The 72,089-nt window shown below is 40.0% G+C and overlaps 2 protein-coding genes across 2 annotated transcripts; both read left to right on the forward strand.

Moving 5' to 3' along the window:
- The first annotated feature begins 1,837 nt into the window (after positions 1–1,837).
- wrap73 (WD repeat containing, antisense to TP73) lies at positions 1,838–45,122 on the forward strand. The gene is made up of 13 exons (XM_034173180.1): positions 1,838–1,958; positions 2,740–2,827; positions 4,181–4,333; positions 20,637–20,753; positions 38,305–38,377; positions 40,214–40,317; positions 41,022–41,108; positions 41,319–41,453; positions 42,824–42,901; positions 42,990–43,092; positions 44,004–44,129; positions 44,213–44,392; positions 44,752–45,122. Exons 2-13 carry the CDS (start codon positions 2,759–2,761, stop codon positions 44,889–44,891), a joined length of 1,365 nt encoding a protein of 454 aa, XP_034029071.1. The 5' UTR covers positions 1,838–1,958; positions 2,740–2,758; the 3' UTR covers positions 44,892–45,122.
- An 11,534-nt stretch (positions 45,123–56,656) lies between these two features.
- On the forward strand, positions 56,657–70,048 carry LOC117511530 (WD repeat-containing protein WRAP73-like). The gene is made up of 10 exons (XM_034171537.1): positions 56,657–56,707; positions 63,225–63,297; positions 65,137–65,240; positions 65,945–66,031; positions 66,242–66,376; positions 67,752–67,829; positions 67,918–68,020; positions 68,933–69,058; positions 69,141–69,332; positions 69,705–70,048. Exons 1-10 carry the CDS (start codon positions 56,657–56,659, stop codon positions 69,815–69,817), a joined length of 1,062 nt encoding a protein of 353 aa, XP_034027428.1. The 3' UTR covers positions 69,818–70,048.
- The last annotated feature ends 2,041 nt before the right edge of the window (positions 70,049–72,089 follow it).

A 72,089-nucleotide genomic window follows, 5' to 3' on the forward strand; every position in this document is an offset into this window, starting at 1 on the left:
ACCTCAGCTATTGTGATGCAGAGAGCAGAGCATTTAGAGCAAAATCAAATGAACACAATACGACGTATTTTATTGTAAAGATCAATATTATTATAACTATGAATCAATCAGACATATTTAAATGCAAATAAAATATAATGTAAATACTAGTGAGATCATATATATTTTATGTTCCATAAATATTAATTAAATCCGACATTACTTTTTTTTTTTTTACATAAAGATAAATCTTAAATAAATGTGAAATAAATCAGAGAGCTTTTATTATCCATATATTTTTTGCAGAGTCTATTCTAAACTGCTTTAGCTTTTCTGGTGAAAAGGATATTTGTTTAATCGCTCAAAAGTTACACTTAAAAAATTAACAGTGACAAAAATAAAATAAAATAAAATAAATGAACGTACCTTAAGGCTGTTATGATCCCAGTCCAGATAGAGAGGAATTGTGTTTTTCCGATTACTTGTCTGTTTATTATCGAACATGCCAGAAGAGTGACGCTCCATAAAAAAAAAACACAAAAACACATCGACGGACTCCAGGATTTGATAAGCGCGTTTGGAGATTATTGATTTTTCTGAGAATAAATTTTAAGTGAGCGCTAACCTGTCGCACTGAAGTGTGAGCTTTTCTGAGGGTCACCGAGGCGCAGCCGCAGCGTGTTTTTTTTTTTTTTTTGAGCTGCACAGAACCCACGGAGGCGCAGCGCGGTTTGTGCGCACAGGAGCGGGAAAAGCTGCCAGGATTTGCGCAAAGGCGGTTGAAGTCATATTTAAAGGAAATTAAGCCTTATATAGTTTGCAAACCTGTTGTTAAAGCTTAAAAAGAAAAAAAAACTATTATTTACAAACCTAAACACGCATATTTATGATTAATCAATGATTCATAATCCATAATTCATTTTAGTGCGATACAATGTGTATAATAGTACAAAAAAAGGATACACCAGTCATAAACAGAAATTTTAAAAGATGTCAAAAATAAAAAAGAATGTCAGAATTTAAAAAAAATATCAAGAAATATAAAAATTTCAATATCAAATTGCTCTAATTAAATTTTAAAAGAAAAAACGTCTGGTGACGGAATCACGTCTTGGAAAAAAACAAACAAACAAACAAACAAACAACAAACAAACAAACAAAAAGCCCTCCTTGTATGTTTGTAATAAAATGGTCGAGAATGATAATTTAACTATATAAAAATTGTCATAACTGACTTTAAAATGAAAACTATTCCAAAATCCACATCTTTATTCATAAAATCGTATTATGTATTATACACAGAAACATAGAGGGTTCAGTTAGTGCCCTTTTTCCCAGGGTCAACAGGCCACCCAATCTGGATGGTTAGAAAAAAAGTTTAACATATACATGTTACGATATTCATTGTTTGTAAAAATAGATAATAATGATGATAACAATAACAACAACAGCAATAATAATAATAATTATTATTATTCTTATTCTTCTTATCATTATTATTATTATTACAAATAATTATGTTTCGCAGCTGGCTCGGACAAGCTTTCCACAGGAAGAGTTACAGGACTTGGACGTGGATAGGGAAGTGTGGGAAGAGCAGCTTGGCTGACATCGCAATGCAGACCGGATAAGCACCAGAAAATAAATGAATGGATGAATAATAATAATAATACATACATACATACTGAGGTCAATAAATTTTCCTCTGACAGGCATTAATTGTTCCATTTAATACTGATTCACAAGTTTTTGAGTTAAAGGGATATTAAAAATACCGTCGTTAACTACATATCCCAGAAAGCAAGGCTCTTGGATACGTAAGCCTGATTGGCGCGGCTATGGTGTCGTCGTTTGTTCACAAACAAATCGGCTATATCGACAGTCGTTTTGTGGACACGTGAAGAAAAATAGTCCTTATTAAGTCGTCCGTGGAATTCTCGTGTTTTTCCGGTAACTGGTCACAGCAGAATTACTCTGAGGTATGTTTTGTCGTTGCATTTATTAGTCTGACAGACAGCTAGCTTCTTCCTAGCTTAGCGTTAGCTGTTTTGAATGAGTTTCCAGACAGCAGTTTGTTGCTGACCTCTAACTTTATCTGCTGACTTGTTCCACAAACTGTACATCAGCAAGCAGAAAATACCACCAAAGTAGTCGATTTTTACCGTCCTAATATAACTTGAGTTTATTATTATATTAACCACCTGTCGAGGTTCGGTGTTTGTTTGTCTCATAGCTAACGCTGAAAAGCTTTAAAATTGTTTCAGTATTCTATATTTTATTTTGGTATTTTGCCTTCCTTTGCAATGACTTATTTCTGGTTCCAAAGAAGAACACTTTGTGTAATTTAGTGTAACATTTATGTGCGGATGTGTGTTGGTTATGTGTAATTTCTGGATTTATAGCGCCACCTCGTGATCGTGTTAGTTAACTACCGTAGGTGCAACAAATCAACCGCACTCCTCCAGTAAAAAAAACAAAACATATAATATATATTAACAGTCATACTTTGAGGAAAAAAAAAAGCTCCAGCACCTATAAAATATTAGTTACCTTTGTTTGGCGTTTGTCTTGTGTTTGCACATTTAGCAACAGTTCTTTTCATGTTGTAGACCAGTAACAGGTTCCATGTTCCTGTTTCATAATAAAGTAATCGGGTGATGTTTGTTTTTGTTTACATTTATGTGTATGCATGTTTGCCTCTTTCGAGTGTTTTATGAAACCCAGTTGATAAAGCTCGTGTTGGTCTGTGTCCAAGTACAGGAACAGTTATGGTCATAAGATGAATTTCTCTGAGGTCTTCAAGCACTCCAACCAGCTTTGCAAAGTTTCTCCAGATGGGAAATACTTGGTAAGTCATTGAGTTTGTCTGCAGTGGAAACCACTGATTTGGTTTGTGGTGAATAAGCATAGGAAATTTAACAGAATGATTGATGAATTTGGTCAGTGAATAGTTACCTTCCACAAGGAAGCCCTGTTTTTAGCTTTGTTTCTTGCAAGTCAAGAATTGGACATATCAGTGAATCACTTCTTCTGAAACCTTGAGGAAACAATAAAATATTTGTGTCAAATGATTACACTGCAGTCAGAAAAGTGGATTAATGGAAGGGTTGGTGGGTTTGATTATAGATGGTGGGTGAGTGCTGCAGTGTCCTTGATCAAGATGCAGAGCCTCTAATCCTTCTCAGCCTTACATTACATTACTTACCAATTTAGACCCAGCAAAAAGGTGCAATTAATGTGTAGAGAAGATGATGGAGGATTTTTGGAATGTGGGAAGAAGTTACAGCTTAGACTAAATAATGGGCAGATTATGCATTATTGTAAATATTTGCTAGTTGCTCCTCTAGATTATCTGTTAGGATGTTGCACCATTATTTTCTGTCATTAAACACAGAATTCTTTGCTATAATTGTTGTGATCGGGCCAAAAAAGGGAAATAAAATTCAGTGATAGAATAATAGATACTGGTAATTAAATGCTGCTTTGGCAGTTCATAAAGCACAGTCAGACCACTTTTGATCCTGAAGACAAGAGGAGCATTAATGCTATATGGAAAAAGGTTTTAAAAAAATTGCCCCAATAATAATATAGGTATCTTGATTAAAATTGGAGAATATTTGCTGAAGTCATTGTCCAAAAAAATGATAGTTCCAAATGGGGAATTGTTGGCATTTAGCGGAGATATGTGATCTAAAAACAATTTGCTGAACTTGCTATGGGGCAATTCTACAGTAATGGAATTAGACTGAGAGCAAAATTTTGCTGTATTGTAGTAGTAGTAGTAGTAAGTCCTATATAGGCCCTGAGGCCTGTTGGTACCGTTGCTTATCTGCAGATTCTGTAGCGCGAAGCGGATGACAGCCTGTGACTCCAACTGGAGGGGACACCAGTTCGACGCAGGTTACTTCTCTGGCCGAAGCCGGCACTCGTTTACAGCTGGGTGGACTGAGACACTGTAGATTAACTGTCTTGTCTAAGGACACAAACATGTAGCACGAGCAAGATTCGAACCCAGGTCTACATATTTGTCAGGCCAGCTCCTTAGGCACTCAGCTACCTTCTCCAAATTGTAGCTAATTATTTAAAATTTGCTCTGATTGTAATTATGTTACCATAGAATTAGCATATGATGAATTCATTTTTAAAGACTCCGTGGAGATGCTAAATGATTCATTCTGCTTCTGATTTTGTCTTCCTCTAGGCTACCTGTGTCCAATACAGGCTGGTTGTGCGAGATATGGCCACCCTGCAGATCCTACACCTTTACACCTGCCTGGATCAGATATCCCACATGGACTGGTCCTCTGACTCCCTCTTTATCCTCTGTGCAATGTACAAGAGAGGCCTGGTGCAGGTACACCCATCACAATAATTACGACCTCGACTTTTGTATGATAGCTGGATGTGACTTCAGTATACCCATTGTGTTGGTCATGTTTGTTTATTTAAGAATGTTGGTGTCATAATGGTGGAATAAACACCATGAATTTTAATACCATCACAGAGCACCTGAGGATTTTTTTCCTCCACAGTGTCTAAGGTAAATGAACAGATAAGTATAATGTAGAGAGATTTTCCTGTAATTTTTGCCCTTGCTGCTGCATTGTCTGCTGTCTGTGTTGGATTTGGAGTCTCACCGTGGGTGGGGCCAGACAACACACACACACATACACAGTGAAGCAGGTGAAGATATGTGTTTTTCTTGATAAGTGCACAATTTTGGTTGGAAACCTTGGAAGAATCAGTCCAAATGAACCTGGTTTCTTCATCACACTCCACAGCATACACATTGTGAAACATTTTAGCCAAAAGAGAGAGAACCTGTTTTTCTGAACTAGCCAATATGCGGACAGTTTAAAGCCCTTTTCGTTAAGTAAATTTTTGTTAAGAGACCCATTTTATTATTTTAGGATGTTGTAGTAGGCCTGTGTTGTTTAATTGGTACACAGTATAATTTTCGCAGACAGTAGAGATTTGTACTCCACCGACTAATAGTGATAACGGCCACGGAGTTTTTTGATCCAGGAAAACTCCTCTGTGAAGTGGCTGTGTGTGTGTAAACCAGTTTTCTGCAGCAGAGAGGGGTGTTCTGAGATGAGCTGACTCTCACTGGTGTTCATGTAAAGGTGCGCTGACAGTTGATGCACACACGTCATCGTGACGATCCCACCCACTGTGTTCCCAGCTGGACGCCGTGCTTTGTTCCACCGACTGCCATGTGTTGGACGCTGCTTATATAAAATAGTTATTTCGTAGCAGATTAATCATTTTCTCTGCAAGTTGGCTGCTGAAAACGGCTGTAATTGCTCCCTGAATCACAGAGGAATGCTTCAGCAGCAGCCGTTCGCGCACACACTGAACGAGCTGGAGAAAGCATTTTGAGCCATCTAAAAAGGTAATTATTTGTCATGTTTACATTGTCATGGCTTGGTAAAAGAGGTGCATGTTCTTTCTTGTGTGCATCTGTAAAAGTATGTTTATGATAGATTTAACATCTTGTTATAATCCTTCAGACAAGCTGTGCTCTGATGCGATCTGCTGATGCAACCACTCGCTTTGTTCACTTCTTCTTTACAACACTTGACGAGCTGCACATACTGTTGGTGAGCACATCACACCACGTTGCACCACATTTAAGCTGCGCTGACACTTGGATGACTTTGATGCACGCACGTCTTCATGAAGATCCCACTTGCTGTGTTCCCAGCTGGATGCCATGCTTTGTTCCACTGCCTGCCACGCGCTCTGCACTGGACGCTGCGTAAATAAAATAATTATTTTGTAGCGGAATAATCATTTTCTCTGCAAGGTTTCTGTTGAAAATGGCTCTTATCAACACAGGTCATGCAAGTGTGTGAATCAAAGTCATGCAAGTGTCAGTGCACCTTTATGTGTGAAAGATTTTGCATATTTCAAAATTCTCTTTACACAATTGCATGCATTGGCGACACTCTTGCGATCAGTCTGCACCTGTTAAAGATGAGTTTACTTTTTTGCACTGGGGGAAGGTGGAGGCTCTGTTGCAACCTGAATCAAACATATGAGAAAGCGCCACATTTAATAATGCAAAGATTTATTTATTTTTTAAACCTAAGCGGAAATACAAATATCAGCCAGGTAACATCAATTTACCCAGACTGACTTCAAATATGAGTAAATTATTTTTCTAAAATGTTTTGGCGGTTTTGTGTTGAATTTTGTAAATGAGGACGTGGCCGTCCTGAAAGCACTTCATGTATTCAGAGTGGGTGTGCCATCTAGAGTTCAAGAAATGAAACTTTAGCCGCTGACCATAAATTTATTTAATTCTTTCACCAAAACGCAGGTTCAAATCTAAGCTTGCATCTTAGATGCACCTTCCGGCAAATTGTACCAGTGGTTTTGAGATCTGCACTATAAATGTTTTCAGAATTACATTTTTCTGTTTTTATTTTTTTGTTATTTTTATTTATTTAATTTGATCAGTTTTCCTTTGCTAAGGGACCCATTCAGAAAGATATTATAATTTTTACACTTAGGTTTATATCACAATATATACTGTTACCATGAAGGGATTCAATTTGTACCGCAATATGAATTTTAGGTTATAACATGCAGCCCTATGCTGTAGCATTTTTCAAACCTTCCAGTTCCAATATTTGTATATTTTTGAGGATTAAAAACAATCATTACATTTTGTACGTGGCATTATCATTTCAAAGTGGTCTAAAGTACATTGATATGGAATCTGGGGGATTTGTGATTACTGCTGCTTTATTTATTTTTTGGGGGGTGGAATGAACTGCTTGTGGACGACAATGATCCTCCTCCTGTGATCTATGATCTTTACCACTTGATTGTTTGGACAAATTGATCACTATGAATACTGGACTTACCTGGATACTTAGTTCCATCATATCTGTCTTGCATGTTTGAAATTGAATTGCTACACTGTGTTTATTTGTATTTTTATGTTATTGGTAGTATGGCCGGAGCGGACGGCCAGTCCTCTGAGACTGATATGCTTGGGATTTCGTTCTACAATCAAAACTGTTGCCTATGTGCTTGTTCAAGCAAGTGGGTAAAATTTACCCTGTGAAGCACCTTAGCATGACATATGTTGTGATTTGACACTGTATAAATAAATTGAATTGCATGAAAAAAGCCTCAGGGATATAGCCAGTTAAAAATGTGAAAGAGCCATTGGGTCCTCTGTGCTGAGTACAATGGGCCTTTTGCAATTTCAGTAGGCCATTTCGCACGCGATTCACAGGCTTTTTTTATGTTTAATAATATCCCCGGGAAGAGTTACAGGTCTTTGCCAAGGATAGGAAAGTGTGGGATGATCTGCTTGTTCTGCTGCCACCGCGACCCAGACCAGATAACTGGCTGAAAATGAATGATGACACATGACTAATCAGTATCATCATCAAAGGTTGGGCTAACCTACAAATCTTGATTAAAGTACTTAAGGTTCTTCATTATTCAATTACAGTAATAGTGTTTATTGAAATTATTTCTGGAAGAAAATATTTTCACAGGAAAAATAGGTATCTTGACGGATCTCGGTGCAGGTGTGTTAATCGGGACAACATGGTAATGTGGCTGAGGATGTAATGCAACACAGTGTAAAAGCTGGCAATGAGCTGTCGGTTAATTGGGTTGTATTGAAAAATCAAATTTTTTGATAATTGCAGTTTTTAAAAAATGTGTTTTTTGACAAATCACAGTGGAATATTTTGTGTTGATCATGTAAAATAAACAGCTAAAGGTATCATCTTTGATTATATTAACTTGCGATGCCGTTAATTTTGCATTTGTTGTCAGAACAGCAACAACAAAGGGTTGCTTTTGCATATTAAAGTTTGATAATATAATTTGCATTTCAGTACAGTATTTTCTGGTGTATAAGTCACAACTGTTAAAAAAAAAAAAAAAAAAAAAAAAAGCATCTTAAAGAGGGAAAAACTCATATTGAAGGCAAACTTATTTCTTTCTGTATTATTAACTCTTTAATTTGGGATTTTTGTGTGTTGTTGGAGTGTACCTTTTGTTATTGCCATGCATTCTTTTATTATTAGAGTTTATTTTGGTCAGTGCTTTGATTCCTGGAAAAGCTTGATCATAAGAGGAGAACGTCTCCACAAACGGCGGGAGAAGAGGAAAACTAGAAGGGTAGAAATGAGAGTTGGGACTTTGAATGTTGTTAGTATGACTAGTAAAGGGAGAGAGCTGGCCGATATGATGGAGAGGAGAAAGGTAGACATAATGTTTTTCACTGCTCAAACCATAACATTACAGGCTTATCAAGCCTGAAGGTCAAATTGCCTGACTGTTTTCCTCCAGAGGAATTTTTTCGACCTGGGGAACATTGGCTGTTTCTTATCTCAACTCACAAAGACAATAAACTGCTTTTCACAGGACTGAAGCATGCGCCATTCCCTCCCCCCACCCGCCCCCTGTCTCCCAGCAATACTCCCCTTTCCGGCGCCGGCTAATGTCAGTCCTTTCCCCTTCAGCGGGGGCGGTGCAGCTTTAGCTGCAGCCCACGTTCTTCCCCCCCAAGCTGACGGCGGCGCATCTCAGGGTTGCTGCGTGGCCTTCACCCTCTTGCCTCAATTCGGATAACGGACTTCTTCAAACAGTGCACATAAACAATGTCAAATGTGTATGTGCTGTTTTTAATTCTGATGTGTGCCATTATTACGGTAAACAAGTAATAATTGTGGACTAATTGCTGTCTGAGGTAACTGGAGTGTAAACATAATTTCTCCACTGTGAGATCAATAAAGTATATCTCATTGTGTGTGCAAGAGACCAAGTGGAAGGGAAGTAAGAGCAGGAGCATCGGTGGTGGGTTCAAGTTGTTGTACCATGGTGAGGACAGGAAGAGAAATGGTGTTGGGGTTATTTTAAAGGAAAAATATGTTAAGTGTGTTGGAGGTTAAGTGACTGTCTGACAGGGTGATGAGTGTAAAGTTGGAAATTGAAGGGGTGATGATGAATATCATCAGTGCATATGCCCCACAGGTAGGTTGTGAGATGAAGGAGAAAGAAGATTTCTGGACTGTTAGATGAAGTGGTGGGGAGTGTGCCCAAGCATGAAAGAGTGGTGATAGGAGCAGACTTCAGTGGGCATGTTGGTGAAGGGAACACAGGTGATGAGGAAGTAATGGTAGATATGGTATCAAGGATATGAATGTGGAAGGACAGAAGAGAGTTGATTTTGCAAAAAGGATGGAAATGGCTGTGGTGAATACCTACTTTAAGAAAAGGGAGGAGCACAGGGTAACATATGAGTGGAGGAAGGTGCACACAGGAGGACTACATTCTTTCTAGGAGGTGCAAGCTAAAAGAAATCAGACTATAAGGTGGTGGCAGGAGAGAGTGTCGTTAGACAGCATAGGATGGTTGTTTGTAGGATGATTTAGAGGTAACGTGTGACAAATTAGCAGTCACTGTTAAAGTATCGTATGTTTTAAGGGAACTTAAATGTTCTAGTACTTTATCATATAGCCATTTAAGTCTCAATACATCATCATATCCAAAGTCAGTAAGCAATATCTGTAATCGATTGCAGGTAACATCAGTGTGGAGGAGGGTCACTGAAGTAGGTGTTGCAAGCATGGCTTGTGTTATCTGTGGACAGCTGATAAATCTTTATTTCAGCGACTATGTCAAGTTAACTGATAAAGGTTGTGCTGGAATCAACAAGGCCAATCATGAGAGAAACTTGGATGATCCTGATATTGTTTTCTCTGAACATCATGACCACCTGCTGCATAAGTTATGCAGAAAGATACACACAAACCCAAAAGTTATCAAAACTGCTCAAAAGCGCCAACATTCACAATCACCTGTTATAAGAGTGAATCTCAGATCTCAAGAAGGTGCCTTTGATTTCAAAACACACTGTCTGTTCTGTGGGGTCTTTGTCGAACAGTCTCTTGCCAAGAAAAAAACAAACAAGCCTAGTTACCAGTATAGTCATGTGATGACTCTTGGTTTTCAACAAAATATATTGACTCAATGTCAAAGTAGGCAAGATGACTGGGCTACCAAGGTACAATCTCGCCTGTCGGCTGTGAACGACCTGCCTGCAGAGGAAGCCATCTACCACCGTGCATGCAAGGCCATGTTCATGACAGACAAAGACCTCCCTTGTTTGTCATCACAAGAGGAGGATGCATCTTCAAACAAAAGAAGAAAACTTGGTCATCCAAGATCTTTGACTAAGGCCACTGCTCTGCAGTATGCATTTGACTATCTGGAGGAGAATCATGATGAGACAATAACACTTTATGAGCTACATAAACACATGATTGAAATTAGTGGTCTAGATGAAGATGTGTACAGCCAGGCACAATTGAAACGAGAACTGAAGCAACATAACAACAGTGAGGCATCTTGCAAATATTATTACTCTCACATCAAATGTGAAAACAATTATTCAAGAGGCACATGACAGAGCTCGTGAGCTGGATGAACTCTCAAGCATGAATAGGCTAATCAAAAGTGTCGGTAAATACATCAGAACAGAGATCAAGTCCATGGAGCATCATGACAACAAGTACCCTACCACAGCAGAGATGGGCTCTGAAGATGGAAATCTGGCATATCTGCCCCATTCCTTGCGGTTGCTCCTTGGCAGTATAATCAAGAGCAAGAATGCCAAGTTACACATGGCTTCAATAGGCCAATCTATTATGCAGTCGACATGCCCTCGCTCATTTCTTCCAACACTCCAAGTTGGTCTGAGCATGACCCTGGAACACAAGTATGGGCACAGGGACCTGGTGGATATGATCAACAAGCTTGGCTTCTGTTCTTCATACTCAGAAGCCAACAAATATCGCACCAATGCTGCAGCAATCCAAGGAGTTGATTTGCCAGAAGAAGTGTCAAGGTCCTTCCTGCAGTACCAGGCCGACAATGTAGATCATGCTTCTCGGACCTTGGATGACCATGGGTCAATTCATGTCATGGGACAAATGGCGACATTCACTCCAGCTATCAAGACTATCAGACAGATCCCACGACTCAAGGTGGACATGGAGGTCATCAGACGCCTGTCCAAAGTCAGCTTGGTGGAACAGAAGGGTCCCAAGACAGTTCTGTCCAAAATTGTCTGCCAAAGTATTCAGGTCTTCCAGCAAGATATGTGGAATACCAACCTGGATATTATGTGGGCAGTTGCCTTCCACCTCCCACAACCACCACCCATGTGGTCAGGCTGCATGCAGATGCTTCATCACATCCTGGAAGAAGCTCAGACATATTTCTACCTATGATAGACCGACACCATCAGACCCCACCTGTGTATGGTCCACACTGGAGTATGTAGTTGACCATGCTCGTCGCTACAACACTACTCCAGTGATCACCTTCGACCAGCAGTTGTGGTGGATAGCTAATATGGTCATAGAGGCCCAGCCAAGAGACAGTCTCAGTGTCTCAGTACCAGGTGTCTTCAGAGAAGAGGAATCATGCTGTGTTGATCCTGTACAAGGTAGTTTTTCCAGTTAAGTTCTTTGTACATGATTTTAGTACTCCCCATTGTTTCACTGTATTATGTGTTTTATATTTTTATCTTCAGCAGATGTTTTTGTGAACTGTGTTCCTGGTTATTTTTTTAGAGAATCCTGTTGAGGCAGTTGAATCAGACATGGTTGTAGAGGCACATGATGATGTGCCAGCCACAATGGATGAGCAAGAAGATGAAGATGATGATGATGAGTGTGCTGATAGTCTCTGTATGTACATATGTACTTTAATCAATCAATCAATTCAATCAATCAATTTTTTTATATAGCGCCAAATCACAACAAACAGTTGCCCCAAGGCGCTTTATATTGTAAGGCAAGGCCATACAATAATTATGTAAAACCCCAACGGTCAAAACGACCCCCTGTGAGCAAGCACTTGGCTACAGTGGGAAGGAAAAACTCCCTTTTAACAGGAAGAAACCTCCAGCAGAACCAGGCTCAGGGAGGGGCAGTCTTCTGCTGGGACTGGTTGGGGCTGAGGGAGAGAACCAGGAAAAAGACATGCTGTGGAGGGGAGCAGAGATCGATCCCTAATGATTAAATGCAGAGTGGTGCATACAGAGCAAAAAGAGAAAGAAACAGTGCATCATGGGAACCCCCCAGCAGTCTACGTCTATAGCAGCATAACTAAGGGATGGTTCAGGGTCACCTGATCCAGCCCTAACTATAAGCTTTAGCAAAAAGGAAAGTTTTAAGCCTAATCTTAAAAGTAGAGAGGGTGTCTGTCTCCCTGATCTGAATTGGGAGCTGGTTCCACAGGAGAGGAGCCTGAAAGCTGAAGGCTCTGCCTCCCATTCTACTCTTACAAACCCTAGGAACTACAAGTAAGCCTGCAGTCTGAGAGCGAAGCGCTCTATTGGGGTGATATGGTACTACGAGGTCCCTAAGATAAGATGGGACCTGATTATTCAAAACCTTATAAGTAAGAAGAAGAATTTTAAATTCTATTCTAGAATTAACAGGAAGCCAATGAAGAGAGGCCAATATGGGTGAGATATGCTCTCTCCTTCTAGTCCCCGTCAGTACTCTAGCTGCAGCATTTTGAATTAACTGAAGGCTTTTTAGGGAACTTTTAGGACAACCTGATAATAATGAATTACAATAGTCCAGCCTAGAGGAAATAAATGCATGAATTAGTTTTTCAGCATCACTCTGAGACAAGACCTTTCTGATTTTAGAGATATTGCGTAAATGCAAAAAAGCAGTCCTACATATTTGTTTAATATGCGCTTTGAATGACATATCCTGATCAAAAATGACTCCAAGATTTCTCACAGTATTACTAGAGGTCAGGGTAATGCCATCCACAGTAAGGATCTGGTTAGACACCATGTTTCTAAGATTTGTGGGGCCAAGTACAATAACTTCAGTTTTATCTGAGTTTAAAAGCAGGAAATTAGAGGTCATCCATGTCTTTATGTCTGTAAGACAATCCTGCAGTTTAGCTAATTGGTGTGTGTCCTCTGGCTTCATGGATAGATAAAGCTGGGTATCATCTGCGTAACAATGAAAATTTAAGCAATACCGTCTAATGAATAATGAATATAAGTCATGGCTAATCATGTACAAATTTAATTGACAGTGAGCCATTCTTAAGTATATATAGTGCTTCTGGTGGTGGCATATGTGGTGGTGGTGTTATCGTTCAGCCTCTGAAAACAGTGTAGAAGTTTTGACAAAAGTAGCTCACCTTGTCAAACAAGTGTCAGAAAGCAGCGTCACTCTGGAAGAAGCTCTGACGTCTGATTCCATATCACAGCTCAAGGCAGCTTCTACAGAATGGCGTGGATCTCTGGGTGGACACTGCACAGCCAAGCTGTAGTTCATGTACATGACACTAGTTGCTATCCTCCATTCATTAATCAGGGCAGGTCGCACAGGAAACTGGTCATTGTACCTGCAAGCGCTGCATCATATGTTACCTTACCTGGCTGCTTCAGGACATCACAACTACACCAAGTCCCTAGTTCTGTACTTGTACAAGATGGAGAAGCTCCAGGAGACCCATCCCCAAGTATACAGCAAGTTCATCGATGGCTTTTTTTGTCCTGAGAAGAACTGACAAGTATTGGGCAGGGATATACAGTGACCTATACACTCAGCAAGTCCTGATGAGGAACGTCAAAGCAGTTGGTGGTCTGACAAGAGGCCGAGGTTTTGAAGAGTCTACTAGTCTGATATGGTTGCTGTCTACCCCTGCATGCGCAGAAGTCAACAAAGTCATGAATGAGATTACTGGTCTTCTTGACACCAAGGAAGCAGAGGTCCACAAGGACAGGTCTGCATCTTGGCTAGAGATGCCAAGGATGTACAGACTATTCTTCACTACTTCTCAGAACGGAAACCCTTCTCACACGATTCAAGGGAACTACAAAGTCTGTCATCTGGAGTTATCGCTGACAAGTTTGTGAATGTTGACAATGCAGAGTCAGTTGGTCAGGCCATATTGCAATCTATGTAGGGCATATCTGCTCTAGAAGTGCTGTATGGCTGTAAGTCTGGCAATAATCTTGACTTTGAGAGGGCAGCCAGGTTCAGCAGCAAGGTGGCCTCAAGATCGGTGTATCTGCCCCACCGACCTGTGATGCAGCCAGGTACCACAGCTACCAAGTATATCACCAGGTTCAGACCTGGCTTGGCAAACATCTTGATCCAACCAAGTGGGGCTGGCTGCTGCACGAGGGCCAACATGCTGAGAGGCTAAAACCAGTGAAGATGCAAAAGGAAGCTGCACCAGCCTCATTGTTGAAACTTGTCAAATGCAATTCACAAGGCAAGTGTGACAGAAACATCTGCTCCTGTTGCAAGAATGGACTGCCATGTACCCTGGCTTGTGGTTACTGCAAGGGCATAACCTGCTCCAATGCTGCAGGAACCACAGAAGCAGAGTCTCTGGAAGACTAGTATGACTGTCAATGCTTAATCCAAGTACACGGGTGTCAGAGCTAAACTTGATGGGAGAATTTTTAATTTCACTGTGACCACTTTGCATCAACATACTAGATTGTTGTTAGATGATAGGTTTATACTACAGATGTTTGATTCACATCTTGTCTGTGTGAATGTATGTAGGATGATAATAGACTGTATTTTTTTTAAATTTAACTGCATAAATAAACTCAATTTGTACCACAATATTTTATGACTTTTTGTGAATTTTGAAATATCATAATACAGACCATAAATTATGTAAAAATATCAATGAAAAAGACTTCCTTGACATAAAAAACATAGGTTTAGACACCTTATTTTCCTTTCTAGCTTTAATAGCAAGGAAATTATGGCACTTTTCACAACCACTGTGGCCATCACCCAGATCATGGCAGATTTTTTTATTCTGGCTAGTAGAGCCCATTTGCTACCTAAATCAGTTGAAAAACCTTTGATAACAATTTTGTTGAACCTCAGTCATTTATTTACTGGATTAAGACAAAGGAACAGAGGTTAGGGGGGTAAAAGATGCACATGGTAATGTGAGTAGTGTGTGTTGAGAAGGTGGAGGGAATATTTTGAGGAGCTGATGAATGAAGAAAATGAGAGAAAAGGCTGGATGATGTGGTGAGAGTAAGTCAGGAAGTACAAGAGATTAGTAAGGAAGAAGTGAGGGCTGCTGTGAAGAGTGGAGGCATGGAAATGTCTAGGAGAGATGGCAGTGGAGTTTCTAACCAGATTGTTTAATGAAATCTTGGAAAGTGAAAGGATGCCTGAGGAGTGGAGACGAAGTGTGCTGGTTCCTGTTTTCAAGAACAAGGGTGATGTGCAGAGCTGCAGTAACTACAGAGGCATAAAGTTGATCAGCCACAGCATGAAGTTATTGGAAAGAGTAGTAGAAGCGAGGCTTAGAAAACAGGTGAAGATCTGTGAGCAGCAATACGGTTTCCTGCCGAGAAAGAGCACTACAGTTGCAATGTTTGCTCTGAGAATACAGTAGTGTTCAGAATAATAGTAGTGCTATGTGGCTAAAAAGATTAATCCAGGTTTTGAGTATATTTCTTATTGTTACATGGGAAACAAGGTACCAGTAGATTCAGTAGATTCTCACAAATCCAACAAGACCAAGCATTCATGATATGCACACTCTTAAGGCTATGAAATTGGGCTATTAGTAAAAAAAAAAAAAAAAAAAAATAGAAAAGGGGGTGTTCACAATAATAGTAGTGTGGCATTCAGTCAGTGAGTTTGTGAATTTTGTGGAACAAACAGGTGTGAATCAGATGTCCCTATTTAAGGATGAAGTCAGCACCTGTTGAACATGCTTTTCTCTTTGAAAGCCTGAGGACAATGGGATGTTCAAGACATTGTTCAGAAGAACAGCGTAGTTTGATTAAAAAGTTGATTGGAGAGGGGAAAACGTATACGCAGGTACAAAAAATTATAGGCTGTTCATCTACAATGATCTCCAATGCTTTAAAATGGACAAAAAAACAGAGATGTGTGGAAGAAAATGGAAAACAACCATCAAAATGGATAGAAGAATAACCAGAATGGCAAAGGCTCACCCATTGATCAGCTCCAGGATGATCAAAGACAGTCTGGAGTTACCTGTAAGTGCTGTGACAGTTAGAAGACGCCAAAATGAAGCTAATTTATTTGCAAGAATCCCCCGCAAAGTCCCTCTGTTAAATAAGACATGTGCAGAAGAGGTTACAATTTGCCAAAGAACACATCAACTGGCCTAAAGAGAAATGGAGGAATATTTTGTGGACTGATGGGAGTAAAATTGTTCTTTTTGGGTCCAAGGGCCGCAGACAGTTTGTGAGACGACCCCCAAACTCTGAATTCAAGCCACAGTTCACAGTGAAGCATGGTGGTGCAGGCATCATGATATGGGCATGTTTCTCCTACTATGGTGTTCGGCCTATATATCGCATTCCAGGTATCATGGATCAGTTTGGATATGTCAAAATACTTGAAGAGGTCATGTTGCCTTATGCTGAAGAGGACATGCCCTTGAAATGGGTGTTTCAACAAGACAATGACCCCAAGCACACTAGTAAACGAGCAGAATCTTGGTTCCAAACCAACAAAATTAATGTTTTGGAGTGGCCTGCCCAATCCCTGGACCTAAATCCAATTGAGAACTTGTCGGGTGACATCAAAAAAGCTGTTTCTGAAGCAAAACCAAGAAATGTGAATGAATTGTGGAATGTTGTTAAAGAATCTTGGAGTGGAATAACAGCTGAAAGGTGCCAGAAGTTGGTTGACTCCATGCCTCGCAGATTATTGGTTATACACTAAATACTAGTTTAGTGACTCACAGGATTGCTAAAAAAGCACTTTGAAAATAATAGTTTTGAGTTTGTAGCGTCAACAGCAGATACTACTATTACTGTGAACACCCCCTTTTCTACTTTGTTTTTTTTTTTTTGTTTTTTTTACTAATAGCCCAATTTCATAGCCTTAAGAGTGTGCATATCATGAATGCTTGGTCTTGTTAGATTTGTGAGAATCTACTGGTACCTTGTTTCCCATGTAAGAATAAGAAATATACTCAAAACCTGGATTAATCTTTTTAGTCACATAGCACTACTGAACACTACTGTACTGTTGAAGTATAGAGAAGGCCAGAAAGAATTACATTGTGTGTTTGTGGACTTACAACCCCTGGCAAAAGTTATGGAATCACCGGCCTCGGAGGATGTTCATTCAGTTGTTTAATTTTGTAGAAAAAAACCAGATCAGATATGACACAAAACTAAAGTCATTTCAAATAGCAACTTTCTGGCTTTAAGAAACACCATAAGAAATCAGGAAAAAAAAATTGTGGCAGTCAGTAACGGTTACTTTTTTAGACCAAGCAGAGGGAAAAAATATGGAATCACTCAATTCTGAGGAAAAAATTATGGAATCATGAAAAACAAAAACGTTCCAACACATCACTAGTATTTTGTCGCACCACCTCTGGCTTTTATAACAGCTTGCAGTCTCTGAGGCATGGACGTAATGAGTGACAAACAGTACTCTTCATCAATCTGGCTCCAACTTTCTCTGATTGCTGTTGCCAGATCAGCTTTGCAGGTTGGAGCCTTGTCATGGACCATTTTCTTCAACTTCCACCAAAGATTTTCAATTGAATTAAGATCTGGACTATTTGCAGGCCATGACATTGACCCTATGTGTCTTTTTGCAAGGAATGGTTTCACAGTTTTTGCTCTATGGCAAGATGCCTTATCATCTTGAAAAATGATTTCATCATCCCCAAACATCCTTTCAATTGATGGGATAAGAAAAGTGTCCAAAATATCAACGTAAACTTGTGCATTTATTGATGATGTAATGACAGCCATCTCCCCAGTGCCTTTACCTGACATGCAGCCCCATATCATCAATGACTGTGGAAATTTACATGTTCTCTTCAGGCAGTCATCTTTATAAATCTCAGTGGAACAGCACCAAACAAAAGTTCCAGCATCATCACCTTGCCCAATGCAGATTCGAGATTTATCACTGAATATGACTTTCATCCAGTCATCCACAGTCCACGATTGCTTTTCCTTAGCCCATTGTAACCTTGTTTTTTTCTGTTTAGGTGTTAATGATGGCTTTCGTTTAGCTTTCCTGTATGTAAATCCCATTTCCTTTACGCGGTTTCTTACAGTTCGGTCACAGACGTTGACTCCAGTTTCCTCCCATTCGTTCCTCATTTGTTTTGTTGTGCATTTTCGATTTTTGAAACATATTGCTTTAAGTTTTCTATCTTGACGCTTTGATGTCTTCCTTGGTCTACCAGTATGTTTGCCTTTAACAACCTTCCCATGTTGTTTGTATTTGGTACAGAGTTTAGACACAGCTGACTGTGAACAACCAACATCTTTTGCAACATTGCGTGATGATTTACCCTCTTTTAAGAGTTTGATAATCCTCTCCTTTGTTTCAATTGACATCTCTCGTCTTGGAGCCATGATTCACTTGGTGCAGCTCTCCAGGATGTGATCACTCCTTTTTAGATGCAGACTAACAACCAGATCTGATTTGATGCAGGTGTTGGTTTTGGGGATGAAAATTTACAGGGTGATTCCATAATTTATTCCTCAGAATTGTGATTCCATATTTTTTTCCCTCTGCTTGGTCTAAAAAAAGTAACCGTTACTGACTGCCACAATTTTTTTTTCCTGACTTCTTATAGTGTTTCTTAAAGCCACAGAGTTGCCATTTGAAATTACTTTAGTTTTATGTCATGTTTGTGATCTGCTTTTTTTTCTACAAAATTAAACAACTGAATGAACATCCTCCGAGGCCGGTGATTCCATAATTATTGCCAGGGGTTGTAGAAAAAGCTTATGATAGGGTGCCAAGAGAAGAGCTGTGGTATTGTATGAGGAAGTCTAGAGTGACAGAGAAGTATGTTATGGCGGTGCAAGACATGTACAAGAATAGTGTGATAGCGGTGAGATGCACAGTCGAAATGACACTCATTCAAGGTGGAGGTGGGATTACACCAAGGATCAGCTCTGAGTCCTTTCTTGTTTGCAAAGGGATGGACAGGTTGACAGATGAGATCAGACAGGAGTCCCCATGAACTATGATGTTTGCAGATGACGTGATCTGTAGTGAGAGTAGAGAGCAGGTTGAGTTTAGTCTGTAGAGGTGGAGATATGCTCTGGAGAGCAGAGGAAGACAGTACATGTGTGTGAATGAGAGGGAGCCCACTGGAATAGTGCAGTTACAAGGAGTAGAAGTGGTGAAAGTAGATGAGTTTAAATACTTGGGTTCAGTTGTTCAAAGTAATGGAGAGTGTTAGAGAAGTGAAGAAGAGTGCAGGTGGAGTGGGTGGAGAAAGGTGGCAGGAGTGATTTGTGACTGAAGAATATCAGCAAGAGTGAAGGGGAAAGTTTACAAAACAGTAGTGAGACCACCTATGTTGTATGGTTTAGAGACTGTGGCACTAACAAAAAGACAGGAGGCAGAGCTGGAGGTGGCAGAGCTGAAGATGTTGAGATTCTCTTTGGGAGTGACAAGAACGGACAAGATTAGGAATGAACATATCAGAGGGACAGCTCAGGTGGGACGGTGGGAGACAAAGTCAGAGAGGTGAGATTGAGATGGTTTGGACATGTGCAGAGGAGGGACCCAGGGTATATAGGGAGAAGGATGCTGAGGATGGAGCCACCATGCAGGAGGAGAAGAGGGAAGCCAAAGAGGAGGTTTATGGATGTGCTGAGGGAGGACATGCAGGTATTTGGTGTGACAGAGGAAGACACAGAGGACAGGGTGAGATGGAAACAATTGATCTGCTGTGGCGCCCCCTAACTGGAACAGCCAAAAGAAAAAGAATTGAATTTGTAATTTTTTGTTATATAAATTGCACCCGAGTGTAAGTCGCAGGACCTCCTAAAGTAGTAAGGAAAAAAGTGACTTATACTTCAAAAGATATGGTAATCACTTTGGTGACAGTCAGTCTTTATCAGCTTTTCGCATATTGTAGATTTTTTTTTTTTATGTTGTTTCATTTTGAAAAAGGAAATCACTTTGCATATCCCTTGGTGACAGGTGCGTAAGATTAATGCATTAATTATGACTTACAAGCAAAATGAATGTTTGTTTTTTTTTGTTTAAAATGGATAAAATGCCTGAACATTAACTTCAGATTAATAATATTAAATTATATTGTTAAATTAATAATATTAAATACATGTAAAATGTTTTCGTCTGTCCTTTTTTGTTTGCCTTTTTGTGTTCCGAATCCATTGCACAGATCATTCAACACCTGAAAGTGTATGTGTGGATATTTTGTGTTCCACGTCATTCATTTACCTGTTTCTTGTTTCTTTGTATCTGTTTCTTGATATTTGACCACCAAACTCTTACAAACCCACATTTATGGAAAACCTTTTATATTCTTTTTGACTTGCCTCTGTCCTTTTTCACTCATTGTCACTCAAATCGACTCTCTCTGTGACAGTGGACATTTTTATTACCAAAGCATTCAGCGATTTTATATATAAAAAAAAAAAATGCAGTTTTAGTTTTGTGCGCGTCACTGTGTCTGTCATGTACCTTTGAAGCGGTAAGCAGCGCCAGTCTTTCATGATGTCCAATGCACAGGTTTTGCTTGTAGTCAGAAAAGAGGAAGTTTTGTTGTGATGGCGAGGGATGTTGGACGTCCAGTCACACGTTCGTCTGTCTCTTCAGGTGTGGTCTCTGGAACAGCCGGAGTGGCACTGTAAGATTGATGAGGGCTCAATTGGACTAGTCTCCTCACGCTGGAGTCCAGACGGACGTCACATTCTCAACACCACCGAGTTCCATGTAAGTGTGAAGTTTGTGTGTGTGTGTGTGTATGTGCAAGTGTGTTTTTTTTTTTTTTTTTTTTTTTTTTTTTTTTTTTTTTTTTTTTTTTTTTGCTTATGCTTGTCTGGTTTCAACTGTTGCTGGCCCACTAGGAAGGTTGACCTGAAAATAGCCGGACACCAGAGCCTTCCTTGAACGCTCCTAGTCCCGCCCACCTGCTGCATGTATTCAGCGCGATTTCAAGCCGCCCCTCCTGTTAGCGTCCTGTCATACAGGGGTCTCAGTACCTCTGCAACATGGCTGCAGATGTAGCTTTCCCGTGACATCGTGTTTTGTTAATGATCGATTGCTTATAAAATGCCATAATGGTATGCTTCTTTCAGTGAAAGAAGTTACAATGATTTAAAGTCCAAAATACTTAAAAGTATAGTAATAGAATAGCATTCTTCTATGTGCTCATAAAACTTCATCAAGATCCATTCATAACTTTTTGAGTGCAGCGTTCCTTTATCTGTAACATTCTTCTGTATCCTGGATGCAGAATATGTGCTGGATCAACTCAAAATGATGTACATTATTCATCTGCTCCCAAAATGTTACCAAAGTTCATTATTAACAAATATTTGGAATAAATTTTTGTGAATGCTTAAATCTGCCCTTTTAAATTTCACAAAACTCACAGAGTTTAGTTTCTGTCGAAATCCAAACATTATAATGTCAGTTTATTTTTGTAACATGTTTCAAAAATCCAATTCATTTTAATAACAAGAACATAGTTGTCTGGGGGGAATTCCATGGTGAATATTGCATTTTCCTTCTAAGGCCATCATGCAGACAGACTGGAGGAGGACATGTGTGAGGTTTTGAGATGACCTTTGACCTCGCTTGATGTGCGTGCATGCTAACAACTGTAAGATCTCTGTGACATCGGTTGTGTTACTTGGTTTCAAAAAGTGTTTTTAGATTTATAAGTGTTTATTTCTCACTAAGTTTTACAAAATATACGAGAACCATGTTTATATAGAAATAAGCTGTTTCAGAGCATTTTCCACCATTCTGGATTATTTTGTTTGAGCGAGCAGCCAGCTGATGTCATGCTGCTTTTTTACTCCAATTGGTAGACACCTTGTTCTTCCCAGCATCCTCGTGCAAATCGGGGGAAGCCCCCACATGATGTATGACGTCGCTACCAAATGTAGGTCATGGCATCTGATTGCTTGAATTTCTCCCCATCAGGGGTGTAAATTGTAAATTGTTTCCAGGTAGTGTAAATTTTGATCATAGTGCTAAAAGCATATTATGAATCCCTTATTTAAATGCTAAACAATATAATTACGGTGGGGCCAAAGGAAATTCTTTCTCTGACTTAAAAAAAAAAAAAAAAAAAAAAAAATCCAGAGACCATACAGCTTTAAAACGTCTTGTGGATCTTGGATCCAAAATATGTTGCATCAAATTTAAAATAAAACCTGTCGTTTACTACAACATTATTGATCTGCTCACCAAAATTTAATCTACATTCTCTCACTGTGGAGGAAAAATTGAGGTTTTCCTCATGTCTGCTGGAGCAGAGCGTACTGGGCCAGTGTCATCCCTTGCTTTCTCCACATTCATGACTAAACATCTCTTCATAGCCTGGACTAGCCAAAGGCTAGGTTTGTATTATTATGGCAGAGGTCCTTAACGTGTTCCTCGGAGTGTGGAAAGCCAGAAAGCTCGGTAGGTACGTTGCTTGTGGTACCTGTTGGAGTCTCCTCCAGGTGCATCTGTTTTCTGTTTCAACCAAAAATAATTCTCTCTGCATCGTATGTCTGAATCCTGAGTGCTCCTTGTGTCGCCAGTATCAATTTTGCTGGCATTATCACAGAAATTCCACAACACTTGCAACTTTTCATTGAGTTAAGAAACACACACACACGCCAGTGACAGCGCTACCTGCTTGGTGGAGGTAAAATAATGAAGTCAATTTGGATATTAAAACATACAGTAGTGTTCAGAATAATAGTAGTGCTATGTGACTAAAAAGATTAATCCAGGTTTTGAGTATATTTCTTATTGTTACATGGGAAACAAGGTACCAGTAGATTCAGTAGATTCTCACAAATCCAACAAGACCAAGCATTCATGATATGCACACTCTTAAGGCTATCAAATTGGGCTATTAGTAAAAAAAGTAGAAAAGGGGGTGTTCACAATAATAGTAGTGTGGCATTCAGTCAGTGAGTTTGTCACTTTTGTGGAACAAACAGGTGTGAATCAGGTGTCCCCTATTTAAGGATGAAGCCAGCACCTGTTGAACATGCTTTTCTCTTTGAAAGCTTGAGGAAAATGGGACGTTCAAGACACTGTTCAGAAGAACAGCGTAGTTTGATTATAAAGTTGATTGGAGAGGGGAAAACGTATACGCAGGTGCAAAAAATTATAGGCTGTTCATCTGCAATGATCTCCAATGCTTTAAAATGGACAAAAAAATCAGAGACGCATGGAAGAAAACGGAAAACAACCATCAAAATGGATAGAAGAATAACCAGAATGGCAAAGGCTCACCCATTGATCAGCTCCAGGATGATCAAAGACAGTCTGGAGTTACCCGTAAGTGCTGTGACAGTTAGAAGACGCCTGTGTGAAGCTAATTTATTTGCAAGAATCCCCCGCAAAGTCCCTCTGTTAAATAAAAGACATGTGCAGAAGAGGTTACAATTTGCCAAAGAACACATCAACTGGCCTAAAGAGAAATGGAGGAATATTTTGTGGACTGATGAGAGTAAAATTGTTCTTTTTGGGTCCAAGGGCCGCAGACAGTTTGTGAGATGACCCCCAAACTCTGAATTCAAGCCACAGTTCACAGTAAAGACAGTGAAGCATGGTGGTGCAAGCATCATGATATGGGCATGTTTCTCCTACTATGGTTTTGGGCCTATATAATCGCATACCAGGTATCATGGATCAGTTTGGATATGTCAAAATACTTGAAGAGGTCATGTTGCCTTATGCTGAAGAGGACATGCCCTTGAAATGGGTGTTTCAACAAGACAATGACCCCAAGCACACTAGTAAACCAGCAAACTCTTGGTTCCAAACCAACAAAATTAATGTTTTGGAGTGGCCTGCCCAATCCCTGGACCTAAATCCAATTGAGTAATGCCTCGCAGATGTGAAGAAATCATGAAAAACTGTGGTTATACAGCTAAATACTAGTTTAGTGATTCAAGGATTGCTAAAAAAAACAGTTTGAACATAATAGTTTTGAGTTTGTAGCGTCAGCAGCAGATGCTACTGTTATTGTGAACACCCCCTTTTCTTCTTTTTTTTACTAATAGCCCAATTTCATAGCCTTAAGAGTGTGCATATCATGAATGCTTGATCTTGTTGGATTTGTGAGAATCTACTGAATCTACTGGTACCTTGTTTCCCATGTAACAATAAGAAATATACTCAAAACCTGGATTAATCTTTTTAGTCACATAATACTACTATTATTCTGAACACTACTGTATTTCATGGATTAGCTAATTATGATTTTTATCAACTATTCTAAACAAGTTTTTTCTTTTTTAAACAGTCTTGTACAGTATTTGCATTTTATATTCATTATTATTGATCTTGGGCACATGTTTGCCAAGGTGAGAAGATTTGGCTGTGGGCCTCGTGGAATATGACTGGGACGCTGTCTATCGTGCTGAACCTGACTCCAGGAATCATTTGACAGGTGCTCTGGTCAAGCACACAAACTGTCTGTTTGGATAAGGGTGCAGCGAGTGCAGGCGTCTGTTGCATGTATTCTTTGTGTCTGCCTACAACCTCCACAAAAAAAAAAAAGAAATAGAGGCTTCTCCAAAGTTCACAGGTCAGGGTGACGTGACCATCTTTAATGTTATCAGCACAGTTCTGAGAAAAATGATAAAGTTCTGTGTCACATGACTTGTGGTTATTTGTGAAGCACCACAACACGTCACACCCTCCGTGACCTTTGGAGCAGACTGAGCTTTTACTTCTGTGTACTGCTCCCAAAGGGAACTGAATGTGAATGTTCACTGGAGCTGAGACACTTATTGATTAATCTGTTAGTGAACAGACAGACAATTATGTTAACAATTAAGATGCAAGGTTCTTTTGTTGTCATTACAAACATACACTTACAACAAAAATCACAAGTGATAGACACTGTATTTTCTCCTGACTTGAGCTTGGCTGAGGCGACAGCCAGTCGTTGGTTAACTCGAAACACTGCTTCGAAGCATTTCAAAAGACCTTTGAAACACCCATGTTTTGAACAATGTTCTCCAGTCTTCATGAAAAGAAAGACCTTAAATCTACTGGATGGTTTAGGAATGTCTGTCCATGTCAAATTACAAATTTTGTATTTAAAGCCGACTGTTGGTGCAAAATCTGTGCATGCACGGGCATGTACTTTCAAGTAAAGTCAGGGTGGAAGTTCTTAGGAACTGCATCACCACAGAACCACACCAAGTCCTGGATGACAACTACCCAGGAAGACAACTGATCCATTCATATCTGTCAAAAGCAGGTGGGGATGTGCTTCACTTGATCAAATATGAAATGGTAAAATAACTTTACCGATGAACATGAAAAAAGGACTAAGTAAAATAATACAGGTGTAACTTACTGTAAATTCTACAGTGCATCCAGAAAGTCTTCACAAGGCTTCACTTCTTCCACATTTTATGTTACAGCCTTTTTCCAAAATGGAAAAAAATAATTTTTCCCCTCAAAATTCTACACACAATACACAGTGGGGAAAAATGCTTTATTGATATTTTTGCAAATTTATTAAAAAACAAAAAACAAAACTAAGAAATCACATGCTCAAAGGTATTCACAGTCTTTGCCATGAAGCTCAAAATTGAGCTCAGGTGCCTCCTGATCATCCTTGAGATGTTTCTGCAGCTTAATTGGAGTCCACCTGGGGTAAGTTCAGTTGATTGGACATGATTTGGAAAGACACACACCTGCCTACATATAAGGTCCCACAGTTGACAGTGCATGTCAGAGTCCATGAAGTCAAAGGAATTGTCTGTAGACCTCTGAGACAGGATTGTATTGAGGCATAAATCTGGGGAAGGGTACAGAAACATTTCTGCTGCTTTGACGATCCCAATGAGCACAGTGGCCTCCATCATCTGTAAAAGGAAGAAGTTCAGATCCACCAGGACTCTTCCTAGAGCTGGACGCCTGTCTAAACTGAGTGATCAGGGAGAAGGACCTTATTCAGGGAGGTGACCAAGAACCCAATGGTCACTCTGTCAGAGCTCCAGCATTCCTCTGTGGAGAAAGGAGAACCTTCCAGAAGGACAACCATCTTTGCAGCAATCCACCAAACAGGCCTGTATGGTAGAGTGTCCAGACGGAAGCCACTCCTTACTAAAAGGCACATGGCAGCCCACCTGGAGTTTGACAAAGGACACCTAAAGGACTCTCAGACAATGAGGAAAAAAAAAATTCTCTGGTCTGATGAGACAAAGATTGAACTCTTTGGTAGGGATGGGTGTCGATAAGATTTTATCTATCGATCCGATTCCTTATCAATACCTCTTGTGAATTTTCTGTGTACTAAAAGTAGGCTTTGCAGGTTTTCTGAGTCAACAACATTTTATTGAGTCTTAAAGTCAATATATGCAATTGGTCACTGGGTCCTTAAACTCTGGACATAAATAAACTCTACATGGTGGATCCTTGATCTCTGGACATAAATAGAAATAAACTAAATCTGTAGTTTTAAGCATTTCCTTTCTGACATTAGTGGCATGAATTCCACAACATACCTCTGAGCTGAGCTCAGCTGGGGACATGTCAGCATCAGTGTAATTCATAAAGAATGTAGGACATCTCATTTTGGGAAGAATAAAACAGTTTGGTCAATTCTAGTTTGTGTGTATTACAACATTTGGAAAGAGGTATCATTTGATTTAAAGCGGATTTCCGACCGGACTCTGTCTCAGCAGAGAGCAGTGCAGTGTTTGGAGCTGTGCAAATGGAACGGAGGATGATTATTTCATGCCTGCAACAAGACAAGAGTCCCAGTTAGTGACTTTAATCTGCACAAAACTGACTCATGATTGACATCTTTAAATGGCTTTGAGAGGGGTTAGGAAGCGGAGTTGCCGCTTCCGGAAAGCATTGAATCAGACAACCAGCGAAACAGCGGATTGGAGCACTGCTTCGTTGGTTCAAGCTTCAAAGTGGAGCCACGCTGCAGAAGCGGTTCATTAAAGTATTGAGCAAAGGCTGTGAATACTTATGTATTGTATACGTGACTTTCCAAGGCTGGGGTGGGCTCCAGCCTTGTGCAGGTCTACAGTTTTTTCCCTGGTGTCCTTGGACAGCTTTTTGGGCTTGGCTGTGGTGGATAGGTTGGAGTGTGATTGAGTGTGTGGACAGGTGTCTTTTGTACAGGTAATGAGTTCAAACAGGTGCAGTTAATACAGGTAAAGAACAGGAAGGCTTCTTAAAGAAAAACTAAGGTCTGTGAGAGCCAGAATTCTTGCTGGTTGGTAGGTGATCAAATACTTATTTCATGCAATAAAATGCAAATAAATTATTTAAAAAAAAAATCATACAATGTGATTTTCAGATTGTGTTTAATTCTGCCTCTCACAGTTGAAGAGTATCTATGATTAAAAATTACAGACCTCTCCATTCTGTGTAGATGGGAAAACTTGCAAAAAAAAGACAGTGTATCAAATACGTATTTTCCCCACTCTGTCTGTGTGTGTGTGTGTTCTGTGAGCAAGGCACTTTTGCTTTGTTGGAAATGAGTTGAAATATTTAATAGCACGCATGAATTTTTTTTTATTTTATGTTGGCTGGAGGCATTTTGAAACAGCTTGGAATTACATAATTTTTAACATTAAACTTGACATCTCCAAAATGCTTATCTTTTATTCTAAACTATGCTGCATAATAGATTTAATACAGGCAGAATGATCACTGGCTGCTGCCTTGCCAAGGGGCCCAGTGAACTTACCTTCACCCCAGCCCAAGATTTCATTAAGGCTGTGCCAGACGGGTGACAAGCTTAAATTTCAGCCTCACTCATAAACGGTCTGCTATATTAACTTGTTTAAGGGCAGCTGTCTGAGCTGTGGACTGTGGACATTTGTTTTGTCTGTCTGTAAATCTGCTTGGATGTTTTTCTGCAGGGTTGATGAGGTGTGTTACACTCTTAATCCATGACAAAATACCCTCAGAATGTGTTTATTTCCAAGTATATATATTGTTAAAGTTCACAGTTGTCATTGTGACATTAGGGCAGTAATTTGTACTTATTTATCTTTTAGAAGTGCACGAAACAGAAACCCAAATCTTGCTGTTTACAAATTTGTGACAGCACCCCAGCACACATCACTGTATTGAGACACCTCAATTTGAATTCCAGTTATGTATCTAAAGACCTCACAGAATGCCGCTGGCACATTGACGTTTATCCGCCTTCACCAGCTGAAGGGCGATAAACTGCGGGTGGAAAAACCCGCAGCCAAGGACATGGTGGAACTCGACTTCTCTAATGGTTTTTACATTGTTGAGTCAGATTAGCGGCAGCATTCTTGGCTGGTGCCACTGGAGCCTCGCTAACTTGTAGCTTGGTTGGCAGCAAGGCTGTCAGACTAAATTGCAAATGTAGGCAACTGCAGTGGGGGACAATAGGTCTCCAATAACTACTCTGTGTTGGCTGCAGGAGGTTCCAATTCCTGTGTCAAATCAAGAGGCTGTAACAGGAGAAATGGGCTATATTGGTTTGAGATGGCTTCCTGCATGGAATGCCTATAGTCTAATCCTCTGTTGACAGATATGACTACATAGCATCAAATGCATTCCCTTACTCTCCAGCACTCGCCGAAGTGTGCAGCAGGAATGGCTGATTCTGTCGGGGGATTTTTGCAGGTTGCTGTCAGTAACTGTGGTCTTTAAGTGGTGCTATTTATCATATGTTGTCTACAACCTATGCTGTAGGGAGCATGTTCTAATTCTGAGGTTTTCGTATTATGAACACTAGTGCATTATTACTGAAAGGATGTGATAGTAGAAACTAGCCACAATTGTCTGGCAGTGCTTCAGAGAGGTCATATTGTGGAAAATAGGCTTTGGCTTCCTTTGACTGTTAAATATGGTTGAGGGTTCTTGTTCAACATACTGTAAGTCTCGGTACTGTATGACATTTCCTAGGCTTTGTAAAAACCTAGGCATGTGTCCTGTAAAATGCAGTGAGTGAATGGCTAAAAGAGTCCATCCCCTGCAGTTGAACACATCTCATAGATCTGCTTGGATGATTAGTGGGTACTAGATGGATGATGGATTAGGATCAGGTGTGGTTGCCATTGTGAGACACAGTTTCCATGTAGAAATGTAATAAATCAGAGTTAAGCTGCAACAGTCTGGTTATTTCACAGCAGTTATGTTCAAACTTAAATAACAGTCATACTTCAACACAACCCTGCAGGAAGGATTTTATGTGAATGTAGCCAAAACTAAACTGAATGGACTCCACATTTTCACAAAATGATCTTCAGTTTTTTAGTAACTCTGCAAAGCATCCAAACAAATAATCAACTTAGCCATCCTGTTCATGGGAACTGTAAATTGCATATGAGCCTAACTGAAAACATTGACAACAGACTAGTTTTTCTTAGAGAGAGACTCTCAGAAAGCGTCTCCCAATCAGAGCACTTTGTGTATTCGGTGATTTTAAAACCGTATTGACCCTAGAAGGATGGTTGGACAGCACACCGCATTTGGAGGTATAATCACCAACCAATTGAGGAGGGGGTGACAAATCTGAATTTTGTCCCCTCATGTATCCTATATGTAGGAAGTTTAATTTATGATTACTTGGAACACAAATTACAGTGTAATGGGACTTGGTGTTTGGTAGGGTTCTGGAACCAGCGACGTGGGTGCCTTTATTGTGATGAAAGGTTTACTGACCTTCGCAGATGATGCTGTGATCTTTGTGAAATAATTGAATACCTTGAATGTAGCACTTGAGAAATGGAGTGAAAAATCGGAGTGTCTGGGTTTGCAATTTTCCTAGATGGAGACTAAGATCCAGGCTTTTGATGACTTCCTTATTTGGCCATAGAAGGGTATCTGTATGCGGTGAAAGTGTTGACCTTGGAGAGACGTTCACTTATCTCAGCAGTGGCAATCTCTAGGTTCTCAGCGTTTGAGATTGAGAGACATGAAGAGTTTATGGAGTGATGAGGTCACAGGACAGAAGTGTTCAGTGATGCAGAGACCTTTGCAGCCTGGTCCACATTTTTAGGGTCTTGTTGCTTCCTGTCTTGCTGTGTGTTTGTGAGATTTGGAGGCTAACCAGTGCCTGAAGGGGGCAACTGGATGTCTCTGGAATTGCCATATTTTCTGGACTATAAGTTACATCGGACAGTATTAGTCACATTTGTTCCAAAATGCCTCATGAAAAAAAAAACAAAAAAAAAAAACATAAGTTGTACTGGTGTGTAAGTCATATTTATTTTGAAATGTGGTGCTATTGTTTCATGGAACAAGAAGCAAAATGAATTTAATTGGCACATAATTGATTTATAATGCAAACACCGCATCAGTAAGCAGAAGCTAATGGGCTAAACATGATTTAGCCTTACCTTAGTCTACCTTACCTCTTCTCATTGGTCTTCAGCTTGTGCCACGAATTCCAAAGTGCAGTACTGAGTAGTATGAAGGTTGGGTTATTCCCTCTTTATTGAAAAGCATGGTCTTCCAGATTGAGAACATGATTTAGTAATTCCATTTGTTTTCTAAGCGCCATCATGGCCTTCTCATTCAGATCTTCTTCTTCATCTTGGCATTCAGCTGGTGCATTACTTCCACCTTTAGTGGAGGTGATGATCTAGTGGTTAAAGCGTTGGGCTGGAGACCAGAGGATCCTTAATCTCCTAATTGCTCCCAGTGTGTAGTGAGTGCCTTCTATGGCAGCACCCTCACATCGGGAGTGAATGTGAGGCATTATTGTAAACCACTTTGAGCATCTGATGCAGATGGAAAAGCGCTATATAAATGCAGTCCATTTACTTTTTGCTCCGGAGTGTGAATTGGAGCAGCTTATCATGCATGTAGATGTTGCCATCTTGATGCCATAGGTGATAATACAGTACTTGGGAATATAAATCAGAGGACCTCCCAAACCTGTGAAAGAAAATACCAAACAAACAAAAAACTCTTATAGTCCGGAAAATATGGTACATATTTATCACCTGGATGAAGCAGATGGATGGTTACTTTTGAGAGTTGGGGATGGACAGGTTGTCACAGCACCAGCGCAGTCTTCCAGACCTGACATAACAGTTGAGATTGCACATGATGTTGTGCTACTCATCTCTTTCCTCTATCACATCTGATCAATAACATCAGACAGGACATTAAAGGAGAACCTATCTGACTGTGTGACATGTTTGAAACGGACAACAAGGACGACTTTTGCACAGAATTTCATGAAAATCAGTTGACTTTTTTTTTTTTTTATACGAGGTAAAGTGGTGTGCATGCAAAGAAGGAAACCAATAGGCCAACAAAGTTGATCACATGGTAGTCACGCGTCCTGCAGGTGTATGGAGGTTGTGCCCCCCCACTCCACCACTCTTACCATTGATCACTAGTCACACTTATGTTAGCACTGGTACTGACCTGAGTTTTTCTGATCCTGATGGATAAACAGCAGCTGTTGTCTTGGACTTCAGCCTTTTCACACCACCCGCATGTCTCAAACCCACGTTCCCCATAACTACTGCTCACCTTTAGTGAGGATTCTTTAAGTGTAACTTTACCAACTAATGATCGTATTTCATGTCATGCCACATGCCAAAATATTTCCCCCCTATTTTCTTAATGCTGACCGTCTACCACTGTGTTTAAAGTTACACTGCCTTTCAGATTTCGATCTCCCCCACCCCACTTTCCGTGCTGGTTCCAAGGCATGCAAGAAGCGTGTATTTGTGTTTGAGCTATGTTGGTGGTGTTACCATGGCAGCTGGATGTCGCAACCAAACGGGGGGTCGACACTTCAGCCCACTGGGTGACAGACATGGGCTCACTTCAAATATCCAGCTGGACATCGTGAAGATAGCTTTGTCAGATCAGTGTTCCCTCTGCACATTCCAAAATTCTCAACTCTGGATTCCAAGAAGGCTTGAAGCACATTCTGTAATTTGTCTAACATTATGAGTGTTGATTGGTATAATAGTTACAATAAAGTTATATTTTAACCTTATAATGTGTGTGTATACGAATAATAAAATAAAATTAGCAACTTATTTGTCAGCACAAACAGGAAAATGTCATAATTTGTTACGTGCAGTTTCTGTTTTTTAAAAAGTAACTACAGCTTAGACTAGGAAAGTGTGTACCTCTGGCAGGGTAATAATGACCAATCATTAACAAGTCCAGCTGATGGAGGAGGGTTTTTGTCTTTGGGTCTTGGGTGGTACAAGCATATTTATATGGTGCATCTGGAAAGTATTCACAGTGCTAAAGGTTTTCCACATTTTATGTTACAGCCTTATTCCAAAATGGATGAAATTGTTTTCCTCAGAATTCTACACACAATACCCCATAATGACAATGTGAAAATGTTTTTTAGATTTTTGCAAATTTATTAAAAATGAAGAAATCTTAAGAAATCGCATGTATGTAAGTATTCACAGCTTTTGTAATGAAGCTGGACCTTTGCAGGATTTATTGCAATGTTTATGGGTTCTGCATTTTTGGAGTCACCCTGCATAAGGCCCCACAGTTGACAGTGCATGTCAGAGCAAAAATCAAGCATGAAGTCAAAGGAATTGTCTGCAGATTTCAGACACAGGATTGTCTGAAGGCATCAATCTGGCGAAGCACAGAAATGTTTCTGCTGTTTTGAAGGTCCCAATGAGCACAGTGGCCTCCATCATCCATAAATGGAAGAAGTTCAGATCCACCAGGACTCTTCCTAGAGCTGGCCGCCCGTCTAATCTGAGCGATCAGAGCAGAAGGGCCTTAGTCAGTGAGGTGATCAAGAACCCAGTGGTTACTCTGTCAGAGCTCCAGCATTCCTCTGTGGAGAGAGAACCTTCCAGAAGGACAACCATCTCTGCAGCAATCCATCAATCAGGCCTGTATGGTAGAGTGGCCAGACAGAAGCCACTCCTTAAACCCCGGTCACACAACACTAAGGAAGAACACCAAAGCCAAAATCAAGCAAGAAATCTGGACTTGCGTTGACTTTCAGAGACATCGTTTAACCGTCGTCTCGTTTCATTTCTATCGCTGGTGCTTCTTCAGAATTTTCAAGCTGTTGAAAAATGTGAACAAATCCTGACGACAACGTGAAGTCGTCCATATTCTGTTTTGCTTTTTGTCTTGATGGTTCATCATCGTTCGTGTAGTTCCCGGACCTTCAGCGTTCCATTTGATTGTTGTCCAACTTCGTCCAACCTCCCAAGTCCGACGTCTAGCACGAACATTGATATCTGAACGGATCAATAACTAAAGATCCGATGAGCTGAATGTGACTCGTCCATATGTGGGATGAAAAGCAGTGTTTTCATACAGAAATAACTGTGGCAAGAACATTTTATCAACTACTTTAATTATTTACGCACGTTTGTATACTGTCTCTGTCTGCTGCGTGCGTGTACATGCACACACGTAGTGAACACAAACCTGTTGTGAAGACAACACAGCTATGATCACAGCGTTTGCTTCATTTTTCTTTTGTTTTGGTTTCATTTCAGTCTTTTATGCGCTCTGCACTTGCAGGCTTTTCAGTGATGGGAGAAGTTTGTCCACTTTTTCTCAACGATTTTTGACTTTGTGACTTTTTTCCTTTGTTCAGCAAATGCCGTGTGACCGGGCCATTAGTAAAAGGCACATGACAGCCTGCCTGGAGTTTGCCAAAAGGCACCCGAAGGACTCTGACCATGAGAAACAAAAATCTCTGGTCTGATGAGACAAAGATTGAACTATTTGGCGTGAATGCCACGTGTCATGTTTGGAGGAAACCGGGCACCATCCCTACAGTAAAGCATGTTGGTGGCACCATCATGCTGTGGGGATGTTTTTCAGCAGCAGGAACTGGGAGACTAGTCAGGATTGAGGGTAAGATGAATGCAGCAATGCACAGAGACATCCTGCATGAAAACCTGCTCCAGAGCGCTCTTGACCTCAGACTGGGGTGACGGTTCATCTTTCAGCAGGACAATGACCCTAAGCACACAGCCAAGATATGAAAGGAGTGGCTTCAGGACAACTCTGTGAAGGTTCGAGTCCAGAGCCCAGACCTGCATTTGCTTAATCCAATTAGGCTTAACGGGAAGGGAAAATTTATTTAAAGGAGACCTGCATTGAAAAAAAATGCAGTCAGATTTTTTGAACAAAAAATGACTTACATTTACACATGAGATCCTTCTGAATGTAGTAAAGTAAATCTGCAAGCCCAGATCTGTCATTCAACGGAGAAATCTTCATTTGAAAATGACAAATTTACAGCTAACATTTAGCCCTCCGCAAATTGTCCCTCTCATCATGGACGCTGCCGAGACTTCACGGACAAGACCCTCTCCCAGCATGCATTGCGCCAGTTGTAATTTGTGGATTTACGTCAGTTTGCATCTGCACCTTTTTCTTGTCTTATACGGAAGGATCTACTTTTTTTAAAACTTCATATTGTCTTGCGGCACGTTTGGTGAGTACACATTTCTTTTATTTGTGCTTGAAAATTATTTTGGGGGGCTTCTTCATACGCCCGTTTGATTGAGTGGTGTCGCAATGAAAATCTACTGTCTTTCGCCTCCGGTACCATCGCGGGATATGGAGGCGAGACCCGCAAAGAATCCCAGTCATTAAAAATATATAAACCTCTCTCAGCGTCCATGTAGCTCTGGGGCTCCGATTGCCGAGACATGCGGTGCTGTGGATTTTGCCGCAAGAAGTCTGTCTTTGCAGCAACAGGTGTATTGGCCGCTTCACATTAAAACAGCGAGTGTAATCTCAGGACTTGTGCCAAGTGTGCTGCAGCTCCATTCAGTAGACAGAGAGGTGATGCCGGTGTTGTGCGCTGAATCTGGCACAACACCGGCTACAAAGCAGACACGGGTGGTGTGAGTGGCCCTCGTCGGCGGTTAACGAGCTCGTTAATGAGCCCGCAGACTTAATAAGCGCAGCGGAGGCAGAGAGCGGGAGAGGAAGAATGGTGCCCGCTGTCGATGTCGTTGCTGATCTGAGCACACAGATCTGTATCTCACATTCATTGCAGCTTACTTTTGGATGTTGAAACCAGGACGTGTATAAGTAACATTACTAACAGATAAAATCAATTTCAATGCAGGATCGGACTGAAGGCGGGAGCGCGTCGTCTTGTCCCTGACGTCATGGAAATGATACGGCTGTACAAACTGTTTTCACAGAGGGCTAAATTTTAGCTGCAAATTTGTCATTTTTAAACGAAGATTTCTCCGCTGAATTACAAATTTGGGCTTACAGATTTACTTTACTGCATTCACAAGGGTCTTATAAATACATATCAGCTATTTCTTTCTGAAATCTGACCACATTTATTTCAATGCAGGTCTACTTTAAGCTGTATGGCCTTTCAAATTTCACAAAATTGACTAATTTAATTTCTACTGAAATCCAAGCATCATAATGTCATCTTTGAAACATGTTCCAAAATTACAGCTCATTTTAATAAAGAGAACATGTTTATCTGGGGGTGGGGGGATTCCATACCTAATATTTTATTTTGCTTTTAATGCTGTCTGTTGGTGGAAGCGCGTGTATGTATGCATTGAGGTTTTGAAATTACCGAAAATTACCTCTGATCTCGCGTGATGTGCATACGCTGAGCATGCACGCTAACATCCATAAGATTTCTGTAAATCACTTCAGAGGTGTCATCTGGTTTCAAAACAGTATATTCAGATTTAGAAGTGTTAAACAGAAATATTTTGGTTAATTTTGTTCAAGCGAGCAGCCAGCTGAAGTCATGCTGCCTTTCTTTACTCCGATTGGCTGCCACCATGTCCTTCCCAGCATCATTCCGTAGATCGGGGGAAGCCCTTACGCAATTTATGATGTCGTTAACAACTGCAGGTCATGGCATCTGATCGCTTGAATTTCTCCCCTACAGGGGTCAAAATTCTAAATTGTTTCCAGATGGTGCAAAGTTTGATCATATTGGTAAAATCATGTTATGAATCCCTTATTTAAAAGCTGTACAGCTTTAACAAAAAAGAGAGAAGATGTTGAAATAGACCTACCGTTAATCAAATTTTGCTGTCATGCTATAGTTGATGATGCACTCAAACTATTTTCACATTTAAAAGTTGTGTCCAGTCGTTCTGCAGCTGTGTTCAGTAACTCAGTAGAGGAACAATATACTGCATTTTACTCAACAATATTGGATTAACAAAACATGCCAACAAAACATGCCAAAGCATGTTTTGTTGAAATAACAAAACAGACTCAATTACATTTAGTAAAAAATGCATTTGTTTGTTTTGTTGCGCTTTCAAAAGGAACACATTATTTCAGCTATTTACTGTGGATGAGAAAGAAGGGACATTATCCGTTAATGAGACATCTTTGCAGAAATTGTAGCAAATTCACTAAAACATAAAGAATGCAAACATTTTGCATGCACAAGTAAATGATTTAAGAAATTAAATAGCATTTGTAATATTGCTGTCTTAAGTCATGTTGGAGGATGCCATGAGTGTCGTTATGGTGTCAAGTCATAAATTGGAGCACTGAATTTCCACCTGATTTTCCCAGCAAAAAAACGAAAAAGAAATCCACAAAAGGAAAAAGAAATCCAACCCGAGTTGGAGCTCTTAATTCCCGACCTTGCAACATGTCATGTACGCTGCGTTATTCTTTATAACTGGAAGTGATTTTTTTTTTTAATATCTGCATTTTATCAGTCTGCAGGAAATTAACAAACAGAAACCTGCTGAAATAAATAATGAAAAAAACAAACATACATGAGTTTAATATTTCTAATTATAAGTAGAAATGACAACAGGTGAAATAAATCCCTTTATGAATGGGAGTTTTCACTTTATTAAAAAAAATCAAATGAATAAGACTTGTTCAAACTGCAGTTGCAACAAGTCAATGTCTCATTTATCCTTTTCCTTTGACATTTGGATTTTAGTGCTGCTTGTTGAGTGAGTTACCTGGGTGCATTTCTGGGTGGTTGTGCTAAACAGTTTTATAATTTTGATGTTTGAGCCCACTAAAGTAAGTGCTGTGACAGAAGACACCTGTGTGAAGCTAATTTATTTGCAAGAATGCCCCGCAAAGTCCCTCTGTTAAATAAAAGACATGTGCAGAAGAGGTTACAATTTACCAAAGAACACATCAGCTGGCCTAAAGAGAAATGGAGGAATATTTTGTGGACTGATGAGAGTAAAATTGTTCTTTTTGGGTCCAAGGGCCACAGACAGTTTGTGAGATGACCCCCAAACTCTGAATTCAAGCCACAGTTCATAGTGAAGACAGTGAAGCATGGTGATGCAAGCATCATAATATGGGCATGTTTCTCCTACTATGGTGTTGGGCCTATATATCGCATACCAGGTATCATGGATCAGTTTGGATATGTCAAAATACTTGAAGAGGTCATGTTGCCTTATGCTGAAGAGGACATGCCCTTGAAATGGGTGTTTCAACAAGACAGTGACCCCAAGCACACTAGTAAACCAGCAAAATCTTGGTTCCAAACCAACAAAATTAATGCCTCGCAGATGTGAAGAAATCATGAAAAACTGTGGTTATACAACTAAATACTAGTTTAGTGATTCACAGGATTGCTAAAAAACAGTTTGAACATAATAGTTTTGAGTTTGTAGCATCAACAGCAGATGCTACCATTATTGTGAACACCCCCTTTTCTACTTTTTTTTTTTTTTACTAATAGCCCAATTTCATAGCCTTAAGATTGTGCATATCATGAATGCTTGGTCCTGTTGGATTTGTGAGAATCTACTGAATCTACTGGTACCTTGTTTCCCATGTAACAATAAGAAATATACTCAAAACCTGGATTAATCTTTTTAGTCACATAGCACTACTATTATTCTGAACACTACTGTAATATTTAAAATCGCCGCGTGAAGCAAATAATTTGAATTTATTCATTTTTAAACTTTGACTAGGTCTTTATGGGGTGGGTTGAGATATCTTCAATAAATTGGCCTCTGTTGTCACCTAATATATTTGTAATTGACTTAAATTTCATTAAAGTGAGAAATGTAAAAACTGGTGCAGTCGTCCAGGATATAGGCTTTATTAATAAAAAAAAAAATGAATTAATCAATCTCCCACTGTTGTCTAAATAATGTCTGGATTAAATGTGCTGAATTTCCCCTTCATAGGCATCACTATGGTTGACCTTTTTCTAACCTTTGAAAGCAGAGAACTGATTGGGCTGTTGGGTGTTTGCAGTCTGTGGTGCTTTTGAACCTTTGGTGTTGCTTTGTACTTTGGCGAACTTGTCTAGATTTTCACTCCAAGATAAGTTTGAGTAAAACTTTTTTTCCTCTTTCTTCTGGTACGTTGACAGCTGAGAATCACCGTCTGGTCCCTGTGCACCAAAGCCGTGTCTTACATCAAATATCCTAAAGCATGTCAGAAGGGTGAGTATATGCATGATACTCTCTGGTGTGTGTGTGTGTTAACCTGAGGACGGAGCTGCTGCAGCCTCGTGAATCATGTGCTGTTCTTGACTTTATGGCCAAGCGTTCCGGTGGTGGTGCTCCGCTGACAGCTGTGCCTCACGTCAGTAAATGGGACATACTCCTCATAACCGACCTGTCAGCGACTCGAGGAAAAATGATTGTCTGGAGTTCTGCCTGTTTGTAGCCCAGCTGTTGTATCAATATTGTTGCCATGATGGTTCCATACCAGACCTGATGGTGCCAAAGTCTCAAATAATTGCAGTGCATTTAAAAAGAAAAAAGTGTGTGTTCGAGGGGGTGATGAGATAAACACATTTTATGAACCGTCTTATTCCTGTTCAGGGTCACGGGGGGTGGGAGGGATGGGACGCATCGTGACCAGTCTGTGACATACAGTCATATTTTACTATCAGTTAAACACAACATCAGATCAATTTCTCCTCTCGTGAGGAATTGTCTTGCATTTTGAGTGAAAATTAAAGATGTACGGTTTTTTAACTTTCTCAAAACTGACAAAATTTAGTTTCTACTGAGATCCAAGCTTTATAATGTCGGTTTGTTTTTGTAACATTTCAAAATTCCAGCTCATTTTAATGAAGAGAACATATTTATTCCAGTTGAATTCCATAGCGAATATCGTCTTTTCCTTCTAACGCAGGCTTTGAGATGACCTTTGACCTGACACGCTAACATCCGTGAAATGTCTGTAAATCACTTAAAAGGTGTTATCTGGTTACAAAAACAGCGTTTTTAGATTTCGAAGGATTTATTTCTTGCACAGATTGTACAGAAATAAGCTGTTTCACAGTATTTCCCCCCATCTTGGTTCATTTTGTTTGAGCAAGCAGCCAGCTGACGTCATGTTGCCTTTCTTAACTCTGACTGGCTGTCAACGTGTCCTTCCCAACATCCCTCACGAAGCTCAGGGGAGGCGCCCATGTGATCTGTGATGTTGCTATCAAATGTATATCATAGTGTGTGATCACTTGTATTTCAACCCATCAAGGGTTGAAATTCTAAATTGTTTCCAGACAATGCAAATTTTAATCATATTAGTGATATAATAATATTATGAATCCCCCATTTAAATGCTAAAGAATAAAATTATAGTGGTGCCAAAGAAAACATTTTTCTGACTTAAAAGTTAAAAACCCAAAGGCGGTAGAGCTGCTGGAGTCCATTAAATGGCCTCCAGCAGCCTTCTCTTTAAATAACTCCACATTGTGCATTGACATTTAATATTTGTCGCTATGATCATTTCAAAGCTTCAGTTGCCCTGTGCCGATGTTATTGATTCTCATTATTGGTCCAATTCTTTACTGATTCCCTTATTAATTCCAGAGCAATTTTCTGTGTGGAAAAATGTTGAACGTCAGGTTTTCAGTGTCATCGCTCCAGTTTTTGTCTTGCTATACTCAGTTTGGTATCATGATGTCACATCTGACGTCATGGTGAATGGGTTTTGGCAACACTAAACTGTCAAAACAACAACATGATGGTATTGATTAGTAGAATTTGACACCAATGGATTGGAAAATTGGCGGCCAGTAAGGAAAGACATTACTGGAGTGTCCTTATTTTGCATTCCACCAGACTACGATTATTTCTTACATTTCAGTGTTTCTTAGACTGACGAGCGCTGCGTGGTTTTTCACATGCTATCTTTAAGTTATGACTTGCATAGGATGCTTCGTTGTTTTAGCTTTGAACTGTCACTGTAGATGTAAGATTTGTGTCACGTCTTTGTACACAGTTGGTGCTTGTAGCTGATAAAAATGCACGTCTCACCCACAGGTATAGATTTCAGCAGAGATGGCTGCTATATGGCCTTAGCTGAACGCCGTGACTGTAAAGACTACGTTAGCGTGTTTGTGTGTGACGACTGGCACTTGCTCAGGGTAAGTAGAATATATATATATTTTTTGGGGGGGTCGTCTTTTTTGCCCAATAATCTGGCTTCCACCATATAAAAAGGCTAAATTTTGATGCTAAAACAAGAGCATCAGGGCTGAAGCGCATTAATGTTTGACTGTAATAACGAGTACGTCATAGGTACTTTCCAGAAAATAGCATTAAGAAAAACTACATTTGTTTTAGCTTTGTTGTAAAACGGAAGAGTACTCTGTATGTACCCTCACCAAGCACACAATGAGCCATTTTACAATAAAAGGATCTGGATTGAACTACAGATAAAAATGGTCTTGAACAGGATTTTAGAGGACTTGATGCCATGAATTACAGACCACATCCACGTATTCATCTTTTGACCCTTCACTTCACTAGTGACTTGTACTAGCAGGTGGTCATGGGAACACATGGTTCAGTTTTGGGGATGATCTGGATTGGTGCTTAAAGTTCTTGGTGTTCCATCCAGGTGGAGTTATAGAGTCTGATCCACTTCATGATCTGGTATCCAGGGATAAACCGTGGTGCCAAAATGGGTGTCATGCCCTGACTAAGCCTGAGGTCTTCTTCTGTTTCCCACCATTTACCGTAGAGAAACCTCCACGGTGACCAGCTGCTTTTGCACTGCGAGGATGGTTGCATCACTTCTGGTTCAACGCTGTTGTGACTTTGTTTAAAATGACCTTTTAACTTTCAGCATTTTGAGACAGAGACACAGGACCTGACGGGCTTAGAGTGGTCTCCGAATGGCTGCGTGTTGGCAGTGTGGGACAGCTGCCTGGAGGTGAGACCCTCAGTCAGAATCAGAATCCAGTATCAAATCTGAAGTAGATTTCCCTCAGGGTCGTTTAGACATTCAAGCTATCACTGAGTCTCAGTTACACACTAACTGCAACTCAAGATTACTGCAGCCGGCAAATTGACCAGTCCTAGCAGGAGAACTGTAGTATACTACTGCTGTCTCAGAGTACTACTGTCTGTACCCTCTTTGCAGTACAAGGTGTTGCTGTATTCTTTGGATGGCCGCTTGCTGTCGACCTTCAGTGCCTACGAGTGGTCGCTTGGTGTCAAATCTGTCACCTGGAGCCCCAGTAGCCAGTTCCTGGCTATCGGCAGCTACGATGAAAAAGTACTAAGAAACTGTCCAATTTTAAAAATGGCTGACAATGATGTTAATAAATAACTGTACGTAAAATGCCAGCTCACACTCAACACCTTGGCTGTTCCAGTACACAAGCTACTTTTGATTGTTTCCAGAAAAAAAATTTTTTGAACAACTATGGGAAGAGGAAGACGTACGAAAACATTTATATTATGGAAGCATTGTATTTTCTCTTTATAGTTCTTAGTGTTGCACTCTATGTATTTTTTTTTAATTACTTTTGATGCAGTCAATCAAATCATTTGAAAGTGCATGGTGAGTGCTGGAGCTATTTACTTTTTTGTAGTGAAGTATTTGGTTTTAAAAAAATGGTTAAACATTTGTCTGTTCTGAAAAATGCAATTTGTGGTAGATTTTATGCTTTTGATTTAAATGTACTGGGCACCAGGTGAGTATATATTTTATAGCTAAGTGGGCACAGGGCACCCAGGCACCAGGCAGGGTTCACAGTTTGAATAGTAAAATATAACAATGAAAATGTGATGCCAACCTGGACAGCGGAGACTTATCATAAATTTGAAGACAAATCGCCACGATGAGGGTGTGTGTGTGTTCTGACACTTTAGTTACATGGCACAATTCTCTGAGCATGATACAGCATGTGGAGCCCTCAGTGCTGAGGAACCCATTGGCTGGAGAAGGCCAAGGACACGCCCCATTAAACTTAAGATGGTTACTTGTGAGACATCAGGATGGACCAGATGTCTGCCTGTGTGGTTGCCATCCAGGATCCACAGCAGTTTCAAACTGTGGTGGATACTTGACTTGAAACATGACAGAAATTTTGACTCACAGTTAGCGTTAGCTTACTCCTCATCAACAAGCAAGGACGTGTTTTGTGTTTGCTGCTAACACTAGCTATTATGCTAGTCTTTAGCAAACATGCTACCTGTCAAACTTGTCAAATCTAGGACTGGAAAAGATGCTGGTCATTCAGGAGACTGTTTGGATTATCGAAAATGTCTCAAAGTAAAATAATGCGAACATCCAAAATAAAACTAGGATGTTTAGAAATACTGTTGAAAAATGCCTTGATCTGTTTTTTTTTAAAAAAGCAGTTGGGGAAATTTGGAAGAAAATGTTAAAGTTCATAAAGGGACTGATAATTTTGTTTCCACCTGTAGATAAACCAGACTATCTCTGACCTGTCTGACGGTTATATTAATCTGATAGAATGATCCAGCAGCTGAGTTGTTGACTAAAGGAGTATTTCAACAAAATGGGATTAATCTGGATTATATTTTTAAATGGGAATTATGGATATTGGCTTCATTTAGATACATGTGTCACACATACTTTTACTTTGAAGAATAATCAAGGACTTGATCACTTTGTAGGTCCGTATCCTCAATCACATCACATGGAAGAAAATTGCCCAGTTTGATCATCCGACAACAATCAACAACACAAAAGCTGTGAGTGCTGTCGTGAACATGATCTTAAAACCCAAAATTCAGAGCGGGAAAGAAAAAGAAGTGACTTTTCTCTTGGTTGTGTTGGCAGGTCCTGTATAAGGAAGTGGAGAGACGAGCACCCGTGGGCAGGGACGAGCTGTCTTTACATGACATCACAGCAGGCGGCGCCTTCATCAGCTCCCAGAGCAAATGTAAGGGAGTGATGTACTGAGACATTTTCTCCATCTACCACCAGCTGCTAGATTCCAACTCTGTACTATAAAAATTAGGTCACAAACGCTGGGATACTTTCAACCATATACCAATATAAGTGGCTGAAAATGGCTGAAAATATAAGTGGCTGAAAATGAATGAATGAATTTCCATGATAAGGAAATTTCCAGACGTCATCTTCCAAAATAAGGACGTCTTATGTGGACAACAGTTTCTGGCTGTGATGAAGGAAGCAACAAGTCAGATCAAAAGACTTTATTTACTCTGTGTGCCGGGACCAACAGGTCTGTGTCACATCAGTTTGCATTAGGTAGAACTTCACTGATCCCTTGGGAAGACTCCCTCAGGGAAAGTGAGGTTCCAGCAGCATTGTATAGCAGCACACAGGGTAAGAAGCACACAGAGCATCAAAAGTGAAAGTAAAAAATGAGGCAAACCTTCATTGTTGTTCATTTAAAAAAGTAATCATGAAAATACAGGATCTAACAGCTTTACTCCTGTTGGTGGGGATTTGTTTGATCGAAATTACAGCATCTGGTTCCGTTACTACTGTGTTGGATGCAAGTAAGGTTTGAACAGAAATATGAGGCCCGAATCGCACTCTGCCATGGAAGCTGCCATGTTGCAACAGTAGAAGAAAAGGGACATACTCACTCCACCTTTCACATTTTACAGCACAGCTGGAAGAACGCTGATTTATGTGAAATGGAGGCTCATTATTACTCATCACAAGGTCAGAGACCATGAATCCAAGTCACCCAAAGAAACAAAATCATGACCAACGATCTGCAACTTCACCATTAGATGGCAATAAATACTACATAATGTAGCTTTAAGCCTTACAAATGTTGACATGAAGGCAGTGAAATGTTGTTGTTGTTGACACTAGATGAGATCTGTGCACCACCAGTCCAGATACCTGTGGTCAAACCAGATCCAGACCGAGCCAACCCCAAGATTGGCGTCTCTTGTCTGGCCTTCAGCGCAGACAGTCGCTACCTCGCCACCAAAAACGGTACAGCATCAACATCCCGGCTGTTCGCCGCCGGGCATAAACCTCAGCGCGCAGTGGCATTCAGTGAATGTTTGTGTTTGCAGACAGCATGGCCTCTGTTCTGTGGGTGTGGGAAATGCAGAAGAGCAGCCTGGAGGCTGTGCTGGAGCACACCGCAGCCGTCCGGTGCTTTCAGTGGGACCCTCGCCGGCCCCGACTCGCACTGTGCACTGGCAACTCCAAGCTGTACCTCTGGTCGCCAACTGGCTGCGTTTGTGTTTCCAGTCCCCACTGAAAGTAAGAAACGCCCCCAAAATCCCACAACAGGCCTCGTTTATAAATTTTTTTTTTAATTTGCATTTCCTCTGTGTGATTCCTGAAATGTGCCAATGTTTAAGTTAGAACATATCAGCGTAGTCAAAAAATTACCAGTGTAATCAGTACAAAAGAGTTTTTTTTTTTACAATCGTGTCCCTGTCCAAATATTTATGGACCCTCTGTTACAAGTCCCCAGTTTAAGCACTTACATTACACACGGGGGTTCTTTGCTTGACAAGCTACATGATTGATATTTATATAAACTTTATTTCAGTTATTTAAATTTGAATTTTTTATTTTTCTGTAACCATTTTTCTGTATAAAGTTGTCATTACATTGGTGTTTGTTTCAGATGGTTTTCAGGTCCAGTCCTTGATCTGGCACTGCGGCGGGGACTCTCTGATTCTGCTGGGAAAGGATCATCTGTGTGTCTGCTTCATGGACACACAGGACAAGAGTAACTGAGTGAAATTTATTTATTTTTTTATTATTTCACATTTCCCACCCAAACAGGGAACAGGACTGGATTCAGTTTTTTTTAATATGTAAACACACACACTCCTTTGTAAATTTACACTGAGTTTTCAGCTGAAGATCAAACTCTAGCTCCTTGCTGTTTATGGCACTCGGTGCTGGTTACTGAGACATTTTGTCCTGATTTAAAAAAAAAAAAAAAAAAGTGATGTTCCTCCAAAACTAAGTTAACATATGAAGAACCACAAATTCTAAGCACTGACAAAAACTTCGCAACATTTTTTTTTTTTTAGATTCACTGTCTTGTTTGGGAATGCTGTTTTTACTGAGAATGTGAAATATTTTGAATAAATTTTGTGATAATACAAGTTGAGGTGTCTTACTAAAACCAACCAACCAACCAAAAAAGAAAAAAAAAGTACATGCTCAGCTTTGGTTTGGCTGCAGACAATATTCATTGAAATATTTTTAAAGATTTCAACAAACCACATTTATCAAGATTTGTTGTGCTGAAACAGTAGTGTCAATAAAAAAAATCTGACCCCAGTGTTTTGAGCCTCTTTTAAAAGGAAATCTGGGGAGGAATCACTTTTCAGCCATGCTGCATTCACATGTTGATGGTAGAAAAAACATTATAGCTGAAGATTCACAGCAATTTTGCACACTAAGATGGGCAACAATTTACTTATTTTCTGGAGTATGTCGCACCTTTTTCTGTTATGAGGTCTTTAATTTGTGATTTTTTTTTTTAAAGCATTGTTGTAGTGCACTTTTTACTATTGGCAATAATTCCTTGTTTATATTGTTCAGTGGTTTGATTACTAGAATGTCTGTTTACTATGATTAACCGTTTTTTCAGTGTATACAAGTCACACTGGAGTGTAAGTCACAGGGTCACCAAAGGCATATATATGTGAAAAGGCGACACACTTTGGAAAATACAGTAACTGAAAGCCACAACATTGTTTGTTTTACACATATTAAAATGACTCTGGATCCAGGTGTTCCTGATTATGAGTGTTAGTGAACAAAAAGAATAACTTTTCACCAGCATTCATGGTAAAAACATCTGGTTTGTCCCTGTGGCTACAACAAAAGTTTAAAATTAAAACTACTACAGCAGCATGTGACCCCGGTGACCTCGTCAAAAGTAGGACACAGACAAAACATGTGGCTGCCGTTACTTATAGGAGACACTTTAATTATGTGTATTACAGTTTACACAAGCAGGAGCCACACAATCGTTTCACCTGTTAACGTTTAAAGCACTAAATGATGTCTGAAACAGAACAAAAAAGTAAAAAAGCACATGTGCATCTAAAAATAATAAAAAAAAACAAAAAACAGCTGATTCTAATCATTTTCCTCCATAACAAAAAAGGCTTCAGCTGATGTAACAATGAATTTATCGGTTTTCAGAAGTGGCAACAAAATTGACACTCCAGAGTTTAACAAATAAATGTGAATTTCAGAACAGTTTAATAATAATAATGAAAAACTACCATGCAAACATGCAGACCACATGCACAAGTTACCGCAGTCCACAGTCTGCCCGTGTCAACTTCTCATTGCTGTTGTTGAGCACTAATTCCTGGCAACATGTCGCTGGTCTCACCAGAAGCTACAGCAATAATCTATTTATTCTAGAGAAAAAGTATTCCCAAAGTCAATTTCAGATATATGGAGTGATGGGAACATTAACAGGTTATTAACTTACAATCTATCAATCAGTCCCTTTGTTTATTAATCCAGCAGCGGCAACCGCTTGTTTCACCTCGTTTCTGCTCCTGCAGCTACAGATCAAAAGACAGCAGAGCCCCATATCAGGAATTCTGTAACAGCACATTGCTAATCTGGTATTAAAAAAAAAAAAAAAAATCCACACTTGAACCTCTTTATTTTTCCCCTCTTCCTCCAACAATTTCAAGATGGTGCTGAAGTCGCTTCTTTATCGGAGGCTCTGCTGCACACAGGTTTATGACATCAGCTGAGTCATGCTACTTTAAAAACAACAATCTAACAGCTTTAATGTTGTGAAAAATATTCCACGTGGGTGGCCCATAAATAAAATCCACAACTCTTCGGGAAGCAGCGAAGTCTTGAGTATTTTATAAACATGGATAGAGCTGAATTACACAAACGGATAATAAAACTAATTTTACTGTATTTCCATAACATTATTCAACTGCTAATTGTATTTTGAATGGCTGCGTTGATTTTTATGTATTATGAAATTTGAGAAATACATATTTCTAAATGTCAGTATGTAAACAAGCAGTGGTGGCCTTGGTGATCACCACATCCAGGCTTTGGAAATGAAAGAAACCAGCTAATTTCACACCTACTCCTAAGATGATTATTCTCTGTAACAAGACATGTCCAGCAGGTGGCAAAAAACCAGCAACAAGCAAGTTCAGCCACACCTGCTCCAAATTTCCATCATCAATCCACCAACCAGCCATGAGTGCGGCTGACACGTCTACGGGATATTACAGATGCAAAAGAGTAGTCTTTTTCAAAGCCTGGCTAAATTATTTTCAAAGTATCTACATTAATAAATTATTGAAATCGAAGGACTCTGATCTAGTCGACAAAAAAAAAAAAGTGAATTTATTCACAACTTCATGGCCAAAAACATTTCTTGCACTCAGCTTATAAAATACAAAAACATTTTACAATCACCCTTTCTACTGGAAATTGTTTTGAAGCATTGTCACAAGCAAACAGCCAAGCACTTTTTGTGTGGCACAACTGTTATTACGATAGTCACATGACCTGGAAGCCATGTTGGGCTTCTTTGGTCTAAATAACCCATTTTTAACCACATTACTGTAGTTATCCGTGAGCTGGCAGGAGGTGGTGGTCACGTGACCACACGGACAAGGGAACACTTTTATATTTATGGCCCAGTCACACAGCATATGATGATTCCTGAATGAAGGGAAAAAAGTAAAAAAAAAAAAAAAAAAAATCACAATTTGTTGAGAAAAGATGGACGAACGAGCTTTATCACAGACTAGCCTGTGAACAAGAGCGCAAAAGGGATGAAAGAGGAACAAAACTAAACCGAAGCTAATGCTAATCTCGATGCTTTAAACAAATGCGCCTGGTGCCACTGCTGGAGCAGTGTGTGTCTGCATCTCTGAGTTCCAGGACTCGGCGCTGGGATGCAGCTCACAGCGCCTGAGTTCAGGGCTGTGAAAACGCCACGGATCTGAGGAATTCCGCAGATTTCATCAGGGGAGGAGGGGTGTTAGTGTTGTGGGTGATTCTTTAACTACGGGCACTATTGGCCTTGTAATTTCCACCACACCATTGCCTTACAATATAAAGCGCCTTGGGGCAACTGTTTGTTGTGATTTGGCGCTATATACCTGTGCTCTGATGTCACTGTTTATCTCCATAGAAACTACCCAAACAATCTTTCATACAAACTGTTTAAAGGGACATTACAGTGTTGTGGTGGAAATTACGGCAATAGTGTGGGACAACTACATTTTGTTTAAAAAAAATCACAACAGTTGTATGACATTGAATACCCCAATATGTTTTGATTTTTTACTGATTTTTATTCAGAGATATTTTAAAACATTAGAAAAAAAAATGTTTCTTTACCATTCATTTTTATCATTGAAGATCAAAAGTCTGGGTGTGGGACAAGCACAAAATGGCAATATTGCATATAATGATGCTGAAAAAAGGTGAAAAAGTCATCATAGACTACTAGAACAAATTTCTTAACACACTTTCATTGTAAAGATAACTATAAAAGTGTGAAATTTCCCCTTTTTTCTGTTTTTCATACAATATGATCAAAGGACGTAGCATGTGGACACTGCAAACTTTTAGAGCTCTCAGGTTTTTAAAAGAAGAATTTTGCAGCATGTCTGTCACTGAGCAACATCAGACAAAGCGAAGATGGCGAGAAAGACTGTTTGAAAAAGTTTGACAAGGACAAGAATCCGTAGAATTGTTGCTGGCTTCATGAACACATCTGTAAGATAAAAGCAACAGGAAAAGTGAACTGTGCCATCAGAAACACGGTAAGAATTTTTCTCTCCTGGAAAACAACACTGTGCTGTTCAAACAAGATTTTTAGATAAGCTTATGTGACTATATTAATCTACGCTTTCTTTCATTGGAAAAAGACATTTTGGCTTTGAATGGATTTACATGAATTTGCACAATAACGTAGTTCATGTAGACTTTTTCATGGGGGAAAAAAGACTGGCTTGAGTGGATTTACAGGAATTTACAAAGTGACTTTTTTTTTACTATAAGGTGTGTTATTGACATTTTACCCTGATTTTCAAAATATTCTCCAAGCTTTAGCTGTGGTTTTTGAAATGTTGTAACAGTCTTATCAGTCTCCATGAATTTCATGTATTTTAATTGTTTTGAGTTAATGCATAATTTGGTTTACAATTAAAAGGAAAATCATTCCGGGTCCTACTTCCACATCATATTCTGTTATTTCAACATGATCACTGACAGTTAAAATGAAAGGCTGAATCTAGAGCTCACAGAGCTTTCTCTTATTGTGCCCGTTCTGTGGAATGATCTCCCTGCATCAATAAAACAGTCAGATTCTGTAGACTTTCAAATCCAGACTTAAGATGCACTTATTTCCCTTTCATATGGCTAGCATACTGGCATAGTATGTTACTATGCTTTTTACTCTTTAATTCAGTTTATTAGAAAACGGAGCGTGCCGCAAGCCTCAACTTTATCTAAATTCTGGGTCTTTTAGTGAAGCTTAGGGGTAGTGGCTGGCGATCACCTAACCCTCTGGGGCGATGCTGTCATATACGACGGCTAAGACCAAGCTTTACTAAATTCTAAATAACTTTTGATATGAGATAGAAACTTGCTTTTTTTTTATTTTTGCTGAAAAGTTAACTCCGGACTTTCGAGCCAGCCATCGGTCATCTTTGTACTCCTCATAGAAGTTGTGTGATGACGGTGCGCAATGGGAGTGTCCAATCAGAATTGGTTTCACCGTCACACTGGCTTTCCAAAATCCAATCGTTAGGACAGATTTACCTCACGTGAAAAGCCGAAGATCATTATCAGGAGTGATATGTTACTAGTTGGCCTGTTTGAATAGCCCCCTGGGTGCTCCAATGAGTACATACTAGTCCAGTGCGCCCTGCGCATTACGCACAGCGGAAGTGAAAACAGATGGAGAGCCTCTGATGACAATCTCACATGCTCAAACAAAGAGTGTGTAACTATCAGGATTGCTCCACTAGTTTGCATGTGAATGTTACTGGATGACTCTGTTGCTTTCTCGGCACGTTACCATATAAAATAACAATGCAGACCAATTTGTATATATTCTTCAAATGTGCCTTTGTGTTTGTTTGAACCTTTTGTACAGTCTTTCACACAAGACCTCAAATTACCTTTATAAAGTGTCAAAACAGTGTTTTATAGTTTGCTGTGTATTTTGAATAAATGTGGAAAATATTTTTCACTTTTATTTTTTCCGATTGTAAACCTTTATTACACTTATAAAACACAACAAAAACATATGTATTCTGAAAGCACAGGTTGTCTTCCCCCCCCCCCCCACCCAAAAAGACATAAAACTTGATTGTGGGATGTAGGGGAGAGCTGTTAACAGCAATAACATTTATGCCAGGCGAGGTGAACTGTCCAAAAATGCCCTCTGACCCCAGAGGGTTAATATTGCTTCTGTTTTTCTGCTTAATGCTGACAAATTATGCTGTATTTGTATTTTTTCCCCTCTTGTTCTGTTTGAGGTGCAGCTCCATACAGAGATGGTGTGTGGTATCTGTTCCAGAAACCATCCTGTGCACTGGCAACATTTCCTGTATGTTCGTTTTGTGAATTTTGTAATTTGGCTATAGCACGGCCCAAGCGGAGGGTCACCCCTTTGAGTCTGGTCATTTTGAAGTTTCTTCCTCAGAGGGAGTTTTTCCTTACCACTGGTGCTCTGGGGGTTGGTAAGGTTAGACCTTAGTTGTATGAAGCAGCTTGAGGCAAACTTGTTGTGATTTGGTGCTATATAAATGAAAATAAATTAAATCTAGGATAATTTAAATATGCACTTCTTTTGAATTTTTTTGCTTCCAGGAGATGCTGAAAATGTGGCATTAGATACAAAATTAATTTGGTTTCTAGGGTCCCACGGGGCCTAAACCCCTGCTCAACCCCCTGTGAATGTTCCTTGGATTTCACAGTTTTCATTTCACAGCCCTGCCTGAGTCCTGGAGAAACTGCAAACAGAAGCTGTGGAGATCTGTGCACACGTCGGTGGACCCCCCTGCTCTGCTTCCTCGTCCAGAACAAAAGAGGGATCATCTCATCAGAATGCTGTCTGACAACACACTGGGCGCTCTGTCTTACTCCAATTTAAACAAACAAACAAAACGCTGGTGTAGCGTGGTGCTGCTCTATCACTGTATTATGTTACTAAGTCATATATAGATTTAAACAGAACTGTCAAAAGGAGGAATAAATATAAGTGTAAAGATGACTGAATATATCAGAGCAGTAAATTGATCAGTCTGTGTGAACGCACATTGGCTCCCCATGTACGGTTATTTCCACCAGCTGTAGCTGATCTGCAACGTGAATTCTGCCTTCCGGAACAGCTTTTATATAATCATGTGAATCATCTACCTGTTGCCACATGTATATGAGGGCTGGATTGTCATTCCTACACTCATGTTATATTAATAATAAATAAGCACACGCAGGAGCTGCTGCTGCCGCTGAGTGCAAGTACAGTCGGAAATTAAACAACTTTTTTGTTGTTTCAAATTCAGCAGTTGCTTGTGGCAAAATAACTGTATCCACACAAAAGATTAATTCTTCCCTCTATAATGTGCCTGAGCCCATTGAAGCTGACCCCCTCCCCCACCCAGATAAAAAAATCCGAGCAAGCAGGCTGAGTTTGCCCTGTAATTTCCGATGGTACATGAACGCAGCAGCACTCAGAAATGACTTCTGTACTGTGTGAAAACATTCAGCTGGTCGAATGAAGCCAAACTAAACGCTAACGTTACAAAAACTAAGCAAACGATAAAAAACCCATAAAGAACGACAGCAAAACGAAATATGGACAAATTGAGGTTTTCGGTGGCATTTGTTCAAATTTTAAACAGTTTAAAAATCCTGACAAAGCGCCAGCTGCAGGAATGAAGCAGCGCAAAGATTAAACAATGCCAATGACAACCAAAGTCCAGATTTCTTGTTTCGTTTGGGCTTCGTTGCCCTTCGTTAAGTGCCATGTGACCTGGCCATAAAATGTGATTGGATTTAAAAAAAAATTTTTTAAGAAATCCACACTCTTCCAGTCGAGTTTAGGCTGTTATTACTACTTGCAGATGAGTGTCAAAATGGATGCTGATGTATTGATGCCAGCCACCGAGGGCCATGGATTCACTTTGGCATGACTGTAGCTTAGCTGAAACGTTGTTCTCGCTTTATATAAAGTGAGACTCAACCGGCGACAAGTGAAAGTTTGTGCACATCTGGATAAGGATCAAGACACACTGCAGTGAAATACAGATTTTGTAACACCGCCACAATACAGCGCATAATCAAGGTTGGTGGCGGTATACATGCTTTGAACGCCCCTGGTATCTTTGTTTTTTGCAGCGAGGGAAAAAGAAACTTGAAAATAACAACCCTGATGTTGGCGTCAACCACAATCTAAGTTTGAGAAAACGGCAAGACGTCCTTTCAGTCCACAGTGTCATGTGTGCGTTCGCTCCTGAGCAGTTCTGTACATGGCAGCGAGTTTAAAATAAACCTTACCGGACAGTCCACACAGCGCCTCATATCGAAAACAATATGACCACTTTTGTAGAACAGCCACGAGCTCGTCTTACAGGCTGGTTGTGCTTTACACTGCTGAGGAGGCGACGCGTCGGGGGACCCCCCTGCTCTGCTTCCTCGTCCAGAACAAAAGAGGGATCATCTCATCAGAATGCTGTCTGACAACACACTGGGCGCTCTGTCTTACTCCAATTTAAACAAACAAACAAAACGCTGGTGTAGCGTGGTGCTGCTCTATCACTGTATTATGTTACTAAGTCATATATAGATTTATAACAGAACTGTCAAAAGGAGGAATAAATATAAGTGTAAAGATGACTGAATATATCAGAGCAGTAAATTGATCAGTCTGTGTGAACGCACATTGGCTCCCCATGTACGGTTATTTCCACCAGCTGTAGCTGATCTGCAACGTGAATTCTGCCTTCCGGAACAGCTCTTTATATAATCATGTGAATCATCTACCTGTTGCCACATGTATATGAGGGCTGGATTGTCATTCCTACACTCATGTTATATTTAATAATAAATAAGCACACGCAGGAGCTGCTGCTGCCGCTGAGTGCAAGTACAGTCGGAAATTAAACAACTTTTTTGTTGTTTCAAATTCAGCAGTTGCTTGTGGCAAAATAACTGTATCCACACAAAAGATTAATTCTTCCCTCTATAATGTGCCTGAGCCCATTGAAGCTGACCCCCCTCCCCCACCCAGATAAAAAAATCCGAGCAAGCAGGCTGAGTTTGCCCTGTAATTTCCGATGGTACATGAACGCAGCAGCACTCAGAAATGACTTCTGTACTGTGTGAAAACATTCAGCTGGTCGAATGAAGCCAAACTAAACGCTAACGTTACAAAAACTAAGCAAACGATAAAAAACCCATAAAGAACGACAGCAAAACGAAATATGGACAAATTGAGGTTTTCGGTGGCATTTGTTCAAATTTTTAAACAGTTTAAAAATCCTGACAAAGCGCCAGCTGCAGGAATGAAGCAGCGCAAAGATTAAACAATGCCAATGACAACCAAAGTCCAGATTTTTGTTTCGTTTGGGCTTCGTTGCCCTTCGTTAAGTGCCATGTGACCTGGCCATAAAATGTGATTGGATTTAAAAAAAAATTTTTTAAGAAATCCACACTCTTCCAGTCGAGTTTAGGCTGTTATTACTACTTGCAGATGAGTGTCAAAATGGATGCTGATGTATTGATGCCAGCCACCGAGGGCCATGGATTCACTTTGGCATGACTGTAGCTTAGCTGAAACGTTGTTCTCGCTTTATATAAAGTGAGACTCAACCGGCGACAAGTGAAAGTTTGTGCACATCTGGATAAGGATCAAGACACACTGCAGTGAAATACAGATTTTGTAACACCGCCACAATACAGCGCATAATCAAGGTTGGTGGCGGTATACATGCTTTGAACGCCCCTGGTATCTTTGTTTTTTGCAGCGAGGGAAAAAGAAACTTGAAAATAACAACCCTGATGTTGGCGTCAACCACAATCTAAGTTTGAGAAAACGGCAAGACGTCCTTTCAGTCCACAGTGTCATGTGTGCGTTCGCTCCTGAGCAGTTCTGTACATGGCAGCGAGTTTAAAATAAACCTTACCGGACAGTCCACACAGCGCCTCATATCGAAAACAATATGACCACTTTTGTAGAACAGCCACGAGCTCGTCTTACAGGCTGGTTGTGCTTTACACTGCTGAGGAGGCGACGCGTCGGGGGAGGGGTAACAGGCTGGATGTTTAAAAGCCGATCTTGCCTCGGGTCATGGAGTATCCCAGCTTGGCTTCGTTGTTGATGAAGGACATGATGCCCAGATAGGTTTCGATGAGAAGAGGTCTCTCCAGAATCAGAACACCGTTGGCCCGTCCCGGGATGGGGTTGTCTTTATGGGCTTTCTTTACCGCCTGCACCAGCTGGGTCCGGAAGTTGTCCAACTGGGAACAACAGAATTATTTTAGTATGATGCCATGACAGTTAGTACTTCCTCCAGCAAGAGAAAGGATGGCAAGGTGTGGACAATCGTTCATGTGACAACAGAATGAGCCCGACACGGACTCAGTGCCAGTGCCGATCCTGGATAGTGTAGCATGAAGTAGGTGATTGTGCCTACAACTCCCTCTGGAGGGGAAACTCGACCACTGCACCTTACTCCCACAGCCAAGCCCAGTTATCCCTTTACAGCTGGATGCATGACTGGGAATCAAACACAGATCCACACACTGGCAATCTCAACCTTATCCCACTTATGAACAAATCCTCTGAGGAGAAAAAAAAAAAAAAATCAAAAAGACAATCTGAAATGAATTTGAGGACTTTTTTGCAGAGGCACATCGGATATGGTATGGCTCAGAGATGATCTGGCAGATGTTTAACACTGGATACTCTTCCTGAAGCACGTCTAATGTAAAAGGAGACAGTTTTAAAATATAAAAATGATAATAAATAAAAAATGTTGCAACTTACAATGTGGAAAAAAATAAAATTAAAACCAAGATTATAAAAAAAAAACAAATTTCACTGAACAAGGTTACTGCAAATTTTGAGAAATACTGTGCAATTTTAAGCTAAAAAAGCTGGACAAGGACACAGTGGATACCACAGCAGGCCTTATTAACCATTAAATAATCATTATCGCTGCACTGTTTAAAACTGAAAATTAACTTCATACTCTGACACACTGAATGCTGTTTGTTCTAACTACGCTTTGTGCACTTCATCACCAGAGGGTGGCATTATTACCCTTAAATTTACAGCAAGCCAAAGCAAAATAAATATTTAGACTACTTTGACCATAATCACATTTGAATATCATCAGACGTTTCCAGATTTCCTCTGCCTCATTTTCCATGCACCCAATGAAAAACTTGCACCAGCATGCAGATGCATATCCGATGCACTGTGGCAACCCCAAGCAAATTAATGAATGTGAGGCATTATTGTAAACCACTTTGAGCATCTGATGCAGATGGAAAAGCGCTATATAAATGCAGTCCATTTACTTTTTGCTCCGGAGTGTGAATTGGAGCAGCTTATCATGCATGTAGATGTTGCCATCTTGATGCCATAGGTGATAATACAGTACTTGGGAATATAAATCAGAGGACCTCCCAAACCTGTGAAAGAAAATACCAAACAAACAAAAAACTCTTATAGTCCGGAAAATATGGTACATATTTATCACCTGGATGAAGCAGATGGATGGTTACTTTTGAGAGTTGGGGATGGACAGGTTGTCACAGCACCAGCGCAGTCTTCCAGACCTGACATAACAGTTGAGATTGCACATGATGTTGTGCTACTCATCTCTTTCCTCTATCACATCTGATCAATAACATCAGACAGGACATTAAAGGAGAACCTATCTGACTGTGTGACATGTTTGAAACGGACAACAAGGACGACTTTTGCACAGAATTTCATGAAAATCAGTTGACTTTTTTTTTTTTTATACGAGGTAAAGTGGTGTGCATGCAAAGAAGGAAACCAATAGGCCAACAAAGTTGATCACATGGTAGTCGTCCTGCAGGTGTATGGAGGTTGTGCCCCCCCACTCCACCACTCTTACCATTGATCACTAGTCACACTTATGTTAGCACTGGTACTGACCTGAGTTTTTCTGATCCTGATGGATAAACAGCAGCTGTTGTCTTGGACTTCAGCCTTTTCACACCACGCATGTCTCAAACCCACGTTCCCCATAACTACTGCTCACCTTTAGTGAGGATTCTTTAAGTGTAACTTTACCAACTAATGATCGTATTTCATGTCATGCCACATGCCAAAATATTTCCCCCCTATTTTCTTAATGCTGACCGTCTACCACTGTGTTTAAAGTTACACTGCCTTTCAGATTTCGATCTCCCCCACCCCACTTTCCGTGCTGGTTCCAAGGCATGCAAGAAGCGTGTATTTGTGTTTGAGCTATGTTGGTGGTGTTACCATGGCAGCTGGATGTCGCAACCAAACGGGGGGTCGACACTTCGCCCACTGGGTGACAGACATGGGCTCACTTCAAATATCCAGCTGGACATCGTGAAGATAGCTTTGTCAGATCAGTGTTCCCTCTGCACATTCCAAAATTCTCAACTCTGGATTCCAAGAAGGCTTGAAGCACATTCTGTAATTTGTCTAACATTATGATGTTGATTGGTATAATAGTTACAATAAAGTTATATTTAACCTTATAATGTGTGTGTATACGAATACATAAATAAAATTAGCAACTTATTTTGTCAGCACAAACAGGAAAATGTCATAATTTGTTACGTGCAGTTTCTGTTTTTTAAAAAGTAACTACAGCTTAGACTAGGAAAGTGTGTTACCTCTGGCAGGGTAATAATGACCAATCATTAACAAGTCCAGCTGATGGAGGAGGGTTTTTGTCTTTGAGTCTTGGGTGTACAAGCATATTTATATGGTGCATCTGGAAAGTATTCACAGTGCTAAGGTTTTCCACATTTATGTTACAGCCTTATTCCAAAATGGATGAAATTGTTTTCCCTCAGAATCTACACACAATACCCATAATGACAATGTGAAAATGTTTTTTAGATTTTTGCAAATTTATTAAAAATGAAGAAATCTTAAGAAATCGCATGTATGTAAGTATTCACAGCTTTTGTAATGAAGCTGGACCTTTGCAGGATTTATTGCAATGTTTATGGTTTCTGCATTTTTGGAGTCACCCTGCATAAGGCCCCACAGTTGACAGTGCATGTCAGAGCAAAAATCAAGCATGAAGTCAAAGGAATTGTCTGCAGATTTCAGACACAGGATTGTCTGAAGGGCATCAATCTGGCGAAGCACAGAAATGTTTCTGCTGTTTTGAAGGTCCCAATGAGCACAGTGGCCTCCATCATCCATAAATGGAAGAAGTTCAGATCCACCAGGGACTCTTCCTAGAGCTGGCCGCCCGTCTAATCTGAGCGATCAGAGCAGAAGGGCCTTAGTCAGTGAGGTGATCAAGAACCCAGTGGTTACTCTGTCAGAGCTCCAGCATTCCTCTGTGGAGAGAGAACCTTCCAGAAGACAACCATCTCTGCAGCAATCCATCAATCAGGCCTGTATGGTAGAGTGGCCAGACAGAAGCCACTCCTTAAACCCCGGTCACACAACACTAAGGAAGAACACCAAAGCCAAAATCAAGCAAGAAATCTGGACTTGCGTTGACTTTCAGAGACATCGTTTAACCGTCGTCTCGTTTCATTTCTATCGCTGGTGCTTCTTCAGAATTTTCAAGCTGTTGAAAAATGTGAACAAATCCTGACGACAACGTGAAGTCGTCCATATTCTGTTTTGCTTTTTGTCTTGATGGTTCATCATCGTTCGTGTAGTTCCCGGACCTTCAGCGTTCCATTTGATTGTTGTCCAACTTCGTCCAACCTCCCAAGTCCGACGTCTAGCACGAACATTGATATCTGAACGGATCAATAACTAAAGATCCGATGAGCTGAATGTGACTCGTCCATATGTGGGATGAAAAGCAGTGTTTTCATACAGAAATAACTGTGGCAAGAACATTTTATCAACTACTTTAATTATTTACGCACGTTTGTATACTGTCTCTGTCTGCTGCGTGCGTGTACATGCACACACGTAGTGAACACAAACCTGTTGTGAAGACAACACAGCTATGATCACAGCGTTTGCTTCATTTTTCTTTTGTTTTGGTTTCATTTCAGTCTTTTATGCGCTCTGCACTTGCAGGCTTTTCAGTGATGGGAGAAGTTTGTCCACTTTTTCTCAACGATTTTTGACTTTGTGACTTTTTTTCCTTTGTTCAGCAAATGCCGTGTGACCGGGCCATTAGTAAAAGGCACATGACAGCCTGCCTGGAGTTTGCCAAAAGGCACCCGAAGGACTCTGACCATGAGAAACAAAAATCTCTGGTCTGATGAGACAAAGATTGAACTATTTGGCGTGAATGCCACGTGTCATGTTTGGAGGAAACCGGGCACCATCCCTACAGTAAAGCATGTTGGTGGCACCATCATGCTGTGGGGATGTTTTTCAGCAGCAGGAACTGGGAGACTAGTCAGGATTGAGGGTAAGATGAATGCAGCAATGCACAGAGACATCCTGCATGAAAACCTGCTCCAGAGCGCTCTTGACCTCAGACTGGGGTGACGGTTCATCTTTCAGCAGGACAATGACCCTAAGCACACAGCCAAGATATGAAAGGAGTGGCTTCAGGACAACTCTGTGAAGGTTCGAGTCCAGAGCCCAGACCTGCATTTGCTTAATCCAATTAGGCTTAACGGGAAGGGAAAATTTATTTAAAGGAGACCTGCATTGAAAAAAAATGCAGTCAGATTTTTTGAACAAAAAATGACTTACATTTACACATGAGATCCTTCTGAATGTAGTAAAGTAAATCTGCAAGCCCAGATCTGTCATTCAACGGAGAAATCTTCATTTGAAAATGACAAATTTACAGCTAACATTTAGCCCTCCGCAAATTGTCCTCTCATCATGGACGCTGCCGAGACTTCACGGACAAGACCCTCTCCCAGCATGCATTGCGCCAGTTGTAATTTGTGGATTTACGTCAGTTTGCATCTGCACCTTTTTCTTGTCTTATACGGAAGGATCTACTTTTTTAAAACTTCATATTGTCTTGCGGCACGTTTGGTGAGTAACACATTTCTTTTATTTGTGCTTGAAAATTATTTTGGGGGGCTTCTTCATACGCCCGTTTGATTGAGTGGTGTCGCAATGAAAATCTACTGTCTTTCGCCTCCGGTACCATCGCGGGATATGGAGGCGAGACCCGCAAAGAATCCCAGTCATTAAAAATATATAAACCTCTCTCAGCGTCCATGTAGCTCTGGGGCTCCGATTGCCGAGACATGCGGTGCTGTGGATTTTGCCGCAAGAAGTCTGTCTTTGCAGCAACAGGTGTATTGGCCGCTTCACATTAAAACAGCGAGTGTAATCTCAGGACTTGTGCCAAGTGTGCTGCAGCTCCATTCAGTAGACAGAGAGGTGATGCCGGTGTTGTGCGCTGAATCTGGCACAACACCGGCTACAAAGCAGACACGGGTGGTGTGAGTGGCCCTCGTCGGCGGTTAACGAGCTCGTTAATGAGCCCGCAGACTTAATAAGCGCAGCGGAGGCAGAGAGCGGGAGAGGAAGAATGGTGCCCGCTGTCGATGTCGTTGCTGATCTGAGCACACAGATCTGTATCTCACATTCATTGCAGCTTACTTTTGGATGTTGAAACCAGGACGTGTATAAGTAACATTACTAACAGATAAATCAATTTCAATGCAGGATCGGACTGAAGGCGGGAGCGCGTCGTCTTGTCCCTGACGTCATGGAAATGATACGGCTGTACAAACTGTTTTCACAGAGGGCTAAATTTTAGCTGCAAATTTGTCATTTTTAAACGAAGATTTCTCCGCTGAATTACAAATTTGGGCTTACAGATTTACTTTACTGCATTCACAAGGGTCTTATAAATACATATCAGCTATTTCTTTCTGAAATCTGACCACATTTATTTCAATGCAGGTCTACTTTAAGCTGTATGGCCTTTCAAATTTCACAAAATTGACTAATTTAATTTCTACTGAAATCCAAGCATCATAATGTCATCTTTGAAACATGTTCCAAAATTACAGCTCATTTTAATAAAGAGAACATGTTTATCTGGGGGTGGGGGGATTCCATACCTAATATTTTATTTGCTTTTAATGCTGTCTGTTGGTGGAAGCGCGTGTATGTATGCATTGAGGTTTTGAAATTACCGAAAATTACCTCTGATCTCGCGTGATGTGCATACGCTGAGCATGCACGCTAACATCCATAAGATTTCTGTAAATCACTTCAGAGGTGTCATCTGGTTTCAAAACAGTATATTCAGATTTAGAAGTGTTAAACAGAAATATTTTGGTTAATTTTGTTCAAGCGAGCAGCCAGCTGAAGTCATGCTGCCTTTCTTTACTCCGATTGGCTGCCACCATGTCCTTCCCAGCATCATTCCGTAGATCGGGGGAAGCCCTTACGCAATTTATGATGTCGTTAACAACTGCAGGTCATGGCATCTGATCGCTTGAATTTCTCCCCTACAGGGGTCAAAATTCTAAATTGTTTCCAGATGGTGCAAAGTTTGATCATATTGGTAAAATCATGTTATGAATCCCTTATTTAAAAGCTGTACAGCTTTAACAAAAAAGAGAGAAGATGTTGAAATAGACCTACCGTTAATCAAATTTTGCTGTCATGCTATAGTTGATGATGCACTCAAACTATTTCACATTTAAAAAGTTGTGTCCAGTCGTTCTGCAGCTGTGTTCAGTAACTCAGTAGAGGAACAATATACTGCATTTTACTCAACAATATTGGATTAACAAAACATGCCAACAAAACATGCCAAAGCATGTTTTGTTGAAATAACAAAACAGACTCAATTACATTTAGTAAAAAATGCATTTGTTTGTTTTGTTGCGCTTTCAAAAGGAACACATTATTTCAGCTATTTACTGTGGATGAGAAAGAAGGGACATTATCCGTTAATGAGACATCTTTGCAGAAATTGTAGCAAATTCACTAAAACATAAAGAATGCAAACATTTTGCATGCACAAGTAAATGATTTAAGAAATTAAATAGCATTTGTAATATTGCTGTCTTAAGTCATGTTGGAGGATGCCATGAGTGTCGTTATGGTGTCAAGTCATAAATTGGAGCACTGAATTTCCACCTGATTTTCCCAGCAAAAAAACGAAAAAGAAATCCACAAAAGGAAAAAGAAATCCAACCCGAGTTGGAGCTCTTAATTCCCGACCTTGCAACATGTCATGTACGCTGCGTTATTCTTTATAACTGGAAGTGATTTTTTTTTTTTAATATCTGCATTTTATCAGTCTGCAGGAAATTAACAAACAGAAACCTGCTGAAATAAATAATGAAAAAAACAAACATACATGAGTTTAATATTTCTAATTATAAGTAGAAATGACAACAGGTGAAATAAATCCCTTTATGAATGGGAGTTTTCACTTTATTAAAAAAATCAAATGAATAAGACTTGTTCAAACTGCAGTTGCAACAAGTCAATGTCTCATTTATCCTTTTCCTTTGACATTTGGATTTTAGTGCTGCTTGTTGAGTGAGTTACCTGGGTGCATTTCTGGGTGGTTGTGCTAAACAGTTTTATAATTTTGATGTTTGAGCCCACTAAAGTAAGTGCTGTGACAGAAGACACCTGTGTGAAGCTAATTTATTTGCAAGAATCCCCCGCAAAGTCCCTCTGTTAAATAAAAGACATGTGCAGAAGAGGTTACAATTTACCAAAGAACACATCAGCTGGCCTAAAGAGAAATGGAGGAATATTTTGTGGACTGATGAGAGTAAAATTGTTCTTTTTGGGTCCAAGGGCCACAGACAGTTTGTGAGATGACCCCCAAACTCTGAATTCAAGCCACAGTTCATAGTGAAGACAGTGAAGCATGGTGATGCAAGCATCATAATATGGGCATGTTTCTCCTACTATGGTGTTGGGCCTATATATCGCATACCAGGTATCATGGATCAGTTTGGATATGTCAAAATACTTGAAGAGGTCATGTTGCCTTATGCTGAAGAGGACATGCCCTTGAAATGGGTGTTTCAACAAGACAGTGACCCCAAGCACACTAGTAAACCAGCAAAATCTTGGTTCCAAACCAACAAAATTAATGCCTCGCAGATGTGAAGAAATCATGAAAAACTGTGGTTATACAACTAAATACTAGTTTAGTGATTCACAGGATTGCTAAAAAACAGTTTGAACATAATAGTTTTGAGTTTGTAGCATCAACAGCAGATGCTACCATTATTGTGAACACCCCCTTTTCTACTTTTTTTTTTTTTACTAATAGCCCAATTTCATAGCCTTAAGATTGTGCATATCATGAATGCTTGGTCCTGTTGGATTTGTGAGAATCTACTGAATCTACTGGTACCTTGTTTCCCATGTAACAATAAGAAATATACTCAAAACCTGGATTAATCTTTTTAGTCACATAGCACTACTATTATTCTGAACACTACTGTAATATTTAAAATCGCCGCGTGAAGCAAATAATTTGAATTTATTCATTTTTAAACTTTGACTAGGTCTTTATGGGGTGGGTTGAGATATCTTCAATAAATTGGCCTCTGTTGTCACCTAATATATTTGTAATTGACTTAAATTTCATTAAAGTGAGAAATGTAAAAACTGGTGCAGTCGTCCAGGATATAGGCTTTATTAATAAAAAAAAAAATGAATTAATCAATCTCCCACTGTTGTCTAAATAATGTCTGGATTAAATGTGCTGAATTTCCCCTTCATAGGCATCACTATGGTTGACCTTTTTCTAACCTTTGAAAGCAGAGAACTGATTGGGCTGTTGGGTGTTTGCAGTCTGTGGTTGCTTTTGAACCTTTGGTGTTGCTTTGTACTTTGGCGAACTTGTCTAGATTTTCACTCCAAGATAAGTTTGAGTAAAACTTTTTTTCCTCTTTCTTCTGGTACGTTGACAGCTGAGAATCACCGTCTGGTCCCTGTGCACCAAAGCCGTGTCTTACATCAAATATCCTAAAGCATGTCAGAAGGGTGAGTATATGCATGATACTCTCTGGTGTGTGTGTGTGTTAACCTGAGGACGGAGCTGCTGCAGCCTCGTGAATCATGTGCTGTTCTTGACTTTATGGCCAAGCGTTCCGGTGGTGGTGCTCCGCTGACAGCTGTGCCTCACGTCAGTAAATGGGACATACTCCTCATAACCGACCTGTCAGCGACTCGAGGAAAAATGATTGTCTGGAGTTCTGCCTGTTTGTAGCCCAGCTGTTGTATCAATATTGTTGCCATGATGGTTCCATACCAGACCTGATGGTGCCAAAGTCTCAAATAATTGCAGTGCATTTAAAAAGAAAAAAGTGTGTGTTCGAGGGGGTGATGAGATAAACACATTTTATGAACCGTCTTATTCCTGTTCAGGGTCACGGGGGGTGGGAGGGATGGGACGCATCGTGACCAGTCTGTGACATACAGTCATATTTTACTATCAGTTAAACACAACATCAGATCAATTTCTCCTCTCGTGAGGAATTGTCTTTGCATTTTGAGTGAAAATTAAAGATGTACGGTTTTTTAACTTTCTCAAAACTGACAAAATTTAGTTTCTACTGAGATCCAAGCTTTATAATGTCGGTTTGTTTTTGTAACATTTCAAAATTCCAGCTCATTTTAATGAAGAGAACATATTTATTCCAGTTGAATTCCATAGCGAATATCGTCTTTTCCTTCTAACGCAGGCTTTGAGATGACCTTTGACCTGACACGCTAACATCCGTGAAATGTCTGTAAATCACTTAAAAGGTGTTATCTGGTTACAAAAACAGCGTTTTTAGATTTCGAAGGATTTATTTCTTGCACAGATTTGTACAGAAATAAGCTGTTTCACAGTATTTCCCCCCATCTTGGTTCATTTTGTTTGAGCAAGCAGCCAGCTGACGTCATGTTGCCTTTCTTAACTCTGACTGGCTGTCAACGTGTCCTTCCCAACATCCCTCACGAAGCTCAGGGGAGGCGCCCATGTGATCTGTGATGTTGCTATCAAATGTATATCATAGTGTGTGATCACTTGTATTTCAACCCATCAAGGGTTGAAATTCTAAATTGTTTCCAGACAATGCAAATTTTAATCATATTAGTGATATAATAATATTATGAATCCCCCATTTAAATGCTAAAGAATAAAATTATAGTGGTGCCAAAGAAAACATTTTTTCTGACTTAAAAGTTAAAAACCCAAAGGCGGTAGAGCTGCTGGAGTCCATTAAATGGCCTCCAGCAGCCTTCTCTTTAAATAACTCCACATTGTGCATTGACATTTAATATTTGTCGCTATGATCATTTCAAAGCTTCAGTTGCCCTGTGCCGATGTTATTGATTCTCATTATTGGTCCAATTCTTTACTGATTCCCTTATTAATTCCAGAGCAATTTTCTGTGTGGAAAAATGTTGAACGTCAGGTTTTCAGTGTCATCGCTCCAGTTTTTGTCTTGCTATACTCAGTTTGGTATCATGATGTCACATCTGACGTCATGGTGAATGGGTTTTGGCAACACTAAACTGTCAAAACAACAACATGATGGTATTGATTAGTAGAATTTGACACCAATGGATTGGAAAATTGGCGGCCAGTAAGGAAAGACATTACTGGAGTGTCCTTATTTTGCATTCCACCAGACTACGATTATTTCTTACATTTCAGTGTTTCTTAGACTGACGAGCGCTGCGTGGTTTTTCACATGCTATCTTTAAGTTATGACTTGCATAGGATGCTTCGTTGTTTTAGCTTTGAACTGTCACTGTAGATGTAAGATTTGTGTCACGTCTTTGTACACAGTTGGTGCTTGTAGCTGATAAAAATGCACGTCTCACCCACAGGTATAGATTTCAGCAGAGATGGCTGCTATATGGCCTTAGCTGAACGCCGTGACTGTAAAGACTACGTTAGCGTGTTTGTGTGTGACGACTGGCACTTGCTCAGGGTAAGTAGAATATATATATATTTTTTGGGGGGGTCGTCTTTTTTGCCCAATAATCTGGCTTCCACCATATAAAAAGGCTAAATTTTGATGCTAAAACAAGAGCATCAGGGCTGAAGCGCATTAATGTTTGACTGTAATAACGAGTACGTCATAGGTACTTTCCAGAAAATAGCATTAAGAAAAACTACATTTGTTTTAGCTTTGTTGTAAAACGGAAGAGTACTCTGTATGTACCCTCACCAAGCACACAATGAGCCATTTTACAATAAAAGGATCTGGATTGAACTACAGATAAAAATGGTCTTGAACAGGATTTTAGAGGACTTGATGCCATGAATTACAGACCACATCCACGTATTCATCTTTTGACCCTTCACTTCACTAGTGACTTGTACTAGCAGGTGGTCATGGGAACACATGGTTCAGTTTTGGGGATGATCTGGATTGGTGCTTAAAGTTCTTGGTGTTCCATCCAGGTGGAGTTATAGAGTCTGATCCACTTCATGATCTGGTATCCAGGGATAAACCGTGGTGCCAAAATGGGTGTCATGCCCTGACTAAGCCTGAGGTCTTCTTCTGTTTCCCACCATTTACCGTAGAGAAACCTCCACGGTGACCAGCTGCTTTTGCACTGCGAGGATGGTTGCATCACTTCTGGTTCAACGCTGTTGTGACTTTGTTTAAAATGACCTTTTAACTTTCAGCATTTTGAGACAGAGACACAGGACCTGACGGGCTTAGAGTGGTCTCCGAATGGCTGCGTGTTGGCAGTGTGGGACAGCTGCCTGGAGGTGAGACCCTCAGTCAGAATCAGAATCCAGTATCAAATCTGAAGTAGATTTCCCTCAGGGTCGTTTAGACATTCAAGCTATCACTGAGTCTCAGTTACACACTAACTGCAACTCAAGATTACTGCAGCCGGCAAATTGACCAGTCCTAGCAGGAGAACTGTAGTATACTACTGCTGTCTCAGAGTACTACTGTCTGTACCCTCTTTGCAGTACAAGGTGTTGCTGTATTCTTTGGATGGCCGCTTGCTGTCGACCTTCAGTGCCTACGAGTGGTCGCTTGGTGTCAAATCTGTCACCTGGAGCCCCAGTAGCCAGTTCCTGGCTATCGGCAGCTACGATGAAAAAGTACTAAGAAACTGTCCAATTTTAAAAATGGCTGACAATGATGTTAATAAATAACTGTACGTAAAATGCCAGCTCACACTCAACACCTTGGCTGTTCCAGTACACAAGCTACTTTTGATTGTTTCCAGAAAAAAAAATTTTTTTGAACAACTATGGGAAGAGGAAGACGTACGAAAACATTTATATTATGGAAGCATTGTATTTTCTCTTTATAGTTCTTAGTGTTGCACTCTATGTATTTTTTTTTAATTACTTTTGATGCAGTCAATCAAATCATTTGAAAGTGCATGGTGAGTGCTGGAGCTATTTACTTTTTTTGTAGTGAAGTATTTGGTTTTAAAAAAATGGTTAAACATTTGTCTGTTCTGAAAAATGCAATTTGTGGTAGATTTTTATGCTTTTGATTTAAATGTACTGGGCACCAGGTGAGTATATATTTTATAGCTAAGTGGGCACAGGGCACCCAGGCACCAGGCAGGGTTCACAGTTTGAATAGTAAAATATAACAATGAAAATGTGATGCCAACCTGGACAGCGGAGACTTATCATAAATTTGAAGACAAATCGCCACGATGAGGGTGTGTGTGTGTTCTGACACTTTAGTTACATGGCACAATTCTCTGAGCATGATACAGCATGTGGAGCCCTCAGTGCTGAGGAACCCATTGGCTGGAGAAGGCCAAGGACACGCCCCATTAAACTTAAGATGGTTACTTGTGAGACATCAGGATGGACCAGATGTCTGCCTGTGTGGTTGCCATCCAGGATCCACAGCAGTTTCAAACTGTGGTGGATACTTGACTTGAAACATGACAGAAAATTTTGACTCACAGTTAGCGTTAGCTTACTCCTCATCAACAAGCAAGGACGTGTTTTGTGTTTGCTGCTAACACTAGCTATTATGCTAGTCTTTAGCAAACATGCTACCTGTCAAACTTGTCAAATCTAGGACTGGAAAAGATGCTGGTCATTCAGGAGACTGTTTGGATTATCGAAAATGTCTCAAAGTAAAATAATGCGAACATCCAAAATAAAACTAGGATGTTTAGAAATACTGTTGAAAAATGCCTTGATCTGTTTTTTTTTAAAAAAGCAGTTGGGGAAATTTGGAAGAAAATGTTAAAGTTCATAAAGGGACTGATAATTTTGTTTCCACCTGTAGATAAACCAGACTATCTCTGACCTGTCTGACGGTTATATTAATCTGATAGAATGATCCAGCAGCTGAGTTGTTGACTAAAGGAGTATTTCAACAAAATGGGATTAATCTGGATTATATTTTTAAATGGGAATTATGGATATTGGCTTCATTTAGATACATGTGTCACACATACTTTTACTTTGAAGAATAATCAAGGACTTGATCACTTTGTAGGTCCGTATCCTCAATCACATCACATGGAAGAAAATTGCCCAGTTTGATCATCCGACAACAATCAACAACACAAAAGCTGTGAGTGCTGTCGTGAACATGATCTTAAAACCCAAAATTCAGAGCGGGAAAGAAAAAGAAGTGACTTTTCTCTTGGTTGTGTTGGCAGGTCCTGTATAAGGAAGTGGAGAGACGAGCACCCGTGGGCAGGGACGAGCTGTCTTTACATGACATCACAGCAGGCGGCGCCTTCATCAGCTCCCAGAGCAAATGTAAGGGAGTGATGTACTGAGACATTTTCTCCATCTACCACCAGCTGCTAGATTTCCAACTCTGTACTATAAAAATTAGGTCACAAACGCTGGGATACTTTCAACCATATACCAATATAAGTGGCTGAAAATGGCTGAAAATATAAGTGGCTGAAAATGAATGAATGAATTTCCATGATAAGGAAATTTCCAGACGTCATCTTCCAAAATAAGGACGTCTTATGTGGACAACAGTTTCTGGCTGTGATGAAGGAAGCAACAAGTCAGATCAAAAGACTTTATTTACTCTGTGTGCCGGGACCAACAGGTCTGTGTCACATCAGTTTGCATTAGGTAGAACTTCACTGATCCCTTGGGAAGACTCCCTCAGGGAAAGTGAGGTTCCAGCAGCATTGTATAGCAGCACACAGGGTAAGAAGCACACAGAGCATCAAAAGTGAAAGTAAAAAATGAGGCAAACCTTCATTGTTGTTCATTTAAAAAAGTAATCATGAAAATACAGGATCTAACAGCTTTACTCCTGTTGGTGGGGATTTGTTTGATCGAAATTACAGCATCTGGTTCCGTTACTACTGTGTTGGATGCAAGTAAGGTTTGAACAGAAATATGAGGCCCGAATCGCACTCTGCCATGGAAGCTGCCATGTTGCAACAGTAGAAGAAAAGGGACATACTCACTCCACCTTTCACATTTTACAGCACAGCTGGAAGAACGCTGATTTATGTGAAATGGAGGCTCATTATTACTCATCACAAGGTCAGAGACCATGAATCCAAGTCACCCAAAGAAACAAAATCATGACCAACGATCTGCAACTTCACCATTAGATGGCAATAAATACTACATAATGTAGCTTTAAGCCTTACAAATGTTGACATGAAGGCAGTGAAATGTTGTTGTTGTTGACACTAGATGAGATCTGTGCACCACCAGTCCAGATACCTGTGGTCAAACCAGATCCAGACCGAGCCAACCCCAAGATTGGCGTCTCTTGTCTGGCCTTCAGCGCAGACAGTCGCTACCTCGCCACCAAAAACGGTACAGCATCAACATCCCGGCTGTTCGCGCCGGGCATAAACCTCAGCGCGCAGTGGCATTCAGTGAATGTTTGTGTTTGCAGACAGCATGGCCTCTGTTCTGTGGGTGTGGGAAATGCAGAAGAGCAGCCTGGAGGCTGTGCTGGAGCACACCGCAGCCGTCCGGTGCTTTCAGTGGGACCCTCGCCGGCCCCGACTCGCACTGTGCACTGGCAACTCCAAGCTGTACCTCTGGTCGCCAACTGGCTGCGTTTGTGTTCCAGTCCCCACTGAAAGTAAGAAACGCCCCCAAAATCCCACAACAGGCCTCGTTTATAAATTTTTTTTTTAATTTGCATTTCCTCTGTGTGATTCCTGAAATGTGCCAATGTTTAAGTTAGAACATATCAGCGTAGTCAAAAAATTACCAGTGTAATCAGTACAAAAGAGTTTTTTTTTTACAATCGTGTCCCTGTCCAAATATTTATGGACCCTCTGTTACAAGTCCCCAGTTTAAGCACTTACATTACACACGGGGGTTCTTTGCTTGACAAGCTACATGATTGATATTTATATAAACTTTATTTCAGTTATTTAAATTTGAATTTTTTATTTTTCTGTAACCATTTTTCTGTATAAAGTTGTCATTACATTGGTGTTTGTTTCAGATGGTTTTCAGGTCCAGTCCTTGATCTGGCACTGCGGCGGGGACTCTCTGATTCTGCTGGGAAAGGATCATCTGTGTGTCTGCTTCATGGACACACAGGACAAGAGTAACTGAGTGAAATTTATTTATTTTTTTATTATTTCACATTTCCACCCAAACAGGGAACAGGACTGGATTCAGTTTTTTTTAATATGTAAACACACACACTCCTTTGTAAATTTACACTGAGTTTTCAGCTGAAGATCAAACTCTAGCTCCTTGCTGTTTATGGCACTCGGTGCTGGTTACTGAGACATTTTGTCCTGATTTAAAAAAAAAAAAAAAAAAGTGATGTTCCTCCAAAAACTAAGTTAACATATGAAGAACCACAAATTCTAAGCACTGACAAAAACTTCGCAACATTTTTTTTTTTTTTAGATTCACTGTCTTGTTTGGGAATGCTGTTTTTACTGAGAATGTGAAATATTTTGAATAAATTTTGTGATAATACAAGTTGAGGTGTCTTACTAAAACCAACCAACCAACCAAAAAAGAAAAAAAAAAGTACATGCTCAGCTTTGGTTTGGCTGCAGACAATATTCATTGAAATATTTTTAAAGATTTCAACAAACCACATTTATCAAGATTTGTTGTGCTGAAACAGTAGTGTCAATAAAAAAATCTGACCCCAGTGTTTTGAGCCTCTTTTAAAAGGAAATCTGGGGAGGAATCACTTTTCAGCCATGCTGCATTCACATGTTGATGGTAGAAAAAACATTATAGCTGAAGATTCACAGCAATTTTGCACACTAAGATGGGCAACAATTTACTTATTTTCTGGAGTATGTCGCACCTTTTTCTGTTATGAGGTCTTTAATTTGTGATTTTTTTTTTTTAAAGCATTGTTGTAGTGCACTTTTTACTATTGGCAATAATTCCTTGTTTATATTGTTCAGTGGTTTGATTACTAGGAATGTCTGTTTACTATGATTAACCGTTTTTTCAGTGTATACAAGTCACACTGGAGTGTAAGTCACAGGGTCACCAAAGGCATATATATGTGAAAAGGCGACACACTTTGGAAAATACAGTAACTGAAAGCCACAACATTGTTTGTTTTACACATATTAAAATGACTCTGGATCCAGGTGTTCCTGATTATGAGTGTTAGTGAACAAAAAGAATAACTTTTCACCAGCATTCATGGTAAAAACATCTGGTTTGTCCCTGTGGCTACAACAAAAGTTTAAAATTAAAACTACTACAGCAGCATGTGACCCCGGTGACCTCGTCAAAAGTAGGACACAGACAAAACATGTGGCTGCCGTTACTTATAGGAGACACTTTAATTATGTGTATTAACAGTTTACACAAGCAGGAGCCACACAATCGTTTCACCTGTTAACGTTTAAAGCACTAAATGATGTCTGAAACAGAACAAAAAAGTAAAAAAGCACATGTGCATCTAAAAATAATAAAAAAAAACAAAAAACAGCTGATTCTAATCATTTTCTCCATAACAAAAAAGGCTTCAGCTGATGTAACAATGAATTTATCGGTTTTCAGAAGTGGCAACAAAATTGACACTCCAGAGTTTAACAAATAAATGTGAATTTCAGAACAGTTTAAATAATAATAATGAAAAACTACCATGCAAACATGCAGACCACATGCACAAGTTACCGCAGTCCACAGTCTGCCCGTGTCAACTTCTCATTGCTGTTGTTGAGCACTAATTCTGGCAACATGTCGCTGGTCTCACCAGAAGCTACAGCAATAATCTATTTATTCTAGAGACAAAAGTATTCCCAAAGTCAATTTCAGATATATGGAGTGATGGGAACATTAACAGGTTATTAACTTACAATCTATCAATCAGTCCCTTTGTTTATTAATCCAGCAGCGGCAAACCGCTTGTTTCACCTCGTTTCTGCTCCTGCAGCTACAGATCAAAAGACAGCAGAGCCCCATATCAGGAATTCTGTAACAGCACATTGCTAATCTGGTATTAAAAAAAAAAAAAAAATCCACACTTGAACCTCTTTATTTTTCCCCTCTTCCTCCAACAATTTCAAAGATGGTGCTGAAGTCGCTTCTTTATCGGAGGCTCTGCTGCACACAGGTTTATGACATCAGCTGAGTCATGCTACTTTAAAAACAACAATCTAACAGCTTTAATGTTGTGAAAAATATTCCACGTGGGTGGCCCATAAATAAAATCCACAACTCTTCGGGAAGCAGCGAAGTCTTGAGTATTTTATAAACATGGATAGAGCTGAATTACACAAACGGATAATAAAACTAATTTTACTGTATTTCCATAACATTATTCAACTGCTAATTGTATTTTGAATGGCTGCATTGATTTTTATGTATTATGAAATTTGAGAAATACATATTTCTAAAT

The sequence above is a fragment of the Thalassophryne amazonica genome, chromosome 6, assembly GCF_902500255.1.
Source record: "Thalassophryne amazonica chromosome 6, fThaAma1.1, whole genome shotgun sequence".
Classification (NCBI taxonomy): Eukaryota; Metazoa; Chordata; class Actinopteri; order Batrachoidiformes; family Batrachoididae; genus Thalassophryne; species Thalassophryne amazonica.

Excerpts from the sequence above, each read along its gene's own strand:
- wrap73 (XM_034173180.1), top strand. The coding sequence starts at position 2,759 with ATGAATTTCTCTGAGGTCTTCAAGCACTCCAACCAGCTTTGCAAAGTT. Across the intron at positions 20,754-38,304 it reads TCAACACCACCGAGTTCCAT|CTGAGAATCACCGTCTGGTC; the intron begins GTAAGTGTGAAG and ends GTACGTTGACAG. Across the intron at positions 44,130-44,212 it reads CTACCTCGCCACCAAAAACG|ACAGCATGGCCTCTGTTCTG; the intron begins GTACAGCATCAA and ends TTGTGTTTGCAG.
- LOC117511530 (XM_034171537.1), top strand. The coding sequence starts at position 56,657 with ATGGCAGCTGGATGTCGCAACCAAACGGGGGGTCGACACTTCGCCCAC. Across the intron at positions 63,298-65,136 it reads TCCTAAAGCATGTCAGAAGG|GTATAGATTTCAGCAGAGAT; the intron begins GTGAGTATATGC and ends TCTCACCCACAG. Across the intron at positions 66,377-67,751 it reads TCGGCAGCTACGATGAAAAA|GTCCGTATCCTCAATCACAT; the intron begins GTACTAAGAAAC and ends ATCACTTTGTAG.